This window comes from Drosophila pseudoobscura, chromosome X (assembly GCF_009870125.1).
Source record: "Drosophila pseudoobscura strain MV-25-SWS-2005 chromosome X, UCI_Dpse_MV25, whole genome shotgun sequence".
In the NCBI taxonomy this organism is placed as follows: Eukaryota; Metazoa; Arthropoda; class Insecta; order Diptera; family Drosophilidae; genus Drosophila; species Drosophila pseudoobscura.
In genome coordinates this window covers 35,684,656-35,756,744 of record NC_046683.1, presented here as the reverse complement: position 1 = coordinate 35,756,744, position 72,089 = coordinate 35,684,656, and the positions used below count along the sequence as shown (strand labels likewise).

The 72,089-nt window shown below is 42.4% G+C and overlaps 1 protein-coding gene and 6 long non-coding RNA genes across 7 annotated transcripts; all 7 read right to left on the bottom strand.

Moving 5' to 3' along the window:
• Positions 1 to 11,557: 11,557 nt before the first annotated feature.
• Positions 11,558 to 11,996, bottom strand: LOC26533423 (uncharacterized). The gene is made up of 2 exons (XR_004470442.1): positions 11,868 to 11,996; positions 11,558 to 11,805 (listed from the first exon to the last, which is right to left on the bottom strand). It is a non-coding gene; the product is annotated as an uncharacterized lncRNA (long non-coding RNA).
• Positions 11,997 to 23,749: 11,753 nt separating this feature from the next.
• Positions 23,750 to 24,392, bottom strand: Rrp47 (Ribosomal RNA processing 47). The gene is made up of 2 exons (XM_002136555.2): positions 24,069 to 24,392; positions 23,750 to 24,006 (listed from the first exon to the last, which is right to left on the bottom strand). Exons 1-2 carry the CDS (start codon positions 24,339 to 24,341, stop codon positions 23,785 to 23,787), a joined length of 495 nt encoding a protein of 164 aa, XP_002136591.1. The 5' UTR covers positions 24,342 to 24,392; the 3' UTR covers positions 23,750 to 23,784.
• Positions 24,393 to 26,968: 2,576 nt separating this feature from the next.
• On the bottom strand, positions 26,969 to 27,998 carry LOC117184659 (uncharacterized). The gene is made up of 2 exons (XR_004470075.1): positions 27,188 to 27,998; positions 26,969 to 27,122 (listed from the first exon to the last, which is right to left on the bottom strand). It is a non-coding gene; the product is annotated as an uncharacterized lncRNA (long non-coding RNA).
• Positions 27,999 to 36,354: 8,356 nt separating this feature from the next.
• LOC26533991 (uncharacterized) lies at positions 36,355 to 36,702 on the bottom strand. Its single transcript, XR_001450777.2, has 2 exons — positions 36,574 to 36,702; positions 36,355 to 36,511 (listed from the first exon to the last, which is right to left on the bottom strand). It is a non-coding gene; the product is annotated as an uncharacterized lncRNA (long non-coding RNA).
• A 652-nt stretch (positions 36,703 to 37,354) lies between these two features.
• On the bottom strand, positions 37,355 to 55,490 carry LOC117184507 (uncharacterized). Its single transcript, XR_004469907.1, has 2 exons — positions 55,316 to 55,490; positions 37,355 to 37,605 (listed from the first exon to the last, which is right to left on the bottom strand). It is a non-coding gene; the product is annotated as an uncharacterized lncRNA (long non-coding RNA).
• On the bottom strand, positions 40,106 to 40,761 carry LOC117184508 (uncharacterized). Its single transcript, XR_004469908.1, has 2 exons — positions 40,325 to 40,761; positions 40,106 to 40,259 (listed from the first exon to the last, which is right to left on the bottom strand). It is a non-coding gene; the product is annotated as an uncharacterized lncRNA (long non-coding RNA).
• Positions 43,073 to 51,217, bottom strand: LOC26534366 (uncharacterized). Its single transcript, XR_004469906.1, has 3 exons — positions 50,835 to 51,217; positions 43,383 to 43,681; positions 43,073 to 43,320 (listed from the first exon to the last, which is right to left on the bottom strand). It is a non-coding gene; the product is annotated as an uncharacterized lncRNA (long non-coding RNA).
• Positions 55,491 to 72,089: the final 16,599 nt, after the last annotated feature.

The window sequence follows — 72,089 nt, the reverse complement described above, 5'->3', positions numbered from 1 at the left end:
CGCACCGTACGATACCCACTCCGCAGTCCAACTGGTTCAAGTTCTAGTTGCGACGACCAAACTGTAGACGGTTTATGTACCGTATGCAACCCAGCTTCCTACACACACACATACACACATTAACATTTGGTGACCCCCGACCGTGGTCATCCTTTCAACCTGTCAGACAAGCTACAGTGAAAGGATTCGATCTGGACATCAGATTGAAGCAGTCAACAAGATATCTTCAATAAAAATTTGGCATCCGGCCATACACTTACGGTAGCATCTCCTACCAATAAGTATCACTTTGGAAAATCTGACATATTCAGGTTATCAGCCAACAGAAAAACAGCTATAGAATTCGATTACCACCAAGGTAATCAATTTTTGTTGTTCCGTGCGTTCCATAAATTGGAAACAGCACAAATCCCTCCATCCAACACATCACCTGTACTATTACCTTTCTGACCAACAACGATTGCTATTCGGAGCGTATCCAGCTGCAAAGCAAATAAAACACTCCCAACGGGTCAAAAAGTAATAAATACAAACAGATAGAATGGATGCACATATGGAGGCAGAAGCTGCCGCTACAATGGCAATGGATGTGCAGCAAGAGATTGGTGAGGAAATATCGAGGTGCATTCGGAACTTTAAAAAAGATTCCCAAGAACGAAAGCAAACGGCCTCTTATTTTCAAGCCAAAATATCAGCACTGAAAATGCGTGGAATCGCTTCAACAAAAACGACTCCAAACTTCGCGATACAGACAAAACGGATGAATACGTAAAATTCCGTGAAGACTTACGTACAACATGTAAGCAACACATTACGTTCTTTACCGATTGCATGGATAAGCTATCACAGACGTCTGGTGCTCGTGGGGACCGTCAGATCGTCTTTAAAGAAAAGCATTAGAATCCTCTAGTAGATGCCAAAGAAAGCGGTCTGATCCAGCAGTCCTCGAAGGATTACAGCAAACTGCTTTCACTATGTCGCCGACAAAAGGCCATAGTAGAGTCCATAAAATCACTATGGACTCAAGCGCAGGAAGTCCACTTCACAATTCATGAGGGATACGAGGACCCAGTGGAAGGAGGATATGATATGGAATCCTACCCAACACTGGAAAGTACGGTCCAAAGAGCATTGGCAAAATCAGCCACACCAAACACGTGCAGCTTCCACGCATCAGCATCCCAAAGTTTGGGGTGGATCTATTAAAATGGACCCAGTTCTTCGATATGTTCTCATGCATGGTGCATGAAACCAACATGCCTACGGTGAAAAAGATGTGGTATCTTAAAACCACCGTTACCGGCGGGGCAGAAAGATTGATTCGACATATCGATCTAAAGGAAGAAAATGATGAAGCCGCTTGGGAAATTCTAGTTGACGCATACAACAATCCCAGAGAGCTTTCAAACACGGTACTGAACCGCTTCCTCAATCACCAAACAATTAATGACGATCCCAAGTCATTAAAAGAGTTGTATATAACAACCATAGAATCCCTTGCATCACTAAAGGGATTGGGCATCAATATATCTACATGGGATCCGATATTGATTGCCATTATCAGAAACAAACTGGATGTAACAAATAAGGCGTTGTATGAGCAATCATTGGGAAGCTCAAAGGACATTCAGGCGCTGGATACGATGCTTCAGTTCTGGGAGCAAAGAATTCGAGTTCTAGGAACTAGTAAGAAGCCACCAGCATCAAGGAGAGAGCCAAAAGGCACGACATGTCCATCAGCAAACACAGGGAGAGCGCGAGCACCCTTATGCACATTCTGCAAGAAAGCAAGCCATTGGCTCTACGGATGCGAAGAATTTCGGTCCAAATCTCCATCAGAACGACTAAATTGTGTACAAAAACAAAAAATGTGAGTTAATTGCTTTAGAAGTGTGACAAGAAGCACAACACGATGCTATATTTGGAAACAGCATCGGGCGCAGCTACAGAATCAAGAGGCCCGACGGTTGGTGCAGCAAGTAACAATAGTTACAATCTTCTGGCTACAGCAAAGGTGGCAGTAGAAGCCAACAACGGGCAGGTTGCTAATTTCAGAGCACTGCTAGATTCAGGATCACACATAAACTTGATCTCTGAACGAATAGCATCAATGTTGTCACTCAAACTAAAACACACGACATTACGGATCGAAGAAATTGGAGGTCAATCAAAGACCAACAGAGCACGAGCAAATGTGCTCCTGAAATCCCTTCACAATGGGTTTACGCAAAGAATGTAAGCTTTCGTATTATCACAGATAATAGCTGATCAACTAGCTCAGGCACTCGATACAGAGAGCTTAATTGTACCAAGCAAGATCTCACTGGCAGATCCAAACTTCCATAAGCCAGGCAAAATCGACATGCTAATCGGATCCGAGCATTACTACTCGCTGCTGCTACCAGATCAACAGCAGCTAAGGACAGGAGGCCCGTTGCTACAAAACACGAAACTGGGATGGATTATGGCAGGAAAAGTCAAATCTGCTCACAATTCCTCACCCATTTGTGCAACGAGAGTAAACGAGTTCATGGAAAGATTCTGGACTCTGGACAATCTAGAGACGGAAGACAAACCACGCACTCCAGTGGAAGCACGGTGCGAAGCTCATTTTATAGAAAATCTTCAGACAGCTTCAGACGGCCGTTTTATTGTAAAGCTCCCATTTTCCGAACACCCTTCAGCCCTGGGGGAGTCGTTGGAAACCGCAACAAAAAGATTCCTAGCGTTGGAGCGGCGAAGCTCAACAGAAACTTGGAAGAGTTATGTGGACTTCATGGAAAAGTATGAAGGACTAGGACATATGAAGACTGTGCCAGCATCAAAAGTTCCCAAAAGGCACTACTTCATTCCACATCATTGTGTACTCAAACCTGAGAGCAGCACCACAAAGCTTCGGGTAGTATTCGATGCCTCATGCAAATCAACAAGCGGGAAATCTTTGAACGACATTTTGCAGGCTGGACCCACCGTTCAGAGTGAACTTATGTCCATTTTGCTACGATTTCGAATTCATAAGTACGTATTCAAAGCGGAGATAGAAAAGATGTACCGGCAAGTGTGGATGAATCCGGAGGATCAATTCCATCAGATGATAGTCTGGAAAAACAATCCATCCGAAGAGATCAGGTACTATCGCCTGAAAACAGTAACATATGGGACAACAGCTGCTCCGTTCCTCGCAACGAAATGTCTGGATCATTTGGCATTACAATACAAAGACAGACTACCAGTAGGATCAACAACATTAAAAACCGATTTCTATGTTGACGACTGTCTAACTGGAGCAAACACGATTCCAGAGGCAATTCATGTTCGACAAGAACTAAATAAGATATTGCTACCGTCCGGATTCAAATTGCGCAAGTGGTGCTCCAAGGAATCCCCAAAGAGGATATTGTAACCGATGTAAAATTAGGAGAGACACTAGAGCACTACAGCGTGAAAACTCTGGGTCTCATCTGGATGCCGAAGAAGGATACATTGTGTGGACGAACACAGAAAAGCCAGGCTACACGCATCACCAAACGGGTGGTATGTTCCGAACTGGCCCAAATCTTTGACCCACTAGGACTCTTTGCACCGGTGGTAGTAAAGGCAAAAATCTTCATGCAACAACTTTGGGAGCTCAAACATTACAACACCAAATCGAATGGAAAGAATACCGGGACGACTTACAAACATTAAACAAAATGCAAATTCCCCGGCATATCTACGATGCTAAATTTCCAGTTACCCAAGAACTCCATACGTTTGTAGATGCATCAGAACGAGCATTTGGCGCAGCTGTATATGTACGCGCTACATACAAAAACAACCAAGTGTCAGTAAGACTGCTCTGTTCGAAATCACGTGTGGCGCCGACAGCCAAACAATCGCTACCACGGTTAGAACTTTGTGCTGCAGTCCTCGGTGCCGAGCTCACAAACCGAGTCCGACAGGATCTGCATATGGACATTAATACGGTTAAGGATGGTTTTGGAGTGATTCCACCGTTGTGTTATCCTGGATAAACGCATCGTCATCAACATACCATACCTTTGTGGCAAATCGAATAGCCAAAATCCAGGCATTAATAAACCAGTCACAATGCCGTCACGTGTCATCGGCCAACAACGCAGCCGATGTCGAGAGGAATTGCAGCAAGCAGACTGGCAGATCACAATCTGTGGTTATATGGACCATTATTCCTGCACGGATCTCGAGACAACTGGACGAAGGCACCCAACATACAACCCAGCAATCTTGAGAGAAAAGCTAAACATGTAAGCTTGCCAATCACATCCAGCGCACTTGGGGATGAATTATATACTTGCAGACATAGCAACTCGTTTCACAAACTGCAACGCATTGTGGCATATATGTTACGCTTCTGCTACAAAACCAACATAGCGACGACACCACGACGCTCTGCGCAGAAGAACTGACTCACGCCAGCACTATAATCCTGCGAACCATACAACAAGTCGAGTTTACAGCAGAGTTAAAACAGTTCCAACGCTATAAGACTGTGGATAGAAAGAGCTCGATCATATCGTTATCTCCCTTCCTAGGAGACGATGAGCTCATCCGAGTTGGTGGTAGACTTGAAGAAGCTCTACTTCCATACAACGCAAAACACCCAGTTTTGCTGCCTTACAATGACCCAATCGTCAAAATGATTTTGCGGGAGCTACATGAGGAGAACATGCATTGTGGTGCTCAAGCATTAAGGGCAATCGCAAGACAACAATATTGGATTATCAATGACAAGACAATGGCTAGAAGCATCATCCACAGCTGTGTTAGATGCACCAAGGCTAGGCCAAAGCTGATGCACCAGATCATGGGCAATCTCCCAGCACAACGAGTCACACAAGCACGCCCGTTTCTTAATGTAGGCGTCGACTACTGTGGACCAATCTCGATCCACCATAAGATCCGAGGCAAAAGACCAGATAAGGCGTACATCGCCGTGTTCTGCTGCTTTTCCACAAAGGCAGTACACCTGGAGCTGGTAAGCGACCTGACCACAGATGCATTCTTGGCCGCCCTGCGTCGATTCTTAAACACACGTGGGAAGTGCCAAACTATTCATTGCGACAACGCAACGAACTTTGTGGGTGCAAACAATCAGCTTAAAGAAAGAGAAGAATCCATTTTCAGCTCAAAGGCAAGTGCTCTGATGATGAATCATTGCAACAAAAAACAAGTGGAACTTAAATTCATCCTCCCAGGGCTCCATCATTTGGCGGTTGATAACAACCACCAACACAGCCTCATTGACATTTGAAGAACTAAACACAGTGATAATCGAAATTGAAGCAATTCTCAATTCTCGACCAATCACTCCAATGTCAAATGATCCCACTGATACAACAGCGCTCACCCCAGGACACTTCTTGATTGGTGAACCATTAACAACGCCTCCTGACGTCAATACTGATCATCAAGGAAGAACATTGGTCAAGCGCTGGGAATTTGTATCGCGCCTAAAGCATTCATTCTGGAAACAATGGTCTACAGAATACCTCCAAGAATTGCAAGCTCGGCATAAATGGAAGACCGCTTCACCAAACGTACCTGAAGGATTATTAGTTTTGGTTAAGGAAAACAACCTTCTTGTAATGAAGTGGCCAATGGGTCGCATCATTAATACATATCCAGACATTAAGACAGGACAACCACGTACGAGTGGTTGACGTTAAGACAGCATCTGGACAGCATACAAGCGCCCGATCACTCGTCTAGCGCCGCTCTTTCCAGAAGATGTGGCAGTCGAACGTTCCCACAAGGTGATCAGTGACACCACGGAGATTGATGAGCCACCCACACAGCGAACAACAAAATTGTCACCTACATTAACATCAACATTAATGGTGCTGTTGCTCAAGCTTCCATTAGCATTGTCACAGTCAATAAATGTGACACAATTCGCAAACAAGCCTGGAATATTCTATGAGAAACTTGGAACATTAAGAATAGCAACGTCTGAGTGGACCATGATCGTATACTATGACTTGGTCCCATATTGGAAGGATATACAACTAATGTCTGCTGGAATTTAAGAGTTACGATACATGTGCCCTGAATTAAAAAATTTTCCGGCATGTAACTCCATAGTTCAACACTTTCAAAATGTGCATAACGAGCTACAAGCAGGAAGCGTTTTAATGAAAACCTCTCGAAAACGCAGATCGCCGCTGGACATCATAGGAAATATAGCAAACAGTCTTTTTGGTGTTCTCGACGCAAAATACGCAGAAGAGATGATTCAAGTAATTGAGAAAGTGAAAACCAATGAAGACTTTCTACTACATCTGCTCCAAAACCAAACATCAATTGTCGACGCGACAATAAACGTAGTCAGGAAAGACAAAGTAACAACTGATAATCGCCTAAAAATTTTGGAACAGCATATGGCGACTATCAACCGAGAAGACTCATGCGTACTTAGGACTAATAGCACAATTAACCCTGCTCACAACAACTCTCCAACGAATGCAGTCCGACATATCTGATGTCCTAATCGGTATTCATCATCGGAGAATAAGCTCCACACTGGTGTCTCCCGAGCAACTAGTAACTAGACCAGATACGGGATCATTTGCCACAAGATCAAATGCTGCCGGTTACAACGAATGAGGTGATTCAACTATACAGAAACATGCGAGCCGAAGGAACCCCGACTGCAAAACACGTCATCTTCAAGTTGACGCTACCGCTGGTTTCAACAGCTCAGCTCGAAGTTTTCAGCATCATCCCAATTCCGTTTTGGGATTCAACAAGTTGGAGTCTATTTGACACACACACACAAAGGCTGACACGGTTTGGCTAAAAACTCAGCATACAAATAAATGGATCTTCGCAACGCATTCTACAACTAAACTTCAAGCAGTATGCAACGGAGTTCCGTCAACCATAAAACAGGAAGGAACTGGTCTACTCTCCATGTCCCCTGGTTGCACTGCTCGCAATACTGAAGTAAGCATCAGCACCTACAGAACCAGAATCAGCGAAGTAAAATCGACTTACACTCGGTTTGGTGACGTGAGCCCACCGGAGACATCACCCTCGCCACCAATGTGGCAACTGAAGAACCAGACATCAGACTTTCTTCAAGAAATTGATGATCTACGCCAGCAACTATCAACCATCAATCATCACGAGCTGCCACACCATCTCACCACCGTGCAGCACCATAAACTCGCTGCTTACACAACCCTAGCAATATTAATTCTATTGATCATTGCCTTCATTTTCCGGGAGAAATATCAACTATGGAAACCAAGGCCATCAAATCCCGATCCAGCCATGTCATCACCCCCTATACCCCTTGCACGCCGGTTTGCCGTCGACTTGAGCGATGGTTGAACACCAGTTCAACGACCGGGAGAATGTTCAGCCACAGACATGTATTTAATGAATATTAGGAATATACAGTTCAATCTCATACACAAATACACATAAATAAAATTGTCCATGTCACTTCATGTGAATGAATATGACGACACGAAAAATACATTAGCAACTAAAAATAGACAATAGCACTTGTAAACCCGAACCCACCAAAAGGGATCAAGCAATAAACAATCTACTTTATTGCTGCCAAGTACCTAAGTAAATGCACTGAAATGTAACCCCCGCACAGAGCAAGTGTACCCAATCTAAAAATACACTCACAAGGAGCCTGTGCGTTCCTTCCCATAGAATAAGAATACCACTGCTAGCTATATAAGGAGATGCATTTGTTCACTAAAATCAGTATCAGAAATAGTACCATAGCTGCCTGTCACTCATCTTCCATCGCAATCAACAGAGGCTGTCGCTGTGTCTTCAGATCCTCACTTGCGCACCGTACGATACCCACTCCGCAGTCCAACTGGTTCAAGTTCTAGTTGCGACGACCAAACTGTAGACGGTTTATGTACCGTATGCAACCCAGCTTCCTACACACACACATATACACATTAACAGAGTTATCCAGTCTAAAAAACTTAAAATCAAGACTTTATAAAAAATTTCAAGAATTGGGCTCTCCTACTTCTCACTCTCGTTATGTAATAGCTCGGTCAAACTTTTCAGTTCTTAATGCTCAATGCTATAAGAACTACCTATCTCGTTGCAGGATACGTTTTTCTCAGGACCCTAAACAGTTTTACTGCTTCGTAAACAGTAAGCGTAGAACGTCCGCACACCTATCCTCGCTATCATTTTGTAATACGTCGGCAAATAATGATCAGGCAATTGCCGATCTTTTTGCCCAGTTTTTCCAAACCACCTATTCTGAGGAAAGCTACTCTGGTCAACCGTACCCATACGGTTTACCGAGGTCGAACGGCATTTTCAGTCCCTTGTTAAATGAATGTTCCTTACTTCATGATCTTCGACTAGTTAAGCCAGTGTTTTCACCGGGTCCAGACGGGGTTCCAGGTTGTGTACTCAGGTACTGCGCCGAGGCTCTGTGTGGACCTTTGCTTAAACTATTCAACCTGTCCATTGATTCCTCTTGCTTTCCCCCAATCTGGAAGGAATCGTTTATAAATTCTCTCCATAAAAAAGGTAGCAAGTCTGACGCAAAAAATTATAGAGGTATAGCAAAGTTATCCGCTATTCCCAAAATGTTTGAGATGGTTTTAACTCCGCACTTGCAACATCTCTGCAAGTCACTTATATCTCCAACTCAGCATGGATTTCTAACGCGGCGATCAACCACCACGAACTTGTTAGAGTTTACCTCTTTCATTATTAAAGGCTTTCAAGGTAAATTACAGACGGCTGTAATTTACACCGACTTCAGTAAAGCATTCGACTCTGTAAACCATTCCCTTCTAGCACATAAACTTGACCTTTTAGGGTTTCCGCCCAACCTCCTGGGATGGATTTCTAGCTATCTTTGTTCCAGGTCTCAAAGAGTCCTCTTCAAAAACTCCCTCTCTTCACCAGTAAAGGTTTCTTCGGGAGTAGCACAGGGCAGCCATCTAGGCCCCTTACTCTTCACACTCTTTATTAATTCGAACACATTTCTACCATGGTAAATAAGGCCATGGGCGTGCTTGGGCTTATAAAGAGGTGGTCAAAGGAATTTGACGACCCCTATATAACAAAGACTATCTATACCTCGCTTGTTCGTCCGATCTTAGAATACGACTCCTGTGTATGGTGCCCTCAATATAGAGAACACCAGGACCGTATAGAATCAGTACAGAAAAACTTTTTACTCTTTGCTCTGCGGGGCCTTAACTGCGATGAAGGTCCCATCTTACTCTAGGAGACTGCTATTAGTAAACCTCCCATCCTTAGTTAACCGTAGAAAAATGCTTGGTGTGATTTTTATGCACAACTTGATCACGGGTGACATAGACAGCCCTGATCTGTTGAGCCGCATAAACTTCACGATTCCTATTAGACTGACTAGAAATTTTATACCGTTGTTCCTTCACTTTGTAGATCGAATTATTCCTTGCATGAACCGTTTAGGGTCTTATGCTCGGATTATAATTCCCTCTACCATATTATTTCCACCACTAATTCTCTTCCTCTTATTAAATTACTAATCCTTACACACCTTTCTAGTAATTAGTAATTGTAGTGGTATTTTTATTTTGATTGCATGCTTAAATTCTTAGTAAGTTTAGTGCTAATTTTCCTCGAATGTTAATCTAATAATAGCTATCTTTCTTGCATGTTCGCGTTCGGTTCGGCTACGCACCGTGCGTCATGCGGCAGCGCCCCTTGGTCGGTTCGGCGGGAGGAGGGCTGCGTTTTGCCGGGATCCGCGCGTAACAGCCTTCTGCTAGTTTCACACGGGCCACTTGACGGTGCAGTAATTGCATCGCCTCTTGAAAGATGCAGTCATTGCATGTCAACGTCCATATATAAAAAAAAAGAGCTTTCTTTCACGTCCTATAAAACTTTTCTAATAAACATAATTAAAAAATCAAATTTAATTTTAGTTTTCTAATCTACAATAGACTATAAAACTATTTATCATAATCATTTTTAATTTCAAATATATATTTTATGATCGATTAAACCTTAAAATCATAAATAAGGGCTGGCCAAAATAATAAGTACAGCAATGCTCCACAGCGAAGAACTAAAAGCGTATCAAAATTTGTCCACTTTTTTCTTATAATTATGCTTATATCCTATATAGCCACACTTATTTTGGATGATTTCGGCCATTCTTCTTGGCATACTAGGAATAAGTTTGCGGCAAGTCTCCACTGGAATCTCATACCTCGTTTATTGCACAAATTCTCAAAAATTATTTTTCTTTTCGAAAAGCATTTTTACCAATTCGACGTTTCAGGTCAGCCCAAAGGTTTTCAAATGGGTTTAAGTCAGGAGACTGAATTAGCCAAGCCATAACGTTTAAATTTTGTTCCATAAACCAAGCCTTTACCACCTTTCAGGTGTGCTTTGGGTCATTTTCCGGGCATGTTTTCCTAAGCATAAGGTTGTATAATGTCTGTCAATATGTTTTATACCCGAATTGGATCACATGATCAGTTATGCGATGTATCGGCTCAGCGCCATGACAAGAAAAATAGGCTCAGATACCTATACATCGGCCTCCGTACTTAACCATTTTCTTTGTGTACCGAAAGTCGAATTCTTTACCTTTGGATCGTTGTATACATCTTCTGGAGTCATTATCAAAAAGATCTTTTTTTGTTTCGTCTCTCAATAATATATTATTCCACTTTTAAGACCCAGCGTCCTAGCGTCCAAGACTTTTCCCAATTTCCCGGAGAATTTTCCTTTCTTTTTGAAGATTTATGGAAAACTTATTTTCTTCAGCATTAGATAGATTCTTTAGATAGGCCTAAAGAATTTTTTTAACTCTCTTGTACTTAAATATGAAAGAACTCAATAAAAACCAACAAGCCTTTGACAAAATTCTTATCAAGTCCTTTAAAATTTATAAATAACACCAGTGTACTTATTATTTTGCCGAGACCAAAAATGTAAGCATAGATTTTTATAAAAATGGTTCGCCACTTAAATTTTTGATTTAAATATTTGACAAGACTGTAACCTTTCCAAATATAAACAATTGGCATCCATGCTTTTAGAAAAATTCGAGCTATTCCATAACAAACTAGCACGACATCGATGTATTTATTTTTTGGGCCAGTAGTGTATATACCATATATATTTACATTTAAAAATTTTAATTCTATTTCGCTAGACTGGCTATTTTGCCTATTGTGACTATTAGCAAGCTATATGATTTACTGTCGTGTCGGTTTGCTTAATGTCTACATTCAGAAAAATAATGACTCTAGATGGGACTGAGCAGAGTCACGGTCATGATCGTATTTGCCTCGCTTACAGACACAAGTGTCAGAAAGAACGACACAGTAATATTCAGAGAAAAATTTTAATTTGTCTGTATTCAATATCGCTTTCAATATCCTTATAACAAATCAACACGAAAATAATATCATCTTTTTCGTCACGAATAACGTATAATAAAATAACTTTTAATTTATGTAAATTTTGGCCAATGTAAGAGTAAAAAAAAAACCAGAACATATGTTCACACATGTTTGTATATAAACCCAAAATGTTCCATTTGTGCAGCCATTTATTTTGTATAAACAATTATTTGTCTATTTTACTATTCCTAACGTCCAAAAGACGTTGTTCTTCAGTGACCATAACGCCCCCCATGTCCACAAAACGTGTATGCATTCCAGCAGCAATAAATCGCTTGGTAGCTGGCATATCTAAGCGAGGAGCTTCGAGTGAGGTATTTAATTCCTTGCTTCTAGACAGGATTTCCTTTGCGCGACCCAAATCATGTATTATACCATGCTGAAACCATAAATTCAATATCTTAAGTTATTAAATATACGTACTAAATATTATAACTTTACCTTAGACACATCTGAGCCCTGTAACTTTAAATACATCCAATCAAAGACTATACAATACCAAGATGTTGCATGAGCGACCAAAAAGCTGTTCTATGGCGGGTCCTAACATTAGAACCCAAAAGGCACGAGGGAGCGCGCGGGGTTTCAATTCCCTTTTCGCCTGTACTTCGTCTCTACCGCGACCCCGCTGCCCATCGGTTTCGTCTGTTCGGCAATTCTGGACTCTCGAGCCTCAGCACCGTCGAAGCGGTGGTCGCGGATCGCCGATGTCTTTGGAGCGGCACAGTGGGACCTTTGGCCGTCTCAGCTTGCTAAATTAGTTAGTGAATATGAGTTCAATAAATATTTTCACACTGAAAAAATGTTAAACTTGGAGTGCTTATATCTCCTAAACTAAAACTATCTTGAAAATTCGATTGAAAAATTCTCTATTAGATGCGTACATTAAATTTATCTAAAGCACTCATACAATTTTTTTTACTATTTCGGCTGAGTCCCCACTGTGCCGCGCCAAAGACATCAGCGACCACGCTGCCCTACGGTTTCGGCACGCAGACGATTCATATTTTGTTTTTGTATTCTTTCTCTCGAGACACACCGACTCGACGCTGACCAAGGCATTGACGAAGCCGAGTAGCATTTCGGAGGCGAAGGTAGCGTAAAAAGAATTGAAGTAATAGCCCCGGGCGCCCGTACCATGAAGCGTCAAACGAAAAATGACAAAGAATTTGTTCCTCATGCAACATCTTGGTATTGTATAGTCTTTGATCCAATATAATGTGGTGGTTAAGTATACCAAATAACTGTCCAATTAGATTTGTTCGTCTAAGTTCATATGTGGCGATCTGTGCGCTGAGAGAGCTATTTTCAGGTCAGTCTCTAAAGCATCCAGGCTTAAATCAAAGCTTTCAACAGCTCCTTGAATTTTATTGTCTTTTTGTAGTTTTTCCTCCAGATGAAAGCCACGTCCCGCTTTTTTTATATTGTAATCTTTTGTTTTCGACATTTAAATCCTATGTAGTAAACTTCTATCTACAATATTAAAAGTAAACATTTTATAATTAGGCTATGACTAAAGTAGTTTTCAAAAATGCAATTTGTAAGCAATACAGTATGAATTTGATTCCCGCACAATGGTCCACCGAGAAAAAACAGTGGAGCGCAGTATATTTTTAAGCACATCAGATCCGTTTTCCTGTGATGACACAACACTGATTTTTTATACCAGATACTTTAAGAGTATATGGATATATAAGATTAGTGGTGGATGCGTGTAACACCAAAAACGAAGCGTTTCCGGCCTCATAAAGAATAAATATTTTTGATCATCATCAATAGCCAGAAAAAGAATCCAAAAACGAAGATTTGAACATTATATTTGAACGATGATATGCACTGACTGCATCTTTGAAGTGGCTATGCAGTTACTGCACCATTAAGTGGCCCGTGTGACACCAGTAGAAGGCTGTTACGCGCGGATCCCAGGCAAAGTGCAGTTCTCCTCTCCTCCCGCCCAAACGACCGAGGGGCGCTGCCCCTGTTAGACTAATATGAGAGTAAAATTAGTACTTAACTTACTAAGAGAACTACTCAGCAAACAAACAGACGTGCCTTTTGCGAGAGTCCCGCAAAATGCTCGCAAACTAGCTTGTGTACGAGCGTATGGCTATGCGTCGCAAAACTCTCGCAAACGAGCTCGCAAGCGAGTCAAAAAAAAAGCAGCAAGCCTTCATGTGCCTTCAGTCCGGCAATGCTCCTTCGGCTCTTTGTTCACGTCTCGACAGATTAGTGGTCGAGAAGTCATTCGTGTTTTTATACCCGATACTCAAAATGAGTATTGGGGTATATTAGATTTGTGGTAAAAGTGGATGTGTGTAAAGTCCAGAAGAATCCGTTTCCGACCCCATAAAGTATATATATTCTTGATCAGCATCAATAGCCGAGTCGATTGAGCCATGTCTGTCTGTCCGCTTGTCCGTCCGTCCGTCCGTCTGTCCGTCCCCTTCAGCGCCTAATGCTCAAAGACTATAAGAGCTAGAGCAACGATGTTTTGGATCCAGACTTCTGTGATATGTCACTGCTACAAAAATATTTCAAAACTTTGCCCCGCCCACTTCCGCCCCCACAAAGGTCGAAAATCTGTGGCATCCACAATCTCGACGATACGAGAAAACTAAGAGCGCAGAATCGTAGAAGATGACTATATCTTCTAGAGTGTGAAATCTGAACCAGATCGTATAATTATTACAGCCAGAATCACGAAAACAATTTCACTCTTTCTCGCTCTGTCTCACTCTAACACACAGGTTTCATGGTCGGTTTTGCCAATTGCAAAATATGAGTTCAAGGATCTCAGAACCTATAAGAGCCAGAGCAACCAATTTGGTATCCACACTCCTGTGATATCGGACCTTGACCATTTTGTGTCCAAATTTCGCCACACCCCCTTCCGCCCCCGCAAAGGACGAAAATCTGAGGCAACCACAAATCTCAGAGACTAAATTTGGTACACACACTAATTTAAGATGTCACTATAAAACGTATATCTCAAATATTCGCCCCACCCCTTTCCGCCTACACAAAGAACGAAAATCTGTTGCATCCACAATATTGCACATTCGAGAAAACTGAAAACGCAGAATCATAGATAATGACCATATCTATCAGATTGCTGAATCTGGATCAGATCAGATCATTTTTATAGCCAAAAGGAACAAATCAATTTGCAGTGGATACGCAGCGCCCGACGTCACGGTCAGACTGATTTTCTGTCTCTCTCGCACGCACTCTTTGTCGTGTCGTTTAATATTAGCGGCGTCTGCCGGAGGAGAGCCATACTGACTTAGTATCGGGTATAACTGTAGAGTTGCGGTGTCCGCAGCAACTCAAAACGTTCCCCCTCGTTCTTTTTCTACATGTGTCCAGCATTAGAAACAAGTTTAAATAAAGCCTGCGTTCCTTGCGCTGGCATTTCAATTATTTTCGTCGAATTGTGCAGTACAAAGTTAAAAATCTCTACAATCTCTTACGAATTTAATAGAAACTTCTACCAATAGGTAAGTACGTTATTAATAAAAGAAATAAAATGTCTTACAAAAGAAATATATATCGGAGAGGCTCGACATGTGCAAAGAGCTACTGGAGATTTTGAGGTTAAATTGAATATTTCGGAGCCCGAACTCCAACAAAATGCATTACTTTGCGATAGTATTAAATTTCCATTTACTGAACATTCCAGTTCAACTGACTTAATCGGTTAACTAGGTGGCTGTCTGGAAATAATGTCAGCACTATGGCAGGCAATGCCTTGGTTAATATTTAAAAACTCTTTAACAGATCTCTAGATAATCTCGACCGATTTAAAGCCACTTTTTATTATATACTGGACCAATAGCATTGAAAGGCATTTTAGATACCGGCTTGTATAATCATTTTTTACTGCTAAGCTTAGCGATAAGACTTCTTCTACGCAAAAAATATTGTGTCACGCAAAATTCTCCTGCATCCAGCTTGCTGGATAATTTTGTAAGTCAAGTTCTGTCTTTCTATATGAACGCAATGCTCACTTTTAATTTTGATTGCTTAACACATTTAAGCAAACAAACCATTCAATATGGTTCTCTACAGACCATAAGCTCATTTACGTTCGAAAACTTTCTGGGCCATCTTGAAAAAATGTTGATAAATTCGAACTACTCATTGGAGAAATTTAACTGTACATTAAACATGAAATAGAAAATAAAATTTGTCATAGCCAACTAGTAGTTGGTCTAGAAGCATACTTTACTTCTCCCATAAACTCTACCTATGTGGGCATTTTCTATTCAAAAGTACTATATTTCGACTCGACCACATCGCAACATGATATAGAAAAATATCAGAAAAAACATTTCATTTTGAAGATTGTGGAAATCACATTTACTTTCCTTTAATTGAATTATTTTAGATTTTTAAAAGTGGCTTACCAATACGATTTTAATTTTGAGGAAATGGTAGCGGAAAATACTCAAATAACAGGTAACATTTTGAGTGATTGTTCGGTCAAACTCCTTTAAGGAACAAGTATTCAAATGACCCTCGTAAAATAGAGAGCCTACGCTCACTTTTTGTATTTACTCTCATCATAATTGTACTAAATTCACCACTGTATTCTCTCTCTTATGCCCAGTACTCAAGCACTAAGATTTGTAATAAATAGTTATTTCCTAATACTCAATTGGATCGATCGACTTTTCTCTTTCTTGTATAGACTTTGATTCGTTTGCAGAAAAAACTAACACACCCCATCCGTGAATTAACATTAATGCGGAAAACGCTCCGTGTACAAACATTTTGGTGCCCAACGTGGGGCATGTGTGTTATGTTAATTCTTCTGTGAACAATTAAACTAATCGCAATCTACAAAGGCAACAATTACAACATTCGCTCGTCTCGCAGCTGCAATCGAAAGTTCCGAAAACCGTATCAGAATTGTTCGTCCAGATCGCGGGATCGTTGTCCTCGCCTTGCTCTCGCCGTTCTCGCTTAATTTTATCATTCGCTTGTCACCCACAACGCATTCAACGGCGCTTGCATTGTCGGTTCGTTCGCTTTGCAGCTACCTGCTTTGGTCCATCGATCAACGCATTCTTTCTATTGGAATTCCACCGCTTCACTTTCCTTTTGCTTTCGTTGCCGCTGCTGGAACTTTTGCTTTCACCGTTGGATTTGTGCTCTAGCTGCTGCTGCTTGCTGCGTTTTTTGTTGTTGTTATTTTTGGAAGCTCTAGTTCTGTGTCAGCGTAATTACACTACACAACAAAATGACGACGCTCGAAGACTTAAAACGCCAACAGAGCAATATAAAACGAAATATAACTCGGATCAAATCTGTGGTAGATGCTAAATCGGAAACCCCGATATGCAATGATGAGCTTCGCTATCGGTTGAACATCTTAGAAACGTATTTCAAGAATGTTTTAAATGTCCAAGCTAATATTGAAGATCTTAGTCCGAATGATGAAGGACGGGCAGATTTGGAGGATACATACATAGCAATCAAGCTAGCCATAAAGGAAAAAATGGGAGGAGATCTGAACGCCAGCATTGTTGCGCCGGACTACCACCCACCGCCAGTGAAGTCATCGTTACCAAGGTTGTCGCTACCCACTTTCGACGGAACATATGCAAACTATAAGAATTTCATTCACTCGTTCGAGCAAATTGTTGTGCGTGAGTCTGGATTGTCTAATATAGAAAAGTTTAATTATTTGCTGAGCTGCCTCACGGGGGGGGGGGGGGGGGGGGCCGGCATTAGATACAATTCAGGCATTCCAGGTTACAAGCGAAAACTATCCGAAGGCCCTAGCAAAACTCAAAAGCCGTTTTGATAATCCTACTCTTATATTTTTAGAAGGTATTGAGGCATTGTTTGCACTACAACCTGTGGAAAGGTCAAACAGTCAGCAGCTTCACAGCCGAGTGGATAAGGCATCCGCTATATTAAGCTCGCTGGAGTCCATCGGCAAACCTGAGAACATTGTTCACGCTATGGTTATATATATTATAATGGAAAAGTGTGATCAGCAAACTCGGAACAAGTGGAAGGCTAGCTAACCTGGCTAGCATGCACACAGCTTTTGGAACGCCACTGTCAGTTTCTCCATTCGTCAGGAAACTCGGCTGCTACTTCGTCACAACGAAAGGCTGAATCCAATAAGTCAAATCGTCATTCTAATCACCAAATAAACTCGTCGTTTGCTATCACTAATCCGTCTTGTACACTTTGTTCTAGTTCTGGCCATAAGATCTCTAATTGCGCTCAGTTCAAGGCTATGAACAGCAACCAACGGTACGACAATGCAAAACGCCTCGGTCTCTGCATCAATTGTCTTGGAAATGGTCATAGAGTGGCGCAATGTTCATCGACTCATCGTTGCCGATCCTGTAATCGGAATCATCATTCATCTTTGCATCACTCTCAGCCGCAACAGCCACCCCAATCATCAGCAGGACAATCTTCAACTACTGAACCGGTACTCCAACCAGCGGAACCCTCCTGGCAAACGGCTCATCAAGCTGCTTCACACTCTCATATGGAGATCGCAGCAGATGATCAAATTTTGTTGGCAACAGCTATGGTTTTGGTAAAGGATGCCACAGGTGAATACAAACTCGGTAGAGCGTTGCTTGATTCATGTTCTCAGGTTAATTTTGTAACCGAAACCTTTGCACAAAAGCTTCGCCTTCGTCGTGAAAAACACCACATTGGAATTCACAGTATAGGAGACTGCCTTACTAGTTTGAACTACTACCTCTATTAAGTCACGTACTTCCGGCTATCAGCTCACTCTCAAGTTTGGAATCACATCCCATATTGCCTACCAGCCAGATAGTGAGATCGACATATCGAATTGGAACCTACCAGCTAACACTCCATTGGCTGACGAATCGTTCTATAGGACTAAGCGTATTGATTTGTTACTGGGGACCGAAGCCTTCTATGGAGCTCTAGCTGTTGGCCAGATTCGCATTGGTCCAAATCTTCCCACTTTGCAGAAGACTCTTTTTGGTTGGGTTGTTGCTGGGAGGTACCAGCGGCAATATAACAGACAGCCACCATTGTGCTTGGCGACTGTAGAAGAGTCGATCGACAAGAATTTGCAGCAATTATGGAAAGTGGACTCATTTGTCGATCCAAGCGCTAGAATGCTCCCAAATCATCGTCGCTGTGAGGACTATTTCAGGGACACAACACATCAGGATGCCAGTGGGCGGATTGTCGTTCGCTTGCCATTTCAAGAAGATCCAAGTTGTCTTGGAAGTTCCTTCGATACAGCTCGAACTCGATTTTTTGCCATTGAGAGACGTCTCGCTCGTCTACCGGAAATTCGCTAGCAGTATATCTCGTTCATGCAGGAATATGAAAGTTTCGGCCATATGTCCCTCGTACTGAATCCTAACTTGGAAGAACCGCATTATTATATACCCCACCATTTCGTTCTGAAACCAAGCAGTACCTCGACGAAGCTCAGAGTTGTCTTTGACGCCTCTTGCCGTACAACATCTCAAAGGTCACTTAACGATCTACTTTTAGTCGGCCCTACCATTCAGGATGAGTTGTACTTGCAATTGCTGCGGTTCCGCATGCATAGGTTCGGCATCACATCCGACGTCACAAAAATGTACAGGCAGGTACTTGTGAGTGAGAAGGATAGAAAATTCCAGTACATCTTGTGGCGAGCATCTCCAATTACGGATCTTCAAACCTACCAACTCAATACAGTGACATATGGGACTGGGTCTGCCCCATTTCTCCCAACTCGTAGTTTGCATTACTTGGCTGAGGATTGAAAGGATGCATGGCCATTAGGGGCTGCTGCTGTTAAAACTGCATTTTATGTTGATGACCTTTTATGTGGGGCTGATGATATAGATACACTCTTCAAACTAAAAACTGAAATCACATCAACTCTCGCTCGTGGTCAGTTTCCATTATGCAAGTGGCATTCAAATCATCCAGGCGTGATGGAAGACGAATCTACCAAGGAATTAAACATTTCAGAAAATTCAGTCAGCAGCACACTCGGCGTAACTTGGCATCAACGAAGTGATGCATTTAGTTTCACATTTAATCCAAAGGAAGTCTATCCCACTACCACAAAACGAACAATTTTGTCTACTGCGTCGTCGCTATTCGATCCAATCGGTCTGCTATCACCGTTAGTCATTGTCTCTAAGATCATTCTTCAGGAGTTGTGGCTTTTGAAACTCGACTGGGACGAGTCTGTCCCCCAGAATTTAAGCCACGCATGGAGCAAGTGTTTGGAATCGCTGAATTCACTGTCGTCACTAGCGGTACCTCGTTTTTGTTTGCAGCCTGATACTAGGAGCATTCAAATACATGGATTTTGCGACGCATCGATTCGGGCATACGGCTGCTGTGTTTATGTGCGCACGGAGAATTCGCTTGGACAGGTCACAGTGAAATTGTTCACTTCTAAGTCTAGAGTAGCACCAGTGAAGAAACAGTCTCTTCCGAAGCTTGAACTATGCGGCGCACATCTACTTTCTCAGTTGTATAACAAAGTCAAGGCCATATTCAGTAAACACACTATCACATCTTATTTTTGGAGCGACTCACAGCTCGTATTGCATTGGCTGCAACAACACTCAGTCACCTTATCGACCTTTGTTGGAAATCGAGTGTCCGATATTCAGGATTTAACGTCTGATGGAAAATGGCGCTATGTGCCAACACATCAAAACCCTGCGGATATTCTGTCGCGAGGCTGTAACGGGAGCGAGTTGATTAAGTCTCCATGGTTTTCGGGTCCTACGTTTCTAGTCGAAGATTCACTAAACTGGCCCGCCACTGGTGGAAAACTTGATATTGACATGGACGTGGTTAACTCGGAGAATCGGAAAAGTTTGTTTGCTGCCGTACACGAGACAAATAATATCCTCAACATCGTCGATAATATCAGCTCGTACACTCACAGTCTGCGTCTCATTACTTGGATGATCAGGTTCATAAGGAGATGTCGGAAGCAATCGACGTTTACCACAACCTCACCGAAGCCAGATGAACTTCGTTTTGCTTCACATTGCCTTATTTGGAACATTCAACAAACTCATTTTGTAGAGGACATCCGTTTACTTCAGAAGCAAAAACCATTAAAAAGCAGCTTAAAGTTTCTTACTCCCTTTTTAGAAGTCGTGAACGTATTCGAACTTATCAAGGTTGGTGGACGTTTGGAATACTCAGACCTACAAGACGGTCAAAAACATCCGTTGCTGCTGCCTAGTCAGTCCAAATTTGTATGGAACTATATTCGCCATTTGCATCTTCGGAACTATCACGCTGGACCTAAAGCCCTAGTCGCTCTCATTCGTTTGGAGTATTGGATCGTTAACGCCAGAGACCTGGCACCTAGAATTGTTCGCTCCTGTGTACACTGCGTTCGCTACAGACCGAAGCTGCTACAACAACTCATGGGCTCATTACCGCCTACGCGACTCGCTCCGGCTCGACCCTTTGAACTGTGGAGTTGACTTTTGTGGACCCTTCAACACATATCTACGCATTCGAGGAAAGGGACCTACAAAAGCATACATAGCCGTGTTCGTTTGCCTTCTCAAGAAGGCCGTTCACATCGAAGTAGTCTCTGATTTGTCAACAAAGGCGTTCTTAAACGCATTGAAACGGATGGGAGGTCGTCGCAAGCTGCCGACAGACATCTTCTGCGATAATGCCACTAACTTTGTAGGGGCATCGAATCAAATGCAGGAACTAAAAAAGTTTATGTTTTTAAAGCAGACCCAAGATGAAATCTATAAATTTTGCGCATCTGACTTTATTAATTTCCATTTTATTCCCCCCAGGGCACCTCATTTCGGAGGCCTTTGGGAAGCAGCAGTCAAGAGTGCAAATCGTACGCTGGCCAACACCAGGTTCACCTTCGAAGAGTTGAGCACTGTCGTCGTCGAGATAGAACCGATCCTCAACTCGCGCCCGCTATCGCCGCTTTCGTCAGACCCAAATGACTATAGCACTCTCACGGCTGGTCATCTCTTGGTTGGCGAATCATTGCGATCACTACCTGAAAGATCCCTCGAGAATATCAAGCTGTCAAGTATGGACCGCTACGATGCGATTACGGCCGTCAAGCAACGGTTTTGGAAGCAATGGTCTGCTGACTATGTCAACGAATTGCGATCGCGCACGAAGTGGACAGCACCCCCAACGAACCTCACCGAGGGCACGTTGGTCATCATCCATGAGGACAACCTGCCACCGCTACGGTGGAAACTAGGCCGAGTGCAGTCTACTGTGCTTGGGAAGGATGGACTTGTACGGGTGGTGCACCTCCGCACTGCAAATGGAACATGTTGCAGGCCAATACATACGTTGGCAATTCTTCCGGTGGGTTGAAAGCAGTCCTTTCAACGGGGCCGGGATGTTCGGTCAAACTCCTTTAAGGAACAAGTATTCAAATGACCCTCGTAAAATAGAGAGCCTACGCTCACTTTTTGTATTTACTCTCACCATAATTGTACTAAGTTCACCACTGTATTCTCTCTCTTAGCCCAGTACTCAAGCACTAAGATTTGTAATAAATAGTTATTCCCTAATACTCAACTGGATCAATCGACTTTTCTCTTTCTTGTATAGACTTTGATTCGTTTGCAGAAAAAACTAACACACCCCCATCCGTGAATTAACATTAATGCGGAAAACGCTCCGTGTACAAACAGTGACTTTCCTTCGGCTTTACCTTGCGCTTTCGTTTTAATATATTTTCAGACATATCTAATACGGCTCCAAATAATCGGTCCAATAATTATGGTAATGCATTGAAACATTTTCATGCTCAATAGACTTATTTGAAATAAGGGGGCGGAACTTATTTCGTTGCGTAGTGAAGTCGCATCAATAAAAGCTCGAGAGTGCGGAGAGCCTAACATGGTAAAATTGACAGTGCCACGTTCACCACTGGCCAGTCTAGAGGGCTTTTAAGAATTTGAAGATTATCTTAAAGAACAGCACGCTTTCAAGAACTTGGTAAGGAATTGTTTACATTTTTTGAGTAAATATAAGCGATGATGTGGCGAAGTTTTTCTCCTGGCGTGGGACAGACTCCAAAAAGCATTTAATATATCTTACATATATCTTCAATATTCAATATTAATATATTAAATTCATGTCATATTAAAAATTAAAAATATTTTTTATTACGGAACAAAATAGGAACGGGCCTTTTACGATATCATTTATGAGCCTTTTGCGATATCGTTTGCGAGCCTTTTGCGAGTCGTTTTTGATATAAAATAATATCAAAACGAGGGGGAACGTTGTGAGTTGCTGCGACACGACAAAGAGTGCGTGCGAGAGAGACAGAAAATCAGTCTGACCGTGACGTCGGGCGCTGCGTATCCACTGCAAATTGATTTGTTCCTTTTGGCTATAAAAATGAACTGATCTGATCCAGATTCAGCAATCTGATAGATATGGTCATTATCTATGAATCTGCGTTTTTAGTTTTCTCGTATCCTCAATATTGTGGATACAATCGATTTTCGTCCTCTGTGGGGGCGGAAGGGGGTGGGGCGAAATTTTGAGATTTATTTTTATAGTGAGGTCTAACAGAAGTGCGGATACCAAATTTTGTTACTCTTGCTTTAATAGTCTCTGAGATTTGTGGATGACCAAGATTTTCGTTGGCTAAACCGACCATGAAACCTGTGTGTTAGAGAGAGACAGAGCGAGAAAGAATGAAATTGTTTTCTTGATTCTGGCTATAAAAAAATTTTTATAAAAATGGTTCCTCACTTTAATTTTTGATTTAAATATTTGGAAAGACTGAAACCTTTCCAAATATAAACAATTGGCATTCATACTTTTAGAAAAATTCGAGCTATTCCATAACAAACTAGCACGACACCGATGTACTTATTTTTTGGGCCAGTAGTGTATATACCATATATATTTACATTTTAAAATTTTAATTTTATTTCGCTAGACTGGCTATTTTGCCTATTGTGACTATTAGCAAGCTATATGATTTACTGTCGTGTCGGTTTGCTTAATGTCTACATTCAGAAAAATAATGACTCTAGATGGGACTGAGCAGAGTCACGGTCATGATCGTATTTGCCTCGCTTACAGACACAAGTGTCAGAAAGAACGACACAGTAATATTCAGAGAAAAATTTTAATTTGTCTGTATTCAATATCGCTTTCAATATCCTTATAACAAATCGACACGAAAATAATATCATCTTTTTCGTCACGAATAACGTATAATAAAATAACTTTTAATTTATGTAAATATTTGGCCAATTTAAGAGTAAAAAAAAAACCAGAACATATGTTCACACATGTTTGTATATAAACCCAAAATGTTCCATGTGTGCAGCCATTTATTTTGTATAAACAATTATTTGTCTATTTTACTATTCCCAACGTCCAAAAGACTCCTTTTGTATTGTTCTTCAGTGACCATAACGCCCCCCATGTCCACAAAACGTGTATGCATTCCAGCAGCAATAAATCGCTTGGTAGCTGGCATATCTAAGCGAGGAGCTTCGAGTGAGGTATTTAATTCCTTGCTTCTAGCCAGGATTTCCTTTGCGCGACCCAAATCATGTATTATACCATGCTGAAACCATAAATTCAATATCTTAAGTTATTAAATATACGTACTAAATATTATAACTTTACCTTAGACACATCTGAGCCCTGTAACTTTAAATACATCCAATATAATGTGGTGGTTAAGTATACCAAATAACTGTCCAATTCGATTTGTTCGTCTAAGGTCATATGTGGCGATCTGTGCGCTGAGAGAGCTATTTTCAGGTCAGTCTCTAAAGCATCCAGGCTTAAATCAAAGCTTTCAACAGCTCCTTGAATTTTATTGTCTTTTTGTAGTTTTTCCTCCAGATGAAAGCCACGTCCCGCTTTTTTTATATTGTAATCTTTTGTTTTCGACATTTAAATCCTATGTAGTAAACTTCTTTCTACAATATTAAAAGTAAACATTTTATAATTAGTCTATGACTAAAGTAGTTTTCAGTAGTTTTATTCTTAGTTATTTCATTGTTTCTCATTTGGGATCTGAGAAAGATAGCTTTATATATGGTTACACAAAAAACTATTGCATTTTGGCACTCTCCGCTTCCAATTTGTAAGCAATACATTATGAATTTGATTCCCGCACAATGGTCCGCCGAGAAAAAACAGTGGAGCGCAGTATATTTTTAAGCACATCAGATCCGTTATCCTGTGATGACACAACATTGATTTTTTATACCAGATACTTTAAGAGTATATGGATATATAAGATTAGTGGTGGATGCGTGTAACACCAAAAACGAAGCGTTTCCGGCCTCATAAAGAATAAATATTTTTGATCATCATCAATAGCCAGGAAAAGAATCCAAAAACGAAGATTTGAACATTATATTTGAACGATGATATGCACTGACTGCATCTTTGAAGTGGCTATGCAGTTACTGCACCATTAAGTGGCCCGTGTGACACCAGTAGAAGGCTGTTACGCGCGGATCCCAGGCAAAGTGCAGTTCTCCTCTCCTCCCGCCCAAACAACCGAGGGGCGCTGCCCCTGTTAGACTAATATGAGAGCAAAATTAGTACTTAACTTACTAAGAGAACTACTCAGCAAACAAACAAACGTGCCTTTTGCGAGAGTCCCGCAAAATGCTCGCAAACTAGCTTGTGTACGAGCGTATGGCTATGCGTCGCAAAACTCTCGCAAACGAGCTCGCAAGCGAGTCAAAAAAAAAGCAGCAAGCCTTCATGTGCCTTCAGTCCGGCAATGCTCCTTCGGCTCTTTGTTCACGTCTCGACAGATTAGTGGTCGAGAAGTCATTCGTGTTTTTATACCCGATACTCAAAATGAGTATTGGGGTATATTAGATTTGTGGTAAAAGTGGATGTGTGTAACGTCCAGAAGGAATCGTTTCCGACCCCATAAAGTATATATATTCTCGATCAGCATCAGTAGCCGAGTCGATTGAGCCATGTCTGTCTGTCCGTCTGTCCGTCCGTCCGTCTGTCCGTCTGTCCGTCCCCTTCAGCGCCTAGTGCTCAAAGACTATAAGAGTTAGATCAACGATGTGTTGGATCCAGCCTTCTGTGATATGTCACTGCTACAAAAATATTTCAAAACTTTGCCCCGCCCACTTCCGCCCCCACAAAGGGCGAAAATCTGTGGCATCCACAATCTCGACGATACGAGAAAACTAAGAGCGCAGAATCGTAGAAGATGACTATATCTTCTAGAGTGTGAAATCTGAACCAGATCGTATAATTAATTTAGCAAGAATCAAGAAAACAATTTCATTCTTTCTCGCTCTGTCTCTCTCTAACACACAAGTTTCATGGTCGGTTTTGCCAATTGCAAAATATGAGTTCAAGGATCTCAGAACCTATAAGAGCCAGAGCAACCAATTTGGTATCCACACTCCTGTGATATCGGACCTTGACCATTTTGTGTCCAAATTTCGCCACACCCCCTTCCGCCCCCGCAAAGGACGAAAATCTGAGGCAACCACAAATCTCAGAGACTAAATTTGGTACACACACTAATTTAAGATGTCACTATAAAACGTATATCTCAAAATTTCGCCCCACCCCTTTCCGCCCACACAAAGAACGAAAATCTGTTGCATCCACAATATTGCACATTCGAGAAAACTGAAAGCGCAGAATCATAGATAATGACCATATCTATCAGATTGCTGAATCTGGATCAGATCAGATCATTTTTATAGCCAAAAGGAACAAATCAATTTGCAGTGGATACGCAGCGCCCGACGTCACGGTCAGACTGATTTTCTGTCTCTCTCGCACGCACTCTTTGTCGTGTCGTTTAATATTAGCGGCGTCTGCCGGAGGAGAGCCATACTGACTTAGTATCGGGTATAACTGTAGAGTTGCGGTGTCCGCAGCAACTCAAAACGTTCCCCCTCGTTCTTTTTCTACATGTGTCCAGCATTAGAAACAAGTTTAAATAAAGCCTGCGTTCCTTGCGCTGGCATTTCAATTATTTTCGTCGAATTGTGCAGTACAAAGTTAAAAATCTCTACAATCTCTTACGAATTTAATAGAAACTTCTACCAATAGGTAAGTACGTTATTAATAAAAGAAATAAAATGTCTTACAAAAGAAAAAGCCTAACATATATCGGAGAGGCTCGACATGTGCAAAGAGCTACTGGAGATTTTGAGGTTAAATTGAATATTTCGGAACCCGAACTCCAACAAAATGCATTACTTTGCGATAGTAATAAATTTCCATTTACTGAACATTCCAGTTCAACTAACTTAATCGGTTAACTAGGTGGCTGTCTGGAAATAATGTCAGCACTATGGCAGGCAATGCCTTGGTTAATATTTAAAAACTCTTTAACAGATTACCTTACGAAATTTAATTATTTATCTTCGAATATAAGTTTAAATATTAATGCAGACGGTCTTCCGCTATGTAAAAGTTCTAGAATGCAAGCATGTCTCATTTTGATTAACGTCAATGGCACAAAGCCAGTTTTGGTAGCTGGAATATTTGCAGGTAATTCGAAGCCAGGATTCTTTATTTGCAAGAATGTGTCTACGAGTAAGGAGAATTGATAAAGGAAGGGATGATGTTTCAAAATATGTGTTTCCGAATATCTATGAGAGCAATCATATGCGATGCGCCAGCCCGCGCTTTTATATTGGCTGTGAAATATCGTTCGGGTTTTTATTCCTGCAACTATTGCATTCAAAAAGGGGAAACTTTCTGTAACCGTCAAATTTTCAAGAAATCAATTAACCTACCACGAACCAATGATAGCTTCCGAAATCGTATTCAACCTGAAAACCACAACATCCAAGGCAAACATGTTCTTGATAACATGCCAATGAATATGGTAAATCAGTTTCCCTTAGACTACATGCACGTAGTTTGTCTTTACGTCATAAAAACGGTCCTAGGGACTTTAGTAAGAGAAAAAGGTCATCAATTTGAAACGGGACTCCATAGCTTCCCTTAATAATAAACTTGTCTCTTAAAAAGTTTTTATCTAGGGAATATCTCAATAGAGAAGTTAGATCTCTAGATAATCTCGACCGATTTAAAGCCACTTTTTATTATATACTGGACCAATAGCATTGAAAGGCATTTTAGATACCGGCTTGTATAATCATTTTTTACTGCTAAGCTTAGCGATAAGACTTCTTCTACGCAAAAAATATTGTGTCACGCAAAATTCTCCTGCATCCAGCTTGCTGGATAATTTTGTAAGTCAAGTTCTGTCTTTCTATATGAACGCAATGCTCACTTTTAATTTTGATTGCTTAACACATTTAAGCAAACAAACCATTCAATATGGTTCTCTACAGACTCTACAGATAAGCTCATTTACGTTCGAAAACTTTCTGGGCCATCTTAAAAATATGGTGATAAATTCGAACTACTCATTGGAGAAATTTAACTGTACATTGTTGAACTCTAAACATTAAACATGAAATAGAAAATAAAATTTGTCATAGCCAACTAGTAGTTGGTCTAGAAGCATACTTTACTTCTCCCATAAACTCTACCTATGTGGGCATTTTCTATTCAAAAGTACTATATTTCGTCTCGACCACATCGCAACATGATATAGAAAAATATCAGAAAAAACATTTCATTTTGAAGATTGTGGAAATCACATTTACTTTCCTTTAATTGAATAATTTTAGATTTTTAAAAGTGGCTAACCAATACGATTTTAATTTTGAGGAAATGGTAGCGGAAAATACTCAAATAACAGGTAACATTTTGAGTGACTTTCCTTCGGCTTTACCTTGCGATGTCGTTTTAATATATTTTCAGACATATCTAATACGGCTCCAAATAATCGGTCCAATAATTATGGTTGTTCGGGCCAGCCGCTGAGGAATAACCGTAACTTTAGCATTATTATTGTATGAGCATAGAGAGCCGCCTACATATGTTGTAAAACGTTGACTTTCTGCAGAGCTGCTGCGCTCTCTCGCTAAAGGGGCTCTCTGCCGCCGCCACTTCGGCAACTACTTTGATCTGCTGCCGCCACTTCGGCAGTCACTTTGATCTAACGCCGTCGTCTATAGTTTAGTTCTATGCTAACCCCTCTGCGCATTGTTTGCATATCGATCTCGCATAAAGTTCATCTGGCAATAGCAAGCAATCGGCTTCCGCTAAGCCACCAAGATTAAATAAGAATTATAAAGTTTAAACCAAAATCTCTTTTTATTTTGAAATACATAGGTGCCAAAAAAGCTTGGCATCTCAAACATTGGTGACCCCCCGACGTGATATAAAACCATTTCTTAATCGCTTTCCGTTAAAACACTTATTAATTATACAATATTGTGTTGTTGGGTAGTTTAACTACCAACAAATACATTTGAGTGCACATTGAAAAACAGTTTAAAGTGCAAATTCAGTGAGAGTGCGGCTGGAATATTTATAGACAAATTCCGGTACTTTAAGCGTCGAATCTCTCATTCTCTGCGCAGCTGCAGCCGCGGTTCTTGACTTTTCGTGTCTCGCATTCTCGCTCTCGCGTCTATACATCGTCGCTTAAGCGGTATTTCATTTTCCGTTGTTGTGTCGATTGCACAACGGTTAACATGGACAACGATCCAAATACAGGCGCGGGCGGAAATATTGTGGTGGCTGATTCCAGACTGAGTCTGTATAAACGTAAAAGTCAGTCATTATATGATCGATTGCACAGGCTTGGCGAATCCTTCGCGGGGAATAAAATCGACAAGCTGACCGCCGCGGAAGTCGAGGTGCGCCTTGATATGTTGGCAGAAATTCGAGCGGAATTTAATAAGGCCCATAATGAGTTGGAGGCTCTCGATCAAAACGAGATTGGGAGTGAGCTGCGCGAAATCTTCGATACTCTTTTCATATCGTTGAAAGCTGAGTTGCTGGCTGCTGTTGAAGTAAGCCAGTCACACGCCGCTGCCAATTCTACGACTCTGCCAAGCCATTCCGGACAAAGTACCATCATCATGGCTCACAAGCAGCGACTTCCTGAGCTGAAGGTGCCGAAGTTTTCTGGTGGATACGTCGAGTTCTCGGATTTTATGGCAATGTTCAAATCTGTGATTGAAGCGGATGCGGATCTCAGTGACATCGAGAAATTCCAGCACCTTCGCTCTTGCCTCGCTGATGCGGCTTTGGATTCGGTTCGATCGTTGGAGCTCTCCAGTGCCAATTATCGTGCGGCTCTGGATATACTTAATAAACGCTTTAATAATAAAAGACTTGTTTTCCAGGCACACATCAAGAAGATTCTTGGGCTAAAGAGGGTAGACTCGCCTTCTGCTAAAAGGCTTCGGGAGTTTTCGGATGCAGTCAATTTACACATGCGAGCGTTGCAGACATTGGGAACTGCTGAGGAGATTTCGGGGTTCATGGTTATCAACATGCTGCTGCAGAAGTTGGATTCGAAGACGCAAACCAAATGGGAGGAGCACACATCGTCGGATGCTATACCTTCCGCAGAGGAATTCTTCGAATTCTTGCAGCAACGCTGCCAGAAAATGGAGCGATTGGAATATGCTACAGCGACACACGCTAGTAGCGATCAGGTGGGAAAAAACCATTCCTATACGCATGTTAAGAAAGCGTTTGTAGCTTCCAACTCTTCCGACCCGTCTGTATGCGTTTTTTGCCACTCAGCGGGCCATGGAATATACTCGTGCAAGATATTCGAAAATCTCTCACCGTTGCTGCGCCACAAAGAAGTGAAGAAGCTTTCCCTATGCTTCAATTGCCTAAAACCGGGGCACCGGACCCGCGCATGCAATAGTGGAAAATGTCGAGTATGCGGCGGTAGGCATCATAGTTTGTTGCACTTCGTTAGTATGCAGCCCACAACACAAGGCTGCCCAGGTATTACTCCACCCGATCTGGCCGATCAACCGGACACTCTTTCCGTTGCTCAAAATTCTGCTAGCAGCTCGTCTCTACCTTCGTCTACCTCTCTTGCTGCCCAAGGTCTTCACTCAGATGTCGTGCTTCTGGCTACAGCCGTGGTTCTCGTGAAGAATCGGTCTGGCGTTTTAGTTCCTTGTCGTGCCATCTTAGATTCAGGATCGCAGCTGCATCTCGTCACATCCAGGTTCGCCCAGCAGCTTCAGCTTAGGAGAACTCAATCGTCTGCACTTGTGTCTGGGCTGGGCGATACCAGCGTTTCTACTGAGGGATCCACCATAAGCATTTGTATGCATTCTCGCACCTCTGCTTACACAACTACACTTACTGCTCTCATCGCCCCCACGATTACCGATTCTCAACCAAGTATGGCAGTAAATGTATCCGATTGGCGTATTCCATCTAACATTCAGCTCGCTGATCCTGCATTTTTCAATCCTCAACGGGTTGATCTTCTCATTGGTGCGAGCGTTTTTTATGATCTCCTCTGCGTAGGGCAAATCAAACTCACCGATGGACTGCCTCTTCTGCAGAAGACCCGGCTTGGGTGGTTCGTATCTGGTGGTGGACAGAAGGTATCAAGCTCGGCGCTTTTGGCCACGCACAATTGTCCAGATTCGATAGCTGAGATGGAAGCAAGGTTGGATAAAACTCTTCGTATGTTTTGGGAAGTCGAGAATTGTGTGGAGGTTGGGTTGAATACCAAAGAAGAAGACGATTGTGAAGCACATTTCGTAAGCCACCTTTCACGGTTGCCATCCGGGGAGTATGCAGTTCGTCTCCCGCTAAACAACAATATTGATCGTTTAGGAGAATCTTATGCTCAGGCTTATCGACGGTTCATCAGTCTGGAGCGAAAACTGGAGCGTAATCCTACACTAAAGGAGCGGTATTCCGCCTTTATGAGGGAGTACATTGATTTGCATCATATGCACCAAGTCAACCCTGATTCCCGTAGCCTCTGCAAATATTTCTTGCCTCATCACTGTGTCCTAAAGGAGGACAGTACGACGACAAAACTCCGTGTCGTTTTCGATGGATCCGCAGCTACATCAACTGGATATTCTCTAAATGATGTGATGATGACAGGCCCTGTTATTCAGCCTGCATTGTTCAACATATTGATTCGCTTTCGAACATATCCAGTCGCTCTCACTGGGGACATTTGTAAAATGTACCGCTGCGTACGAGTGTCTCCCCCCGACAATTTGTATCAATGCATCCTATGGCGAGATTCCATCGAGTCCGAGGTTCAAGTCTACACATTAGACACCGTCACATACGGGACGAGGGCTGCATCATTTTTAGCGGTCCGCGCAATGCACCAGCTGGCCATCGACGAGGGTGAATCCTACCCTCTTGGCTCAGCTGCTCTGCGGCAGGAGTTTTACGTGGATGACCTTATTTCGGGCGGTAATTCGGTCGCACAGGTCATGGAAAAGATGCACCAAACATAAGCTTTACTGTCCCGTGGTAACTTTAGACTTAGGAAATGGTGCTCCAGTCACCAGGAAGTACTTGAGGGAACCCCTGAAGATGACATAGAGAAGTTCCTAAAGTTTAATGATGGAAGCGACATAGCCAAAACTCTCGGCTTAGCGTGGGACCCTGCTTCGGATCAGCTGCTTTTTGCCTTGTCCGCACTGGACACAACCTCAAAGCCATCAAAGCGGTCGGTTTTATCTACGATTGCGCGGTTCTACGACCCTCTTGGATTGATAAATCCAGTCATTGTCAGGTGCAAAATCTTCCTTCAGCAGCTTTGGAGAGAAAATTTGGATTGGGATGAAAGCCTACCCTCAGCGTTGCATTCAACTTGGATGGACTTGAGAAATAGTTTGGCAAGCATTTCTCGGATCTCATTTCCTCGCTTGGTTCTTCGTTCTAGTGTGGCTACAGAAGTTCACGGATTCTGTGATGCCAGCTTAGAAGCATATGGCGCTTGCGTGTATATCGTGTCCAGGGAAGCCCAGTCTTCGAGCCACGTTTTGTGCTCAAAGTCGCGAGTGGCGCCGCTAAAGACTATATCGATTCCTAAGCTGGAATTAAGTGGAGCCCATTTGCTTGCGAAAATCATGCAGAATGTAAAGGACATGGGAATCTTTACAGGTCGGTTCTATTGCTGGTCGGATTCGTCAACAGCATTATCTTGGATTAGGGACGAGCCAGCTAAATTTCAAGTTTTCGTGGCAAATCGAGTGGCATCAATTCAGTAGTTGACGGCAGACATGGAATGGCGCTATGTTCCCACATCTTTAAATCCTGCTGATATTCTCTCGAGAGGCTCGCTTCCCAACCATCTTATCCAGTCAGAGCTATGGTTTCACGGCCCATCCTTTTTGCTATGCTCCAAGGATAAGTGGCCTGTATCTCCTACTAACAACATAGCAACTTTGGAGCTTCGCAAGAGAGGATTGCTAATCACGTCTCCACATGCCGATCTCACGTCCGGATGCAAATTTGCGAATTCATTCTTTCGCATGCAGCGCACATTCGCCTACATGCATAAATTTATACATCGTCTTAGGCATCCAGGACTCACCGTTTCTGATATTCGGCAAGGAACGCATCTTCTAATTCGACACATTCAGCTGACAAGTTTGTGGATGGACATAAAGGAGATTCGGCGCAATGGTCAAGTCATGAAATCCAGTTCTATTAGCTCGCTCAACCCGTTCATCGATCATTCTGGACTACTTAGAGTTGGAGGTCGTCTTGGAAACTCATCGCTAGGATTTGACGCTCAGCACCCGCTCATTTTGCCAAAGGGACATTCCATTACCTTTGCGCTGATAAGATATTATCATGAAAGAAACCTCCATGCCGGACCTCGCGCCTTGCTATCCAAAATTCGGCTGGAATATTGGCCCATTGGAGGTGTTAAGGCAGTGTCAAGGGTCGTCAGCAGATGTGTGAGATGCTTCAGGACTAGGCCGCGTATGGTCGAACACATCATGGGAGACCTACCTAAGGAACGTTTGGAAGGATCTCGAGCTTTTGAAGTCACTGGAGTAGATTACTGTGGACCTTTTTTCTACCGATCAGAAATCCGCACAAGGCCTCCGATCAAGTGCTACATTAGCGTATTCATCTGCTTCACTTCCAAGGCTATACACATGGAGCTCGTAAAGGATTTGACCACTGCATCGTTTCTAGGCGCACTAAAGCGTTTTACTTCCACTCGAGGAAGGCCAAGTCAAATTTGGTCGGACAATGCGACAAACTTCGTTGGCGCCAAGAACGAGCTTCTGGAGCTAAAGAAGCTCTGTCTGAGCGAACCGCATATGAAGGAGGTCCACGAATCCTGCTTGGCTGACTCGATCGACTGGCGTTTCATTCCACCTCGCTCTCCGCATTTTGGCGGGTTGTGGGAAGCGGCCGTGAAGACCGCAAAATATCACCTGTACCGCTCAGTTGGACCATCTGTGCTTAGCTTTGACGAGCTGCGCACTCTGATCTGTCAGATCACTGCAATTGTTAACTCTCGCCCTTTGCTCTCGCTTTCAGAAAATCCTGATGATTTAGACGTTTTGACTCCTGCTCATCTGCTGTTAGGCGGCCCCCATGAGCAAATCCTCGAGCCTGACCTAACGAAGCTGAACTACAATCGTCTGGATGGCTGGCAGCGGGTCACCCAACTACAACAAATATTTTGGAGCCGTTGGCGCGAAGAGTATCTCACTCTTTTGCAAGAGCGCGCGAAGTGGCGTACCCCCGCGCAAAACATCTGCAAGAACGACCTCGTTCTGGTGAAGGACGAAAATCTTCCTCCAATGCGTTGGCCACTGGCTAGAGTGGTCGATGTCGTTTTGGGCAAGGACGGAGTGTGTCGCGTCGCTGACCTGAAGACATCCTCAGGAAACATCAGGAGGGCCGTCACTCGGCTATGTTTGCTGCCCCTTAAGGAATCTGTTGAGAGACTAGCTCCCAACGGGGGGAGTATGTTCGGGCCAGCCGCTGAGGAATAACCGTAACTTTAGCATTATTATTGTATGAGCATAGAGAGCCGCCTACATATGTTGTAAAACGTTGACTTTCTGCAGAGCTGCTGCGCTCTCTCGGTAAAGGGGCTCTCTGCCGCCGCCACTTCGGCAACTACTTTGATCTGCTGCCGCCACTTCGGCAGTCACTTTGATCTAACGCCGTCGTCTATAGTTTAGTTCTATGCTAACCCCTCTGCGCATTGGTTGCATATCGATCTCGCATAAAGTTCATCTGGCAATAGCAAGCAATCGGCTTCCGCTAAGCCACCAAGATTAAATAAGAATTATAAAGTTTAACCCAAAATCTCTTTTTATTTTGAAATACATAGGTGCCAAAAAAGCTTGGCATCTCAAACAATGGTAATGCATTGAAACATTTTCATGCTCAATAGACTTATTTGAAATAAGGGGGCGGAACTTATTTCGTTGCGTAGTGAAGTCGCATCAATAAAAGCTCGAGAGTGCGGAGAGCCTAACATGGTAAAATTGACAGTGCCACGTTCACTACTGGCCAGTCTAGAGGGCTTTTAAGAATTTGAAGATTATCTTAAAGAAGAGCACGCTTTCAAGAACTTGGTAAGGAATTGTTTACATTTTTTGAGTAAATATAAGCGATGATGTGGCGAAGTTTTTCTCCTGGCGTGGTACAGACTCCAAAAAGCATTTAAACAGAAGTTTGCGCTCGACGATCACGATTTTGACCACACAACACAAAAATATTTTCAGTATGCTCAAGAGCGGAAGGCCAGATTAAATAAAACATACATATATCTTCAATATTCAATATTAATATATTAAATTCATGTCATATTAAAAATTAAAAATATTTTTTATTACGGAACAAAATAGGAACGGGCCTTTTACGATATCATTTATGAGACTTTTGCGATATCGTTTGCGAGCCTTTTGCGAGTCGTTTTTGATATAAAATAATATCAAAACGAGGGGGAACGTTGTGAGTTGCTGCGACACGACAAAGAGTGCGTGCGAGAGAGACAGAAAATCAGTCTGACCGTGACGTCGGGCGCTGCGTATCCACTGCAAATTGATTTGTTCCTTTTGGCTATAAAAATGATCTGATCTGATCCAGATTCAGCAATCTGATAGATATGGTCATTATCTATGAATCTGCGTTTTTAGTTTTCTCGTATCCTCAATATTGTGGATACAATCGATTTTCGTCCTCTGTGGGGGCGGAAGGGGGTGGGGCGAAATTTTGAGATTTATTTTTATAGTGAGATCTAACAGAAGTGCGGATACCAAATTTTGTTACTCTTGCTTTAATAGTCTCTGAGATTTGTGGATGACCAAGATTTTCGTTGGCTAAACCGACCATGAAACCTGTGTGTTAGAGAGAGACAGAGCGAGAAAGAATGAAATTGTTTTCTTGATTCTGGCTATAAAAAAATGTTTATAAAAATGGTTCCTCACTTTAATTTTTGATTTAAATATTTGGCAAGACTGAAACCTTTCCAAATATAAACAATTGGCATTCATACTTTTAGAAAAATTCGAGCTATTCCATAACAAACTAGCACGACACCGATGTACTTATTTTTTGGGCCAGTAGTGTATATACCATATATATTTACATTTTAAAATTTTAATTTTATTTCGCTAGACTGGCTATTTTGCCTATTGTGACTATTAGCAAGCTATATGATTTACTGTCGTGTCGGTTTGCTTAATGTCTACATTCAGAAAAATAATGACTCTAGATGGGACTGAGCAGAGTCACGGTCATGATCGTATTTGCCTCGCTTACAGACACAAGTGTCTGTATTCAATATCGCTTTCAATATCCTTATAACAAATCAACACGAAAATAATATCATCTTTTTCGTCACGAATAACGTATAATAAAATAACTTTTAATTTATGTAAAGTTTGACCAATGTAAGAGTAAAAAAAAAACCAGAACATATGTTCACACATGTTTGTATATAAACCCAAAATGTTCCATTTGTGCAGCCATTTATTTTGTATAAACAATTATTTGTCTATTTTACTATTCCTAACGTCCAAAAGACGTTGTTCTTCAGTGACCATAACGCCCCCCATGTCCACAAAACGTGTATGCATTCCAGCAGCAATAAATCGCTTGGTAGCTGGCATATCTAAGCGAGGAGCTTCGAGTGAGGTATTTAATTCCTTGCTTCTAGACAGGATTTCCTTTGCGCGACCCAAATCATGTATTATACCATGCTGAAACCATAAATTCAATATCTTAAGTTATTAAATATACGTACTAAATATTATAACTTTACCTTAGACACATCTGAGCCCTGTAACTTTAAATACATCCAATCAAAGACTATACAATACCAAGATGTTGCATGAGCGACCAAAAAGCTGTTCTATGGCGGGTCCTAACATTAGAACCCAAAAGGCACGAGGGAGCGCGCGGGGTTTCAATTCCCTTTTCGCCTGTACTTCGTCTCTACCGCGACCCCGCTGCCCATCGGTTTCGTCTGTTCGGCAATTCTGGACTCTCGAGCCTCAGCACCGTCGAAGCGGTGGTCGCGGATCGCCGATGTCTTTGGAGCGGCACAGTGGGACCTTTGGCCGTCTCAGCTTGCTAAATTAGTTAGTGAATATGAGTTCAATAAATATTTTCACACTGAAAAAATGTTAAACTTGGAGTGCTTATATCTCCTAAACTAAAACTATCTTGAAAATTCGATTGAAAAATTCTCTATTAGATGCGTACATTAAATTTATCTAAAGCACTCATACAATTTTTTTTACTATTTCGGCTGAGTCCCCACTGTGCCGCGCCAAAGACATCAGCGACCACGCTGCCCTACGGTTTCGGCACGCAGACGATTCATATTTTGTTTTTGTATTCTTTCTCTCGAGACACACCGACTCGACGCTGACCAAGGCATTGACGAAGCCGAGTAGCATTTCGGAGGCGAAGGTAGCGTAAAAAGAATTGAAGTAATAGCCCCGGGCGCCCGTACCATGAAGCGTCAAACGAAAAATGACAAAGAATTTGTTCCTCATGCAACATCTTGGTATTGTATAGTCTTTGATCCAATATAATGTGGTGGTTAAGTATACCAAATAACTGTCCAATTAGATTTGTTCGTCTAAGTTCATATGTGGCGATCTGTGCGCTGAGAGAGCTATTTTCAGGTCAGTCTCTAAAGCATCCAGGCTTAAATCAAAGCTTTCAACAGCTCCTTGAATTTTATTGTCTTTTTGTAGTTTTTCCTCCAGATGAAAGCCACGTCCCGCTTTTTTTATATTGTAATCTTTTGTTTTCGACATTTAAATCCTATGTAGTAAACTTCTATCTACAATATTAAAAGTAAACATTTTATAATTAGGCTATGACTAAAGTAGTTTTCAAAAATGCAATTTGTAAGCAATACAGTATGAATTTGATTCCCGCACAATGGTCCACCGAGAAAAAACAGTGGAGCGCAGTATATTTTTAAGCACATCAGATCCGTTTTCCTGTGATGACACAACACTGATTTTTTATACCAGATACTTTAAGAGTATATGGATATATAAGATTAGTGGTGGATGCGTGTAACACCAAAAACGAAGCGTTTCCGGCCTCATAAAGAATAAATATTTTTGATCATCATCAATAGCCAGAAAAAGAATCCAAAAACGAAGATTTGAACATTATATTTGAACGATGATATGCACTGACTGCATCTTTGAAGTGGCTATGCAGTTACTGCACCATTAAGTGGCCCGTGTGACACCAGTAGAAGGCTGTTACGCGCGGATCCCAGGCAAAGTGCAGTTCTCCTCTCCTCCCGCCCAAACGACCGAGGGGCGCTGCCCCTGTTAGACTAATATGAGAGTAAAATTAGTACTTAACTTACTAAGAGAACTACTCAGCAAACAAACAGACGTGCCTTTTGCGAGAGTCCCGCAAAATGCTCGCAAACTAGCTTGTGTACGAGCGTATGGCTATGCGTCGCAAAACTCTCGCAAACGAGCTCGCAAGCGAGTCAAAAAAAAAGCAGCAAGCCTTCATGTGCCTTCAGTCCGGCAATGCTCCTTCGGCTCTCTGTTCACGTCTCGACAGATTAGTGGTCGAGAAGTCATTCGTGTTTTTATACCCGATACTCAAAATGAGTATTGGGGTATATTAGATTTGTGGTAAAAGTGGATGTGTGTAACGTCCAGAAGGAATCGTTTCCGACCCCATAAAGTATATATATTCTGGATCAGCATCAGTAGCCGAGTCGATTGAGCCATGTCTGTCTGTCCGTCTGTCCGTCCGTCCGTCTGTCCGTCTGTCCGTCCCCTTCAGCGCCTAGTGCTCAAAGACTATAAGAGCTAGATCAACGATGTTTTGGATCCAGACTTCTGTGATATGTCACTGCTACAAAAATATTTCAAAACTTTGCCCCGCCCACTTCCGCCCCCACAAAGGGCGAAAATCTGTGGCATCCACAATCTCGACGATACGAGAAAACTAAGAGCGCAGAATCGTAGAAGATGACTATATCTTCTAGAGTGTGAAATCTGAACCAGATCGTATAATTAAGTTAGCAAGAATCAAGAAAACAATTTCATTCTTTCTCGCTCTGTCTCTCTCTAACACACAAGTTTCATGGTCGGTTTTGCCAATTGAAAAATATGAGTTCAAGGATCTCAGAACCTATAAGAGCCAGAGCAACCAATTTGGTATCCACACTCCTGTGATATCGGACCTTGACCATTTTGTGTCCAAATTTCGCCACACCCCCTTCCGCCCCCGCAAAGGACGAAAATCTGAGGCAACCACAAATCTCAGAGACTAAATTTGGTACACACACTAATTTAAGATGTCACTATAAAACGTATATCTCAAAATTTCGCCCCACCCCTTTCCGCCCACACAAAGAACGAAAATCTGTTGCATCCACAATATTGCACATTCGAGAAAACTGAAAACGCAGAATCATAGATAATGACCATATCTATCAGATTGCTGAATCTGGATCAGATCAGATCATTTTTATAGCCAAAAGGAACAAATCAATTTGCAGTGGATACGCAGCGCCCGACGTCACGGTCAGACTGATTTTCTGTCTCTCTCGCACGCACTCTTTGTCGTGTCGTTTAATATTAGCGGCGTCTGCCGGAGGAGAGCCATACTGACTTAGTATCGGGTATAACTGTAGAGTTGCGGTGTCCGCAGCAACTCAAAACGTTCCCCCTCGTTCTTTTTCTACATGTGTCCAGCATTAGAAACAAGTTCAAATAAAGCCTGCGTTCCTTGCGCTGGCATTTCAATTATTTTCGTCGAATTGTGCAGTACAAAGTTAAAAATCTCTACAATCTCTTACGAATTTAATAGAAACTTCTACCAATAGGTAAGTACGTTATTAATAAAAGAAATAAAATGTCTTACAAAAGAAAAAGCCTAACATATATCGGAGAGGCTCGACATGTGCAAAGAGCTACTGGAGATTTTGAGGTTAAATTGAATATTCCGAACCCGAACTCCAACAAAATGCATTACTTTGCGATAGTAATAAATTTCCATTTACTGAACATTCCAGTTCAACTGACTTAATCGGTTAACTAGGTGGCTGTCTGCAAATAATGTCAGCACTATGGCAGGCAATGCCTTGGTTTATATTTAAAAACTCTTTAACAGATTACCTTACGAAATTTAATTATTTATCTTCGAATATAAGTTTAAATATTAATGTAGACGGTCTTCCGCTATGTAAAAGTTCTAGAATGCAAGCATGTCTCATTTTGATTAACGTCAATGGCACAAAGCCAGTTTTGGTAGCTGGAATATTTGCAGGTAATTCGAAGCCAGGATTCTTTATTTGCAAGAATGTGTCTACGAGTAAGGAGAATTGATAAAGGAAGGGATGATGTTTCAAAATATGTGTTTCCGAATATCTATGAGAGCAATCATATGCGATGCGCCAGCCCGCGCTTTTATATTGGCTGTGAAATATCGTTCGGGTTTTTATTCCTGCAACTATTGCATTCAAAAAGGGGAAACTTTCTGTAACCGTCAAATTTTCAAGAAATCAATTAACCTACCACGAACCAATGATAGCTTCCGAAATCGTATTCAACCTGAAAACCACAACATCCAAGGCTAACATGTTCTTGATAATATGCCAATGAATATGGTAAATCAGTTTCCCTTAGACTACATGCACGTAGTTTGTCTTTACGTCATAAAAACGGTCCTAGGGACTTTAGTAAGAGAAAAAGGTCATCAATTTGAAACGGGACTCCATAGCTTCCCTTAATAATAAACTTGTCTCTTAAAAAGTTGTTATCTAGGGAATTCAATAGAGAAGTTAGATCTCTAGATAATCTCGACCGATTTAAAGCCACTTTTTATTATATACTGGACCAATAGCATTGAAAGGCATTTTAGATACCGGCTTGTATAATCATTTTTTACTGCTAAGCTTAGCGATAAGACTTCTTCTACGCAAAAAATATTGTGTCACGCAAAATTCTCCTGCATCCAGCTTGCTGGATAATTTTGTAAGTCAAGTTCTGTCTTTCTATATGAACGCAATGCTCACTTTTAATTTTGATTGCTTAACACATTTAAGCAAACAAACCATTCAATATGGTTCTCTACAGACCATAAGCTCATTTACGTTCGAAAACTTTCTGGGCCATCTTGAAAAAATGTTGATAAATTCGAACTACTCATTGGAGAAATTTAACTGTACATTAAACATGAAATAGAAAATAAAATTTGTCATAGCCAACTAGTAGTTGGTCTAGAAGCATACTTTACTTCTCCCATAAACTCTACCTATGTGGGCATTTTCTATTCAAAAGTACTATATTTCGACTCGACCACATCGCAACATGATATAGAAAAATATCAGAAAAAACATTTCATTTTGAAGATTGTGGAAATCACATTTACTTTCCTTTAATTGAATAATTTTAGATTTTTAAAAGTGGCTAACCAATACGATTTTAATTTTGAGGAAATGGTAGCGGAAAATACTCAAATAACAGGTAACATTTTGAGTGACTTTCCTTCGGCTTTACCTTGCGATGTCGTTTTAATATATTTTCAGACATATCTAATACGGCTCCAAATAATCGGTCCAATAATTATGGTAATGCATTGAAACATTTTCTTGCTCAATAGACTTATTTGAAATAAGGGGGCGGAACTTATTTCGTTGCGTAGTGAAGTCGCATCAATAAAAGCTCGAGAGTGCGGAGAGCCTAACATGTTAAAATTGACAGTGCCACGTTCACCACTGGCCAGTCTAGAGGGCTTTTAAGAATTTGAAGATTATCTTAAAGAAGAGCACGCTTTCAAGAACTTGGTAAGGAATTGTTTACATTTTTTGAGTAAATATAAGCGATGATGTGGCGAAGTTTTTCTCCTGGCGTGGTACAGACTCCAAAAAGCATTTAAACAGAAGTTTGCGCTCGACGATCACGATTTTGACCACACAACACAAAAATATTTTCAGTATGCTCAAGAGCGGAAGGCCAGATTAAATAATACATACATATATCTTCAATATTCAATATTAATATATTAAATTCATGTCATATTAAAAATTAAAAATATTTTTTATTACGGAACAAAATAGGAACGGGCCTTTTACGATATCATTTATGAGCCTTTTGCGATATCGTTTGCGAGCCTTTTGCGAGTCGTTTTTGATATAAAATAATATCAAAACGAGGGGGAACGTTGTGAGTTGCTGCGACACGACAAAGAGTGCGTGCGAGAGAGACAGAAAATCAGTCTGACCGTGACGTCGGGCGCTGCGTATCCACTGCAAATTGATTTGTTCCTTTTGGCTATAAAAATGATCTGATCTGATCCAGATTCAGCAATTTGATAGATATGGTCATTATCTATGAATCTGCGTTTTTAGTTTTCTCGTATCCTCAATATTGTGGATACAATCGATTTTCGTCCTCTGTGGGGGCGGAAGGGGGTGGGGCGAAATTCTGAGATATACGTTTTATAGTGACATCTTAAAGGAGTGTGTGTACCAAATTTGGTTACTCTAGCCTTAAAAGTCTCTGAGATTTGTGGTTGCCTCAGATTTTCGTCCTTTGCGGGGGCGGAAGGGGGTGTGGCGAAATTTGGACAGGAAACGGTCAAGGTCCGATATCACAGGAGTGTGGATACCAAATTTGGTTGCTCTAGCTCTTATGGGTTCTCAGATCCTTGAACTCATATTTTGCAATTGGCAAAACCGACCATGAAACCTGTGTGTTAGAGTGAGACAGAGCGAGAAAGAGTGAAATTGTTTTCGTGATTCTGGCTATAATAATTATACGATCTGGTTCAGATTTTGCACTCTGTAAGATATAGTCATCTTCTACGATTCTGCGTTTTTAGTTTTCTCGTATCTTTAAAATTGTGGATGCCACAGATTTTCGCCCTTTGTGGGGGCGGAAGTGGGCGGGGCAAAGTTTTTAAATATTTTTGTAGCAGTGACATATCACAGAAGTCTGGATCCAAAACATCGTTGCTCTAGCTCTTATAGTCTTTGAGCATTAGGCGCTGAAGGGGACGGACAGACGGACAGACGGACGGACGGACAGACGGACAGACGGACGGACGGACAGACAGACAGGGCTCAATCGACTCGGCTATTGATGCTGATCAAGAATATATATACTTTATAGGGTCGGAAACGATTCCTTCTGGACGTTACACACATCCACTTTCACCACAAATCTAATATACCCCAATACTCATTTTGAGTATCGGGTATAAAAAAAAACCAGAACATATGTTCACACATGTTTGTATATAAACCCAAAATGTTCCATTTGTGCAGCCATTTATTTTGTATAAACAATTATTTGTCTATTTTACTATTCCCAACGTCCAAAAGACTCCTTTTGTATTGTTCTTCAGTGACCATAACGCCCCCCATGTCCACAAAACGTGTATGCATTCCAGCAGCAATAAATCGCTTGGTAGCTGGCATATCTAAGCGAGGAGCTTCGAGTGAGGTATTTAATTCCTTGCTTCTAGCCAGGATTTCCTTTGCGCGACCCAAATCATGTATTATACCATGCTGAAACCATAAATTCAATATCTTAAGTTATTAAATATACGTACTAAATATTATAACTTTACCTTAGACACATCTGAGCCCTGTAACTTTAAATACATCCAATATAATGTGGTGGTTAAGTATACCAAATAACTGTCCAATTCGATTTGTTCGTCTAAGGTCATATGTGGCGATCTGTGCGCTGAGAGAGCTATTTTCAGGTCAGTCTCTAAAGCATCCAGGCTTAAATCAAAGCTTTCAACAGCTCCTTGAATTTTATTGTCTTTTTGTAGTTTTTCCTCCAGATGAAAGCCACGTCCCGCTTTTTTTATATTGTAATCTTTTGTTTTCGACATTTAAATCCTATGTAGTAAACTTCTTTCTACAATATTAAAAGTAAACATTTTATAATTAGTCTATGACTAAAGTAGTTTTCAGTAGTTTTATTCTTAGTTATTTCATTGTTTCTCATTTGAGATCTGAGAAAGATAGCTTTATATATGGTTACACAAAAAACTATTGCATTTTGGCACTCTCCGCTTCCAATTTGTAAGCAATACAGTATGAATTTGGTTCCCGCACAATGGTCCGCCGAGAAAAAACAGTGGAGCGCAGTATATTTTTAAGCACATCAGATCCGTTATCCTGTGATGACACAACATTGATTTTTTATACCAGATACTTTAAGAGTATATGGATATATAAGATTAATGGTGGATGCGTGTAACACCAAAAACGAAGCGTTTCCGGCCTCATAAAGAATAAATATTTTTGATCATCATCAATAGCCAGGAAAAGAATCCAAAAACGAAGATTTGAACATTATATTTGAACGATGATATGCACTGACTGCATCTTTGAAGTGGCTATGCAGTTACTGCACCATTAAGTGGCCCGTGTGACACCAGTAGAAGGCTGTTACGCGCGGATCCCAGGCAAAGTGCAGTTCTCCTCTCCTCCCGCCCAAACGACCGAGGGGCGCTGCCCCTGTTAGACTAATATGAGAGCAAAATTAGTACTTAACTTACTAAGAGAACTACTCAGCAAACAAACAAACGTGCCTTTTGCGAGAGTCCCGCAAAATGCTCGCAAACTAGCTTGTGTACGAGCGTATGGCTATGCGTCGCAAAACTCTCGCAAACGAGCTCGCAAGCGAGTCAAAAAAAAAGCAGCAAGCCTTCATGTGCCTTCAGTCCGGCAATGCTCCTTCGGCTCTTTGTTCACGTCTCGACAGATTAGTGGTCGAGAAGTCATTCGTGTTTTTCTTTTTCTACATGTGTCCAGCATTAGAAACAAGTTCAAATAAAGCCGGCGTTCCTTGCGCTGGCATTTCAATTATTTTCGTCGAATTGTGCAGTACTAAGTTAAAAATCTCTACAATCTCTTACGAATTTAATAGAAACTTCTACGAATAGGTAAGTACGTTATTAATAAAAGAAATAAAATGTCTTACAAAAGAAAAAGCCTAACATATATCGGAGAGGCTCGACATGTGCAAAGAGCTACTGGAGATTTTGAGGTTAAATTGAATATTCCGAACCCGAACTCCAACAAAATGCATTACTTTGCGATAGTAATAAATTTCCATTTACTGAACATTCCAGTTCAACTGACTTAATCGGTTAACTAGGTGGCTGTCTGCAAATAATGTCAGCACTATGGCAGGCAATGCCTTGGTTTATATTTAAAAACTCTTTAACAGATTACCTTACGAAATTTAATTATTTATCTTCGAATATAAGTTTAAATATTAATGTAGACGGTCTTCCGCTATGTAAAAGTTCTAGAATGCAAGCATGTCTCATTTTGATTAACGTCAATGGCACAAAGCCAGTTTTGGTAGCTGGAATATTTGCAGGTAATTCGAAGCCAGGATTCTTTATTTGCAAGAATGTGTCTACGAGTAAGGAGAATTGATAAAGGAAGGGATGATGTTTCAAAATATGTGTTTCCGAATATCTATGAGAGCAATCATATGCGATGCGCCAGCCCGCGCTTTTATATTGTCTGTGAAATATCGTTCGGGTTTTTATTCCTGCAACTATTGCATTCAGAAAGGGGAAACTTTCTGTAACCGTCAAATTTTCAAGAAATCAATTAACCTACCACGAACCAATGATAGCTTCCGAAATCGTATTCAACCTGAAAACCACAACATCCAAGGCTAACATGTTCTTGATAATATGCCAATGAATATGGTAAATCAGTTTCCCTTAGACTACATGCACGTAGTTTGTCTTTACGTCATAAAAACGGTCCTAGGGACTTTAGTAAGAGCAAAAGGTCATCAATTTTCTTTGAAACGGGACTCCATAGCTTCCCTTAATAATAAACTTATGTCTCTTAAAAAGTTTTTATCTAGGGAATTCAATAGAGAAGTTAGATCTCTAGATAATCTCGACCGATTTAAAGCCACTTTTTATTATATACTGGACCAATAGCATTGAAAGGCATTTTAGATACCGGCTTGTATAGTCATTTTTTACTGCTAAGCTTAGCGATAAGACTTCCTCTACGCAAAGAATATAGCCTGGATATAAAAATGATCTGATCTGATCCAGATTCAGCAATCTGATAGATATGGTCATTATCTATGAATCTGCGTTTTTAGTTTTCTCGTATCCTCAATATTGTGGATACAACAGATTTTCGTCCTCTGTGGTGGCGGAAGGGGGTGGGGCGATGTTTTGAGATATACATTTTATAGTGAGATCTAACAGAAGTGCGGATACCAAATTTGGTTACTCTAGCTTTAATAGTCTCTGAGATTTGTGGATGCCCAAGATTTTCGTCCTTTGCGGGGGCGGAAGGGGATGTGGCGAAATTTTGACACAAAACGCTCTAGCTCTTATAGATTCTGAGTTCGTTGAACTAATATTTTGCAATTGGCTAAACCGACCATGAAACCTGTGTGTTAGAGAGAGACAGAGCGAGAAAGAATGAAATTGTTTTCTTGATTCTGGCTATAATAATTATACGATCTGGTTCAGATTTTGCACTCTAGAAGATATAGCCATCCTCTACGATTCTGCGTTTTTAGTTTTCTCGTATCTTTGAATTTGTGGATGCCACAGATTTTCGCCCTTTGTCGGGGCGGGGCAAAGTTTTGAAATATAGCAGTGACATATCACAGAACTCCGGATATAAAACGTCGTTGCCCTAGCTTTTATAGTCTTTGAGCACTAGGCGCTGATAGGGACGGACAGACGGGCGGACGGACAGACAGACAGGGCTCAATCGACGATTCCTTCTGGACGTTACACACATCTATTTTTACCACGAATTTAATATACCCCAATACTCATTATGAGTATCGGGTATAAAAAGGGTCCAAGGGATCAAAATATTGATGAAAAAGTATTAGCCTTAATCCACAAACATAACACGATGTCCGTTCGAGAATTGGCAAAAAAAACGCGAGCAAGTATGAGTATGGTTCAAAGAATAAAGCAACACCATAATTTAAAGACATACAAAAAACAAAAAGTTCCGAAAAAAAGTAAATTTGGGGAGAAAGTGCTAATATTGCAGGCCATTTGCACCTGTGGCCTAAGAACCAGTGTTTTTTTCACAAAAGGGAAAATCAACGCCGATTTGTACATGAAGGAGTGTTTGACAAAGCATCTTATACCTTTTTATGAAAAACACGATGGGTCCAGAATATTTTGGCCAGATCTAGCGTCCGCGCACTATGCCCGCTCAACTTTAGCGCTACTTGATTCAAAACGCATAAATTTTGTGTCAACAGAGGAGAACCCACCAAATTACCCAGAGCTCCGGCCAATAGAGCGATTTTGGGCCTTAGTTAGAAGAAATTTAAAGAAGGATGGTAGTCTCTCCGAAAACATGCAAGGCATGAAAAAAAAACTGGATGCGTGCAACCCGTAGGATTACCAAAGAGTGTGTGCAGAACTTAATGAGCGGTTTTAAGCAAAAGATTCGATTTAAAATAAGAGGCTAGACATTTTTTAAATTTATGAACAAAATTTAAAGTTAATGTTTTTCTCTAAGATTAAAAAAAATACAAATTGAAATCGGAACAAAAGCATCGAAGTTATAAAAAAACAAAGTGTGCAGTTTCTTTTTGGCACATTTCTTATATTATTGAGAGACGAAATAAAAACATATTGACAGACATTATGCAACCTTATGCTGAGGAAAACCTGCCCTTGAGATGGATCTTTCTACAGAAAAATGACCCAAAGCACACCTCAAAGCTGGTCAAGGCTTGTTTTACGGAAAAAGATTTAAACGTCATGGCTTGGCTAAGTCAGTCTCCTGACTTATACCCATTTGAAAACTTTTGGAGTGACTTGAAACGTCGAATTGGTAAAAATAGTTTTCGAAAAGAAAAATAATTTTTGAGAATTTGTGCAATAAACGTGGTATGAGATTCCAGTGGAGACTTGCCGCAAACTTATTGCTAGTATGCCAAGAAGAATGGCCGAAGTCATCCAAAATAAGTGTGGTTATATAGGATTCTAGCAAAGACTATACAATACAACATGTTGCATGAGGAACAAATTTTTTTTTCAATTTTCGTTTGACGCTTCATGGTACGGGCGCGGGGGCTATTACTTCAATTCTCTTTTACGCTACCATCGCCTCCGAAATGCTACTCGGCTTCGTCAATGCCTCGGTCAGCGTCGAGTCGGTGTGTCTCGAGAGAAAGAATACAAAAACAAAATATGAATCGTCTGCGTGCCGAAACCGTAGGGCAGCGTGGTCGCTGATGTCTTTGGCGCGGCACAGTAGGTACTCAGCCGAAATAGTAAAAAAATTTTATGAGTGCTTTAGATAAATTTAATGTACGCATCTAATAGAGAATTTTTCAATCGAATTTTCAAGATAGTTTTAGTTTAGAAGATATAAACACTCAAAGTTTAACATTTTTTCAGTGTGCAAATATTTATTGAACTCAGTTTCACTAACTAATTTAGCAAGCTGAGACGGCCAATGGTCCCACTGTGCCGCTCCAAAGACATCGGCGATCCGCGACCACCGCTTCGACGGTGCTGAGGCTCGAGAGTCCAGAATTGCCGAACAGACGAAACCGATGGGCAGCGGGGTCGTGGTAGAGACGAAGTACAGGCGAAAAGGGAATTGAAACCCCGCGCGCTCCCTCGTGCCTTTTGGGTTCTAATGTTAGGACCCGCCATAGAACAGCTTTTTGGTCGCTCATGTAACATCTTGGTATTTTATAGTCTTTGATACTAGTAAATGATTATAAATTATAAGAAAAAAGCGGACAAATTTTGATACGCTTTTAGTTTTTCGCTGTGGAGAATTGCTGTACTTATTATTTTGGCCAGCCCTTGTTTATGTTTTTAAGCTTTAATCGGTCATAAAATATATATTTGAAATGAACAATGCTTATAATAAACATTTTTATAGTCTATTGTAGGTTATAAAACTAAAAGTAAATTTGATTTTTTAATTATGTTTATTAGAAAAGTTTTATAGGACGTGAACGAAAGCTCATAAGCGTGTACTTATAATTTTGTCCAGTAGTTTATATGAGCTAGAGCAACCAAATTTGGTATCCACACTCCTGTGATATCGGACCTTGACCGTTTTGTGTCAAAATTTCGCCCCACCCCCCTCCGCCCCCTCAAAGGACGAAAATCTGGGGCATCCACATATCTCAGACTATTAACGCTAGAGTAACCAAATTTGGTATCCGCACTCCTGTTAGATCTCACTATAAAACATATATCTTAAAATTTCGCCACAGCCCCTTCCGCCCCCACAAAGCACGAAAATTTGTTGCATCCACAATATTGCAGATTCGAGAAAACGCACAATCATAGAGAATGACCATATCTATCAGATTGCTGAATCTGGATCAGATCGGATTATTTTTATAGCCAAAAGGAACAAATCAATTTGATGTGGCTCCGCAGCGCCCGACGTCACGCTGAGACTGATTTTCTGTATCTCTCGCACGCACGTCGTGTCGTTCAATATTAGTGGCGTCTGCCGGAGGAAAGCCATACTGGCTAAGTATCGGGTATAAATGTAGAGTTTCGGTCTCCGCAGCAACTAACAACGTTCTCCCTCGTTTTTTTTATAGATTCTTTATATCAGTGAGAATGAAAAAGACATGCTATTTTTTTGAACAAATTAAAATCTCTTAAGGAAAAGGATTTTTTTGAATTGAAATTATTGCCTTTTTTCATTCTCACAAAATTAAACAATCTATGAAAAAAAAATCACAAGGATTGATTCATTTCAGGCGTTTAAAGTGAAAAGTGATAAACATGAATCCACATGTGCTCGCCACTGTAGGTCTTATAGTCTCTGGCGCCAAGCAGGATGGACAGACTGGCATGGCTAAAATGACTTTTGATATACAGTGGCGAGCACGTGTGGATACATGTTCATCACTTTTCACTTTAAGCGCCTGTAAAATCTTTAAAAATCAATCAATCCTTGTGATTTTTTTTAAAGATTCATTAAGTTATTGAGAATGAAAAAAGAAAACAATTTCAATTTAAAGAGATCCTTTTCCTTAAGAGATTTTAATTTGTTCAAAAAATGAGCATGTATCCACTTTTGCACGTTTCAAATTTTTGTACTTTAATAATTTTTAAAAAATATTTTTTCCAAAGGTCCTTAGTTTTTATCATATTCCGAATAAGTATTGGCATACTCTCGACTAAATTTAGTAGGTGCTGGAAAGGTATCATGCGCCATTCCGACCTTACGCGCTCTCAAAGACTCGCCCAATCCCTTTGGTGCACACTCGTACTTTTTAATGTTTTTTAAACAGAGGAACCCATTTTGTCAAATTTTATAGAGAAATGTGACTTCCCCATATCCGAGATCACTTTCCAGCCATACGGTAGCCCGACGCACACGGCTAAACTCGTGAAAAATCGTCCCAATAATTCGAGTTTTCACTTAATCCAGTGGCCTGATGAATAGTCCAAATCTAAATCCCATTGAAAATCAATGGGCTCTGTTTAAAAAACATTGGAAAAGTACGAGTCTGCACCAAAGGGATTGGGCGAGTCTTTGAGAGCGCGTGAGGTCGGAGTGGCGCATGATACCTTTCCAGCACCTACTAAATTTAGTCGAGAGTATGCCAATACTTATTCGGAATATGATAAAAACTAAGGACCTTTGGAAAAAATATTTTTAAAAAATTATTAAAGTAAAAAATTTGAAACGTGCAAAAGTGGATACATGCTCATTTTTTGAACAAATTAAAATCTCTTAAGGAAAAGGATCTCTTTGAATTGAAATTCTTGTCTTTTTTCATTCTCAATAACTTAATGAATCTTTAAAAAAAAAAATCACAAGGATTGATTGATTTTTAAAGATTTTACAGGCGCTTAAAGTGAAAAGTGATGAACATGTATCCACACGTGCTCGCCACTGTAGAATATGTATGATACCTGGTTCATGAATACATATACATTCATATATATACATATACATTCATATATATATATATACATTCATATATATACATATGGTACGCAATGAATTAGGGGTTATTGAAATTCGGGTATGCATACATACATACATACATATGAATGTGACAGCCATAAGGCATCCGACCGCAAAATGTACTATCTATATAGTATATATTTTGCTGATAATCGCCTAGATATCTGATGTTGATTTGAAATGTATGTAAACATGCAGATTGTACATTAATGTTCGAAAAATTTTTTGCGTTACAAACAAACCACAAAATTAAATCACGTATTTTAAGTTTGGAGATTTCACTATTTTGTCATTAACAGTCTTAAATGTTGTTCTCTTGGGTATCTAGATATTTTTCAACAATCCAGTACAAAACTATTGTAGCACTGGTTCAGGTGGATTTTATCATTGTCTATTTTTTAAATTCCTAACTTTTCAAGAATCGAACACCAGAACATCCTCCGATAATACTATTCAATTACAAGAAATAATTACTGCATAGAACTATCGATAAGGTATACCGATTGACTTATTTTCGTTATTGAACCTATCTGTTATATGCTCTGCACACTGAGCACATCCCGAGGGAACATTGGGATTTTTTCTGTGATGTGAAACCCAGTTTCACAATAGCACCATCCACCATCTACTATACGTCAAAGAGCAGCTGATGAGCATAAAAAATAAACAAAGTTTTGGTCAGAATAGTGATATATTAAAAATTTTTAATTAGTAGATTTTGTTTTTATTATCTACTTTATTGGCTATAATTAGCTATGTATGCACACTAAACCTTACTCTTTGGACTCCCTTTATAATTGCAGCGGCTTTGTTTGGCAATTAGTTTGGCTTTAGCTGCACCTCCAAGCATTTTTCGAATGAGCTGAGTGCGGCGCCTTGGTTGCAGAAAAATTACTAGAGCTGCAGTTGTATCTGTTCTGGTCGACATTTTACGGAACTATTTTGGGACCCCCGCAAATATGTAGTACTATCATGAGTGAAAAGCGTGTATTGCGTGTTTATGTAATGGCTGCAAAATACTATACAAAAAAAAAAACATACATACGTACGTGTAGTTATTACCACCAATTGTTGGTTTCTCATTTTTGTATTGTGTCTGTTGTATTTTTTTTTTTAGTTTTCAACGATTTTAAATTCGAATTAAGATTTGAATAATGTCTACGCGAGAACTAATTTTTATTGTCCATCATTGTTTGAGAACCATCGGTTAACTATCACATAGAAAAGTGCGGCTAAGGATCATCCCGGCGGTTGGTGGAATAACTGTCAAGTTTTCGGAACAGCAAAACTTTACGGACCAACCTCGATATGGACGGTCGTCAGTGTGAAAAGCCTATAATGGTAGTTTTGAATAATATTACCTCAGACGATATTCGTTCACACGATGCATTGGAAATTGGCTACGAGCCTAGCTTATAGCTTGTTCCCACACAGCTTGACAGAAGTGAAACCTGGATTCCCACTAGAACCATTTAAAGCTTTGGATTTTTTGAAGAACTTCCGCGATGCTTTACGGAGTTCCCCTAGTGTAAGAGTATACCATTCAGGTTTTTCGGCCTTTGAACTCGACGGTCGTGGCCTCCCGTGAAATCTTCTCCTCAGGAGGCTCAGGGACTCATGGAGAATGCGGCTCAGGTATTCTTAAAATCCAGTTTGTCCGCCTAAAGTGCCAGAATTGAACTAGACTCGGTAGAGAGCAAGTTTTCAAGTACCTGAGTTCCGAGAAATGTTCTTCCAGGACCCTCCAGTATACTATGTATCTCTGAATCTTGTGAGTGGAAAGTGCGAGGTCCAGGACCTCTTTACGATTTTTATACCAGATATTCAACAAGAATATAGAGATATATTATAATTTTGGGGAAAATGGATATGTGTATTCTTGATCATCATCAATAGCCGAGTCGATAGAGCCATGTCTGTCTGTCCATCCCCGTCCTTCTTTTTTGACGGCTAGTTCTCAGAGACTATAAAAGTTAGAGCAACAAATTTTTTTATCCACACTCCCGTGATATTACACATCATCAAGTTTGTTTCAAAATTTGTACATGCCTCTTTTCGTCCCCACAAATGACGAAAATCTGTCGCATCTACAATTTGGAAGATACGAGAAAACAAAATTAGAATGTCCACATCTTCCAGACTGCAGAATATAAATCAGATCGGATTATTATTATAGCCAGGCGAATAAAATGAAATTTCGAAATTTTTGATGTTTATAGCTGACGGAATAATAATAATAATAAGAAGGACGGAAAAATGTCATAACGTTTATTAAAATCTATGGATAAACGGTTAATGTGCCGTCGTGTGTCCAAACTTTGAAATGCCGCATTTTTCCGTTAAATTGCGTTACTCGAAATACAACTGGTTGGGAATCATGGGAATCGTAATAGTTTTACCAACAAAACCTTAAATGACGCCCAATTAATGAACTTGATCCAATACAAACCCCCAAGAAATACATTTATTTAAACTTTTCCCGAGTTTTCAAAGTGAAAAGTAGTCGGCTAAAGGTTTTTTATACTGTTTTTGGCTGAGCTTATCAAAAATTTTCATTACATTTGATAATATGGGAATACCATTTGTGGTTATTTCGTAGCTTAGCAAAGCTATTCGGGCAGAAATTTAGTGGGCCTAGGACGAAAAATTATTTTATTTTCTTCCACGTATATATTTTGTAAATTGTTTAATCCAAAAGAACTAATTGACGTGTTGAATTGTCGCGAATTGATCAATTGCTCCGAATACGTTTAATTTGGGTATGTGGTTTATAAGTGGAAGGTCACCTTTCCAGTTTAACACATACTATACGGCTTCCAAAACAAGCTGTATACTGTGTCTCCTTACCTGGATATTTCGCAGGCTATTGACCGGGTGTGGCACGAGGGACTCCTTGTCAAGATCAAAGTGATGAACAACTTGTATAAAACTATCAAAAGTTTTCTGATGGAGAGGACAGGATGGTGCAGCTTCTTTGACCAAGACTATCAAGGCAGGAGTACCGCAAGGCAGCGGGCTTGGGCCGACATTGTACTGCTTATTCACTTACGACATGCCAAATTCCACTACGTTCTGAAGGCAACAAGGGCAGATCCTCAAGGTGGCAACATTTGCTGACGAAACAGCAGTACTTTCGAGGGCTAGCTGTGTCTATGATGCCACAGACAATCTAGAGCAATACCTCAATCTGTTTGAAAGCTGGGCCAGCTGATGGAACATCTCCAGAATCCCTGATAAATGTGCAGTGGTGATGTACACTTTAAGAATGGGCTCTGGCCCATTTGGCTTCCTGCTTGGGAATCTCGTGGAGCAGCGTAGGAATCCCACATACCGCGGAGTTACACTGGATGCACGTTTAACTTTTGCAAGTTGGTAGGTAAAGCCCAGAAAATGTTCTGGCTACTTAAAAAAAGCAACAAGCTCAGTTTAAAAACCAATGTCATGATCTGCAAAGCCATTCTAGCCCCTGCCTGGAAGACTGGCCGCGTAGACTGACCAAGTTGCTCTAATAGTAACAGCAAAAAACATAATTACATCTATTATAATATTTTAAAATCAAGAAAAAATTACATAAATAAAAGAGTCGAGAATCAGTCGATTGGAGATCGATGATGGACCAATACTACCCATCCCTACATAAAGTTTTATAACGACTAGAGCAATTATTAAAGGGCTTGTGTTTGTGAAAAGATGTGGAACTGAAAGACAAGCAGCACGCGCTAATGCAAAAATTGCTTCTGCGCTTAGAAATCACGAGGTTTCTTTCATGGGAAAACATAAAGGCGTTTTCAAACAACTTTGCTTGGTTCGAATGGCACCGAATTTTAAGACCACAATGGATCCTATCAAAATGATCTATTTTGACAATATGGTTGAAAAAATTCAATTTTTCCGAATAATTGGTTAGTTAAGGCGAGAGCATCAGCAGAAATTAATTTTGCAATAGCTGGGATTTGACTCTGCTGGGTTACGCAGCATGATAGCAATTAATCCATAAATTATAGCCAGTGGTGCAGCAGCAAAGTAAACCTATTATTCTTTTGAATATGCACTGCTCACTGTACCATATTGTCATCGATCTGTATACATATATATAAATACATCTATACATACATATATTAACCTCACGCACGGCGTCAGCCTATGGAGCCGATCGTTCTCGTCTTTATCTTGCACCTTTTTTTTGCTTTCGATCTCTCCATGTGTCTTTGGGCAAGCTTCGCTTGCATTAGAGCATGGGAAATTCAACCCGCCTGCCCTTTGCTATTTCTTCTCCGATGTATCGCATAATATACCATCACCCACTTTTTAATATATAAATCGCAAACGACGCTGCTAAAAACCCCTCAGTAGCTCAACAATATTTATATACATCCCAGATGTGTCGTCTTTTTTGGTTCGCTTTGGCGGGGACCCCTTTTCTGTTGCCAGAAAAGGTGCTGGAGCTACATGACCCGTCCAGATCCAACTTGATAATGTCCGAAAAAAACTCATTACTGAAGAATAAATTATGCATATTTGTTCTATGTTGGCAGTCGTCTGCCATTTATTCGCCACACACTTGCAACTGCAGCCTGGCAGACTCGGCCATGCCGCATTCAATTTCATCGCCAGCCTTGAATGCATCCGAGCCATTGGGCATGATTTTTGTTGTTTTTTGTTTATATTGTCACAATCATGTTTACGTTTTCGCAGTGATATCATTTTTTAGATGTGAGTGACAATTATTCAGAGTTGTATTTGAAAACCATCGACTAACTATCGCAAAGAAACGTGCGGTTTAGGAACATCCAAAATGGATGGTGGACTAACTGGTAAATTTTCGGAACGGCAAAACCTTACTGACCATCCCCGAAATGGATGGTGGATGGTCGTCAGTGTGAATACCCTATACGTGTGCAGAGCCTATTATTATATGACGCACAAATTTGAGCAAATTGGAAGAAACGTCACTGACAATCCATTTCCTACATTCCCACTTTGACTTTTTTCCACCAAACCTACCTGACGTTACTAGACCTCAGAATTTGCATATTTTTAAAGGATTAAGATAGAAAAATTCTGATGACAGAAGTTCGTTTCATGAAAAGTAGATTTGAAAACGATCTGCATTATTTCATAAAATTTATATGCATAATATATGCCAACATATGCAAAAAATTAAGAAAAAGCGAAGTATATGCAAATTATGCAAAAAATATGCAACAAAATAATCAAATCAAAAAAAATTTAAAAGCGATTTGGATTTTGTATAGGTATTTAAATTGCAGTAAACAAATACAATTTTTTCTAAATTATTTATTAAGACGCTCTGACGTTTCTCTCCAAAAATCATTTAGTAAGCGGAAAAGCTTCTTTCAACGTCACAGGAAGTAATTGGAGCAAATTTATATTTTACTATATTTTCATTTGTGACTGGTTCGATTCCGGACTATTTATTTTTGAAATGATTTTAAAATCAGGATTTCTTTTCAAAATTGCTTCAAATTTCTTTTTTAAATCCATTCCAAAATCCCCAGTTATGTTATAGACTATTGTCTATTTTCAGCTTCCTTGAATAAGTCCATTGACTTTGCTAATGTTATTAGCTTCTCTTTGTCCTTCTCTTTGTAGTGACCAGACGTGTTTTTGTTTTGCGCTCCGCTTCCTTTCCTTTTATTTTGCAAATACAGCCGGTGTTTTTTCAAAATAAACCTCGATTAAAATCCTCATTTAACCTACAGTAGAAAATTTGTCCTATAACGCGATCTATATAGTATATATAGTATCTGTATATATAGTATCTGTCCTATATAGTTAAAAATTTGATTTTGAAATTAATTCTGTGCGTTGGTTAATCGTGTGTTTGTGTGTTGCTTTCTGTAAGTACGCTCACGATGAGTTTAGCCCGCTCTTTATCTCGTAGCCTTTGCTTTAGCTATTACTCTCTCATATCATAGTTGATATTTGTTTTTTATAATTTATTCGCTGTGGTCTGCGCCAAAAAATCATGTAATAAGCAGATCACCGACGATCAGCCGATTATCCCCTGATGGCTCTGCGTCAACGTAGTGCACGCAAAATGCGCCGGATTTTTTGGCCTTGTGGGTGATGCCATTTCAAAGCATAATGGTTTGCACTACAGTTGCGAGGCATGCCGTGCGGTGGAGAAAGAAATGGTAGCTTTTATGAGGCAAACGCGGAGTGGCTTTAAGGAGCTGACCGTTGGTTTTTTTTTTTAAACTAATACGATCGGCTCCTAGTCATGGAGGCTCAGCTTAGCGGTTTAAAACTGCTGAATGAGTCTCCGAGGCGCAAAAGGGTCACACTGCGGGATCTGCAAGTGCCAATAGTTGCTCAGCCGCTCGTTGCCGAAAATCGGACTCCGACCACTCAAAGTGTGCAGCATCTGATTTCGTTTGCCACCCCAAGGGCAACGACAGGTGCTGGCGATGCAGATTCGGTTGCCAAATTCATCGCTTCGGAGAATGTGCAGCCAAGTACGTCTGCAGCGTCCGTGTCCGTAGTGTCCGCAAGCTCACAAGTTGTCCCGTCCATCCCGATCCCACCAGTAAATAGACGTTTCGGACCTCCGGATATTGCCACCACAGGTACTAGGCCTGTGGTGCCCAAACCACTGGTGGGAATCCCACCAAAACGACAAGTTTTTGTCTCACGGCTGGCCTCTGATCTCACATCTAATGATGTAATTACTTTTATTCAAAGCAGAATAAAAAGCCGTGGGCTTAAAGGTGGAGAAGTTCAACTTTTCTTATGCCAGGGAGATAGCCACTTTTAATATGAGCGTCTCCCGAACTCAGTTTGACACCATTTGCTTTGCCAAATTTTGGTGGTGAGCCGGAGCCGGTGGTGCCGGAGCATTTGGTGGTGAAGGAGATTAAGGCAAAGAAGAAGAATAGGCCCCCAATAACTCTCACTAATCATCCCCCCCATCCTCATCCTCAACGTCAACCTCAACTTCCTCAACCCTTCTAAAAAACTAACTTCTCTCTTAGTAACTTATCAGCATGTTAGAGGCTTGCGTGGTAAACTCAGCATTCTTTTCCTGGATAGTGTTGCATTTGCTTTCCACGTTATTGTGTTTACCGAAAGCCGGATATTCTTAGTTCCGAGGTTTTAACAGTGTTGCATGCGAAGAAATCGATAGGTGATATCCCATAGAAGCGGTGAGAAGGAAAGAAGTTCGAACATAGTGGCAAGGCCAAAATTTAAGGGGAAGAGGTTAGCAAGAGTGGCGCCACCTGGTCCTGGAGAGTGAGAGTTCCGCGCGCTCTCCGGAGCCGTTATGAGAGAAGATTTCCGATCTCATCCCATAACGGAGTCCCGAAGCCAACTCACACATACCCCAAAGAAAAGAGAGCCGCCAGCAGCCCGAATTAGGCCATGCCCTTGAACCTAGTTCAAGGGCGATAGAAGAGAGAGCGATGGGGATCAGCGGCCCGGGAGCATTAAACAGAGCAGCTAAGCCAAGAGGGGGTTCAGAGAAAGAAATTCCCGCAACGGAGGAGCATGCGCGCCGGACATAGTGACCTAGTGATTTTTTTTAGGTTTCAAAGAAAAAGTGAGTGGGATGAGGATAGAGTAGTGGCCATCACCCGATAAAAGATAAATAAATCTGTGATTCCAGGGGATCAAGATCAGTGAAATACCAGGAACTTTAGAGATGACCAGCGGGACGGAAAGTAGACCCAAAAAGCACAAGAGTGAGTCCGCTCCAAAGGGGGAGTAAAGAAACCCCAAATTTATTCTTTTTGTTGGCAAATCCATAGGGAATAGGCCACAGCTCCGCCATCCTGGCTTGGTTTTGCTGGTCTCGAAGGAACTCTTCTGGCCACGTAGTGCAGGTCCCTCGTTCATTTAGGGAGAGGAAAAAAAGCACCAATTAACTTCTTTACTCCCACTATTTATTCTTGTTAGACGTCTCCAGTTATATGTATATGTTAATCCCCTAATTTAAGTCCGCCCACATTATATCTACATGTAACTTATTTATATTTATTATATTAATTATTTCTATTTATCTATTTATTTATTAACCGCCCGTAATGATAAGATGAGGGGGGTATGAATAGGCAGGCTTAGTGTAGCGATGATAACGTGTAAAAGCAGGCAATTGAAGTGAAAATTATAACGAAGGAAATGAATTGCTAACGGCTTTCATATGGGGGGAAGAGGAGCCACAGCAACGAGAGGGTAAGGCTGCTGCACATTGCAGGGAGATACAGAACGTCGTGATTCGGATCTCAGGTAGGGTGGGTACGTCAGAGGTAAAAACATCGACACCTCGACTTGGTCCACGTCTGTGTTGAAAGAAGTTACTGTAATGTTGTTTGTCGAGTAGAGTCCGTTTGCAGTTTTTTTTTGTCGGTTACTTTTGTTGTTTGAATTTGTTCGAGATGTCCAATTAGTTGGTATATTGTGCAACCTGAGGGCTTGGGAAGTACCCAGCCCTGGGATGACTGGCTAGCCGGCCTTGCCCCGAAGAAAACAAAGGTTCGTAACAATTATGGCACCCAATCTGAGACAGGGAAGTGGACTCGCAGTCCTGGCTCTACCATCAAAGAGGGAGAGTACGGATGCGAATCACACAGACGTCGAAGAAATTATAAATATCCAGCAGAGAAGATAGATCTCGAGTGGTATTTTGCAATCTGGGGTCCATCGGTGTTCCGGTGGCCTGTGAGGGACTCGACGAGTTGGCTCACAGAAGCACGGCGCGGAGGGATCTGAGGATGCAAAGAAAATCTACAAAGTAAAAAGTTTTTTTTTGGTGTTTGATGATTCGGCACTTATCTGACAACGGGAAGCAGGAAATCTCAAGAGGGGATTTGGTTTGGCACTGGCAGAGGAGAATCCACAAGCCAGTTAGCAACCGGCCCGGTGTGCAAAATGAGAACCTGAAGAAGAAAAAAGAAATACCCGAAGTTAAGATATGGTCAGAAAGATTTCTGTTTTTCGCTTCCCCTGCTTACCGCTGCATGGAGTCGGGAGGGTAGATTCTCAATGAGATTTTTATTCTGAGTGGCCCGTGGGGACAGAAGTCGGCCACGCGTTGCACTCGGAGCAGCTACAACATCCCGCAACGAACATTCAGTAGGGAAGTAGGCGGGAACAGCGACTGTAGGAAGTGAGCGCCCTTGACTCTTAATCTTCCAAGGAAGATAAGATTAGTCAACAGCGCTCGCAAAGTTCTAGACGTTGGACAGGAAAAGACGTAGAACACTATGTGCGGAGTTGGCCCTAGTAGTAGTTGTGGTTCCTTTCCCCCTTATTATTGTTTTGCCGTATTAAGTGTTTTTGTGCTGAAGATCAGTGAGTTAGCGTTATAGGTAGTGTTTATGCGATTGTTCTGAAAAAAGAATAGATAATTGTAGTGAATAAAAAGATAAATAGGATAGTTCGAGGTAGGGAAATATAGGGCCAAGTTGATGAGCGCGTACAACTTGCGGTCTAAGCAGAAAATGACCCGCAAGACTCCTCCACCAGGTAACCTCCAAGGACAGATGCAAGGCGGTGACACACAGGGCGCTGAGGGGCGTGGAGACGACAGCTGGAATTCGCCAGGCCAATCGAACGCACTGCCCTCCGAGATTCTCTCAGGAGTAAATAGGCGATGCGGACCTGGATCCAGGTGCTGGAAGGCAGAGACGGGAGACATCAGGAGACGGCGGAGGTCCAACAGATCTGCCACCATTTGAAAGGAGAGATTATTGGAGAGGAGCGAGATGGGGACGCGTCGACAAATGGGAAATCCACTTCGACGGAGATGGAGACCCAAATAAGATGACGGTGCAGGACTTCGTGTTCAGGGTCGATTTCCTCCGTAGGCAGAACCGACGGTCGTGGGACGAGGTCCTTGACAACTTTTACCATCTCGTCAAAGGACAAGCGGCGGAGTGGTATTGGCAATTTGTCCGTGAACGGCCTCCGGAAGTATGGGAGGATTTGAAGGACGAGTTGGTGTCCCGGTTCCGAGCAGTGGGTGGCGAGTTCGAAGGGCTACGCACCTTGCATGAGCGACGACAACGATCTAGCGAGTCTGTGGAAGAGTACTTTAGAGCGATGCGCAGGCTGGCAGCTAGACTCACCACACCTTTGGTTGAGTCCGAAATGGTGCGAGTCTTGAAGAAGGGACTCGATGACGAGATCGCCCGCTACGTTTACGCGATCCGAGTCCGAAACGTGGAGCAGCTGAGGGAAGAGTGCCTGGAAGTGGAGTACCACTTTCACGGACGCGAGCAGAAGTCGACGTTCCGTCCTGCGCCGAAATTGCAATCAGCCGGGAAGCGAGTGGAGGAGCTAGAGCCGGAAACGGAGTTTCTGGATAAAGACGAAGCAAGGATAGTAGAAGAAACTCACCTGGCGAACAAACCCAGGCTGTGTTGCTGGAATTGCGGCCAGTTCGACCACGGGTTCCGAGACTGCGTGGCGAAGGAACGCAAAATATTCTGTTACCGCTGCGGAAAGCCAGAAATGTTTACTCCAACGTGTCCTCGGGAAACGCACGAGCGGGCGTAATGAAAGCGGGAGATCAGCGCTCGGGACAGAAGCCCGCGAAGAAATGAACGATGGTCCTATAATCAATATAGAAAGTAAGAATAATAGCCCAAATAAATTTAATAAAAATAGTTTGAAGTTCATACCAGCCGAAGAGAGGATGAGGAGATACATACAAATTCGAACCCAGATCTTCGATGACAGGCAGCTGGAGGGAATGCGCGGTGTCAGTCGTAGACTCCAAAAGGCCCGTTCCAGATTTAAGGAAAGGCGACAGACTCGCAAAGAGGTGGCCGAGGCAGTCAGACGAGGAGCAGGACGCGATCCCAGAGTGTTTGCCGAAGTGCAGATAAGAGGACATCGGATTGCTGGACTCCTAGATACTGGGGCATCCGTTAGTGTCTTAGGAAAGGGCAGCCGTGAACTCCTTGCCGACCTGTGGAAATGGACAATTATGTCTCGATCATCAAGACAGCCTCTGGAGAAGACAGGTCCATAATCGGCAAAACCAAACTCTGCGTAGGATATAACGGAATGAATAAAGAGATCTTGTTTTACGTATGCCCGTACCTAGAGCAAGCCATGTACTTGGGTATTGATTTCTGGAGATCCTTCGCGCTGGCTCCCACAGTCCTCGGAGAAGAGCCCAGTAGATCCAGCGAGGCCCAAGTAGGCGAGATCCAAATGTCACAAATCAGCCAGTACGCCGAACACCGCCAGGAGGACGTGGATGTGGAAGCTTGGACTCTGGAAGACACGGAAACCGAAGAGCTGGAGAAGGTAAAGAAGGAGTTTCTGACCTATGAGGATGTCGGATTAGGAACAACGACGGTAGAGCAGCATCGGATCCAGTTGATCGAGGGCGCAGAACCATTCAAAGATCGGCATTACCCTCAATCCCCAGCGATGCAGGAGGTGATCTGGACCGAGGTGGATAAAATGCTGGAGCTAGGAGTGATCGAGGTCAGCGATAGTCCATGGAGCAATCGGACGACGGTGGTGCGAAAGCCAAACAAAAATAGATTCTGTTTGGACGCGCGGAAATTGAATCAGCTCACCGTAAAAGATGCTTACCCTCTTCCAAGCATCGAGGGTATACTGTCCTGGATTGACCAGACATATTACATTTCCAGCGTCGACCTCAAATTCGCATTCTGGCAAATTAAATTGGACCCAGAAAGCCGGAAGTGCATTGCATTTACCGTGGCAGGCCGTCCGCTGATGATGCCCTTCGGTGTGTGTAACGCTGCCCAGAGATTATGCAGAGTGATGGATAAGGCAATCCCGACGCAGCTCAGATCAAACGTTTTCGTTTATTTGGACGATCTTTTGGTAATAGCCCCGGATTTCCAGACGCATCTGCGATAGTTGGCCCAGTGCCTGAAAAGAGCGAATTTGACGATAGGTCTAAAGAAATCCAAATTCTGCTTTAAGTCGCTGAAATACCTGGGGTTTATCATCGGAGGCGGCACGCTGCAAATGGATCCCGATAGGGTTGTGGCTATACAAAAGATCCCGATCCCGAGTTCAGTGAAGGAGCTAGGGAGCTTTATAGGAACCGCAGGGTGGTATAGGCGCTTCATCAAGGACTTCGCCACCATCGCGGTACCGTTAACAGATGCTCTGAAGAAGCATCCGCGCGGGAAGTTTTCCTTTCCAACGGAAGCGAGGGCGGCCATAGAATCCCTGAAGAAGGCACTCACCACGGCTCCTGTATTAGTCCATGCCGACTTTAAACGCCATTTCTACATCCAGTGCGACGCCTCAAATTTTGGAGTGGGAGCACGCCCAGTGGATTTCTTTTCCTCCAAGCTGAACAAACATCAAATAAATTATTCGGTAACGGAGAAAGAATGCTTAGATGCGGTATTGGCGATTGAAAGATTCAGGCCATATGTGGAATTGATGCCGTTCACGGTAATCACCGACCACGCCAGCCTTAAATGGCTAATGTCACTCAAGGACCTGAATGGGCGTCTAGCGAGATGGTCATTGCGGCTGCAGAGGTTCGACTTTGAGATCGAACACCGCAAGGGAGTCGAAAATGTAGTGGCGGATACACTATCGCTCTGCATCGAGGAGGTGGTCCTAGACCCAACGGAAATCCTCGGATTTCAGACGACGGAAATTAAATCAACGGAATACCAGGAGCTGAAAGAAGAAATCTGCAGGAACAAAGAATTATTGCCTGACCTGCGAATAGACGGGGACCTGGTATTCAAGAGAATGGCCTTCGCGCAAATCGACGACCAAGTGGAAGGTTCCATATGGAAATTATGGATTCCCGTGTCACTGACGAAAACCCTCATCGCGAAGGCCCACGAAGACCACACAGCTGGACACGGTGGAATGAAGAAGACATTGCATAGGTTAAAAAGGCACTACTACTGGCCGGCGATGACGGAACAAGTGCGGGGATACGTCCGAAGCTGCACCGAATGCAAGGAATCGAAAGCCCCCAATTACCGTAGCCAAGTCGGGATCGGTCAGGAAGTGGTCACGGAGAGGCCATTCCAAAAGATCTACATAGACTTCCTGGGAAAGTATCCCAGGTCAAAAAGGGGACAGGCCTGGATTTTCGTCGTCGTAGACCACTTTTCAAAATGTACCTTCTTGAAGGCGATGAGAGAGGCGACCGCTGCGAACGTCGTTCAATTCCTGGTGCAAGAGGTTTTCTACAAATTCGGGGTGCCAGAGGTGATCCACTCCGACAACGGAAAGCAGTTCCTGTCGAAGACTTTCATGGACATGGTGAGCCGCTTCGGGATCCTACACATGCGCACAGCAGTCTACTCGCCGCAAAGCAATGCAGCCGAGAGATTAAATCGGACGATACTCGCTGCAATAAGGACGTATTTGGAAAAGGATCACAGAGACTGGGAACCTAGTTCAAGGGCGATAGAAGAGAGAGCGATGGGGATCAGCGGCCCGGGAGCATTAAACAGAGCAGCTAAGCCAAAAGGGGGTTCAGAGAAAGAAATTCCCGCAACGGAGGAGCATGCGCGCCGGACATAGTGACCTAGTGATTTTTTTTAGGTTTCAAAGAAAAAGTGAGTGGGATGAGGATGGAGTAGTGGCCATCACCCGATAAAAGATAAATAAATCTGTGATTCCAGGGGATCAAGATCAGTGAAATACCAGGAACTTTAGAGCTGACCAGCGGGACGGAAAGTAGACCCAAAAAGCACAAGAGTGAGTCCGCTCCGAAGGGGGAGGCAAATCCATAGGGAATAGGCCACAGCTCCGCCATCCTGGCTTGGTTTTGCTGGTCTCGAAGGAACTCTTCTGGCCACGTAGTGCAGGTCCCTCGTTCATTTAGGGAGAGGAAAAAAAGCACCAATTAACTTCTTTACTCCCACTATTTATTCTTGTTAGACGTCTCCAGTTATATGTATATGTTAATCCCCTAATTTAAGTCCGCCCACATTATATCTACATGTAACTTATTTATATTTATTATATTAATTATTTCTATTTATCTATTTATTTATTAACCGCCCGTAATGATAAGATGAGGGGGGTATGAATAGGCAGGCTTAGTGTAGCGATGATAACGTGTAAAAGCAGGAAATTAAAGTGAAAATTATAACGAAGGAAATGAATTGCTAACGGCTTTCATATGGGGGGAAGAGGAGCCACAGCAACGAGAGGGTAAGGCTGCTGCACATTGCAGGGAGATCCAGAACGTCGTGATTCGGATCTCAGGTAGGGTGGGTACGTCAGAGGTAAAAACATCGACACCTCGACTTGGTCCACGTCTGTGTTGAAAGAAGTTACTGTAATGTTGTTTGTCGAGTAGAGTCCGTTTGCAGTTTTTTTTTTGTCGGTTACTTTTGTTGTTTGAATTTGTTCGAGATGTCCAATTAGTTGGTATATTGTGCGACCTGAGGGCTTGGGAAGTACCCAGCCCTGGGACGACTGGCTAGCCGGCCTTGCCCCGAAGAAAACAAAGGTTCGTAACAATTATGGCACCCAATCTGAGACAGGGAAGTGGACTCGCAGTCCTGGCTCTACCATCAAAGAGGGAGAGTACGGATGCGAATCACACAGACGTCGAAGAAATTATAAATATCCAGCAGAGAAGATAGATCTCGAGTGGTATTTTGCAATCTGGGGTCCATCGGTGTTCCGGTGGCCTGTGAGGGACTCGACGAGTTGGCTCACAGAAGCACGGCGCGGAGGGATCTGAGGATGCAAAGAAAATCTACAAAGTAAAAAGTTTTTTTTTGGTGTTTGATGATTCGGCACTTATCTGACAACGGGAAGCAGGAAATCTCAAGAGGGGATTTGGTTTGGCACTGGCAGAGGAGAATCCACAAGCCAGTTAGCAACCGGCCCGGTGTGCAAAATGAGAACCTGAAGAAGAAAAAAGAAATACCCGAAGTTAAGATATGGTCAGAAAGATTTCTGTTTTTCGCTTCCCCTGCTTACCGCTGCATGGAGTCGGGAGGGTAGATTCTCAATGAGATTTTTATTCTGAGTGGCCCGTGGGGACAGAAGTCGGCCACGCGTTGCACTCGGAGCAGCTACAACATCCCGCAACGAACATTCAGTAGGGAAGTAGGCGGGAACAGCGACTGTAGGAAGTGAGCGCCCTTGACTCTTAATCTTCCAAGGAAGATAAGATTAGTCAACAGCGCTCGCAAAGTTCTAGACGTTGGACAGGAAAAGACGTAGAACACTATGTGCGGAGTTGGCCCTAGTAGTAGTTGTGGTTCCTTTCCCCCTTATTATTGTTTTGCCGTATTAAGTGTTTTTGTGCTGAAGATCAGTGAGTTAGCGTTATAGGTAGTGTTTATGCGATTGTTCTGAAAAAAGAATAGATAATTGTAGTGAATAAAAAGATAAATAGGATAGTTCGAGGTAGGGAAATATAGGGCCAAGTTGATGAGCGCGTACAACTTGCGGTCTAAGCAGAAAATGACCCGCAAGACTCCTCCACCAGGTAACCTCCAAGGACAGATGCAAGGCGGTGACACACAGGGCGCTGAGGGGCGTGGAGACGACAGCTGGAATTCGCCAGGCCAATCGAACGCACTGCCCTCCGAGATTCTCTCAGGAGTAAATAGGCGATGCGGACCTGGATCCAGGTGCTGGAAGGCAGAGACGGGAGACATCAGGAGACGGCGGAGGTCCAACAGATCTGCCACCATTTGAAAGGAGAGATTATTGGAGAGGAGCGAGATGGGGACGCGTCGACAAATGGGAAATCCACTTCGACGGAGATGGAGACCCAAATAAGATGACGGTGCAGGACTTCGTGTTCAGGGTCGATTTCCTCCGTAGGCAGAACCGACGGTCGTGGGACGAGGTCCTTGACAACTTTTACCATCTCGTCAAAGGACAAGCGGCGGAGTGGTATTGGCAATTTGTCCGTGAACGGCCTCCGGAAGTATGGGAGGATTTGAAGGACGAGTTGGTGTCCCGGTTCCGAGCAGTGGGTGGCGAGTTCGAAGGGCTACGCACCTTGCATGAGCGACGACAACGATCTAGCGAGTCTGTGGAAGAGTACTTTAGAGCGATGCGCAGGCTGGCAGCTAGACTCACCACACCTTTGGTTGAGTCCGAAATGGTGCGAGTCTTGAAGAAGGGACTCGATGACGAGATCGCCCGCTACGTTTACGCGATCCGAGTCCGAAACGTGGAGCAGCTGAGGGAAGAGTGCCTGGAAGTGGAGTACCACTTTCACGGACGCGAGCAGAAGTCGACGTTCCGTCCTGCGCCGAAATTGCAATCAGCCGGGAAGCGAGTGGAGGAGCTAGAGCCGGAAACGGAGTTTCTGGATAAAGACGAAGCAAGGATAGTAGAAGAAACTCACCTGGCGAACAAACCCAGGCTGTGTTGCTGGAATTGCGGCCAGTTCGACCACGGGTTCCGAGACTGCGTGGCGAAGGAACGCAAAATATTCTGTCACCGCTGCGGAAAGCCAGAAATGTTTACTCCAACGTGTCCTCGGGAAACGCACGAGCGGGCGTAATGAAAGCGGGAGATCAGCGCTCGGGACAGAAGCCCGCGAAGAAATGAACGATGGTCCTATAATCAATATAGAAAGTAAGAATAATAGCCCAAATAAATTTAATAAAAATAGTTTGAAGTTCATACCGGCCGAAGAGAGGATGAGGAGATACATACAAATTCGAACCCAGATCTTCGATGACAGGCAGCTGGAGGGAATGCGCGGTGTCAGTCGTAGACTCCAAAAGGCCCGTTCCAGATTTAAGGAAAGGCGACAGACTCGCAAAGAGGTGGCCGAGGCAGTCAGACGAGGAGCAGGACGCGATCCCAGAGTGTTTGCCGAAGTGCAGATAAGAGGACATCGGATTGCTGGACTCCTAGATACTGGGGCATCCGTTAGTGTCTTAGGAAAGGGCAGCCGTGAACTCCTTGCCGACCTGTGGAAATGGACAATTATGTCTCGATCATCAAGACAGCCTCTGGAGAAGACAGGTCCATAATCGGCAAAACCAAACTCTGCGTAGGATATAACGGAATGAATAAAGAGATCTGACCTATGAGGATGTCGGATTAGGAACAACGACGGTAGAGCAGCATCGGATCCAGTTGATCGAGGGCGCAGAACCATTCAAAGATCGGCATTACCCTCAATCCCCAGCGATGCAGGAGGTGATCTGGACCGAGGTGGATAAAATGCTGGAGCTAGGAGTGATCGAGGTCAGCGATAGTCCATGGAGCAATCGGACGACGGTGGTGCGAAAGCCAAACAAAAATAGATTCTGTTTGGACGCGCGGAAATTGAATCAGCTCACCGTAAAAGATGCTTACCCTCTTCCAAGCATCGAGGGTATACTGTCCAGGATTGACCAGACATATTACATTTCCAGCGTCGACCTCAAGTTCGCATTCTGGCAAATTAAATTGGACCCAGAAAGCCGGAAGTGCACCGCATTTACCGTGGCAGGCCGTCCGCTGTATCAATTCGTGATGATGCCCTTCGGTGTGTGTAACGCTGCCCAGAGATTATGCAGAGTGATGGATAAGGTAATCCCGACGCAGCTCAGATCAAACGTTTTCGTTTATTTGGACGATCTTTTGGTAATAGCCCCGGATTTCCAGACGCATCTGCGATAGTTGGCCCAGTGCCTGAAAAGAGCGAATTTGACGATAGGTCTAAAGAAATCCAAATTCTGCTTTAAGTCGCTGAAATACCTGGGGTTTATCATCGGAGGCGGCACGCTGCAAATGGATCCCGATAGGGTTGTGGCTATACAAAAGATCCCGATCCCGAGTTCAGTGAAGGAGCTAGAGAGCTTTATAGGAACCGCAGGGTGGTATAGGCGCTTCATCGAGGAATTCGCCACCATCGCGGTACCGTTAACAGATGCTCTGAAGAAGCATCCGCGCGGGAAGTTTTCCTTGCCAACGGAAGCGAGGGCGGCCATAGAATCCCTGAAGAAGGCACTCACCACGGCTCCTGTATTAGTCCATGCCGACTTTAAACGCCATTTCTACATCCAGTGCGACGCCTCAAATTTTGGAGTGGGAGCACGCCCAGTGGATTTCTTTTCCTCCAAGCTGAACAAACATCAAATAAATTATTCGGTAACGGAGAAAGAATGCTTAGATGCGGTATTGGCGATTGAAAGATTCAGGCCATATGTGGAATTGATGCCGTTCACGGTAATCACCGACCACGCCAGCCTTAAATGGCTAATGTCACTCAAGGACCTGAATGGGCGTCTAGCGAGATGGTCATTGCGGCTGCAGAGGTTCGACTTTGAGATCGAACACCGCAAGGGAGTCGAAAATGTAGTGGCGGATACACTATCGCGCTGCATCGAGGAGGTGGTCCTAGACCCAACGGAAATCCTCGGATTTCAGACGACGGAAATTAAATCAACGGAATACCAGGAGCTGAAAGAAGAAATCTGCAGGAACAAAGAATTATTGCCTGACCTGCGAATAGACGGGGACCTGGTATTCAAGAGAATGGCCTTCGCGCAAATCGACGACCAAGTGGAAGGTTCCATATGGAAATTATGGATTCCCGTGTCACTGACGAAAACCCTCATCGCGAAGGCCCACGAAGACCACACAGCTGGACACGGTGGAATGAAGAAGACATTGCATAGGTTAAAAAGGCACTACTACTGGCCGGCGATGACGGAACAAGTGCGGGGATACGTCCGAAGCTGCACCGAATGCAAGGAATCGAAAGCCCCCAATTACCGTAGCCAAGTCGGGATCGGTCAGGAAGTGGTCACGGAGAGGCCATTCCAAAAGATCTACATAGACTTCCTGGGAAAGTATCCCAGGTCAAAAAGGGGACAGGCCTGGATTTTCGTCGTCGTAGACCACTTTTCAAAATGTACCTTCTTGAAGGCGATGAGAGACCGCTGCGAACGTCGTTCAATTCCTGGTGCAAGAGGTTTTCTACAAATTCGGGGTGCCAGAGGTGATCCACTCCGACAACGGAAAGCAGTTCCTGTCGAAGACTTTCATGGACATGGTGAGCGGCTTCGGGATCCGACACATGCGCACAGCAGTCTACTCGCCGCAAAGCAATGCAGCCGAGAGATTAAATCGGACGATACTCGCTGCAATAAGGACGTATTTGGAAAAGGATCACAGAGACTGGGACATCTACCTACCGGAGATCGAAGTTTCAATGCGTGACTCGGTGCACGAAGCCACAGGCGTAACGCCGTTTTTCGCTGTATTTGGACAACAGATGTTTCTGAATGGGAACTGCTATAAGCTGGCGAGGAAGCTGCAGTCTTTGACGGAACATGAAGTGCACGCATTAGATCCCGCGGATAAGCGACGCCTCATTCGCGAGCAAATTAAACGCAGCCTACACCAAGCGTATGAGCGGAGCAGCTAGCGGTACAACAAACGGGCCCGAATCTTTTTCGCCAGACCTGGCCAAGAAGTTTACAGGCGCAATTTCACCCTCAGCGACTTTGGAAAAAGCTACAACGCCAAGTTCGCCCGGAAATTCCTAAAATGCAGAGTCGTACGTCCAGTAGGGAATAACGCCTACGAGCTGGAGGATCTGTCGGGGAGGCCGGTGGGGATTTTTCACGCCAAAGACCTAAAATTGTAGTGAAAACTTCAGACTGAGTCAGAAACGAGGGAAACGCACTCACGTAGGGAATATCCGACCAGTGGGTGTAAGCCTACGTTGAGCGCTGCAAGATCCTAGGCACCGTAATGTCCGGGAAGGCCAGCAGTTTTAGGGAAACGTAATTCTTCGATGTTTGCGAATTATTCTCCGCGGCCATGGTCGCTCGAATTTTCGCTAGGTGTTGCATGCGAAGATATCGATAGGTGATTTCCCATAGAAGCGGTGCGGAGGAAAGAAGTTCGAACATAGTGGCAAGGCCAAAATTTAAGGGGAAGAGGTTAGCAAGAGTGGCGCCACCTGGTCCTGGAGAGTGAGAGTTCCGCGCGCTCTCCGGAGCCGTTATGAGAGAAGATTTCCGATCTCATCCCATAACGGAGTCCCGAAGCCAACTCACCCATACCCCAAAGAAAAGAGAGCCGCCAGCAGCCCGAATCAGGCCATGCCCTTGAACCTAGTTCAAGGGCGATAGAAGAGAGAGCGATGGGGATCAGCGGCCCGGGAGCATTAAACAGAGCAGCTAAGCCAAAAGGGGGTTCAGAGAAAGAAATTCCCGCAACGGAGGAGCATGCGCGCCGGACATAGTGACCTAGTGATTTTTTTTAGGTTTCAAAGAAAAAGTGAGTGGGATGAGGATGGAGTAGTGGCCATCACCCGATAAAAGATAAATAAATCTGTGATTCCAGGGGATCAAGATCAGTGAAATACCAGGAACTTTAGAGCTGACCAGCGGGACGGAAAGTAGACCCAAAAAGCACAAGAGTGAGTCCGCTCCAAAGGGGGAGGCAAATCCATAGGGAATAGGCCACAGCTCCGCCATCCTGGCTTGGTTTTGCTGGTCTCGAAGGAACTCTTCTGGCCACGTAGTGCAGGTCCCTCGTTCATTTAGGGAGAGGAAAAAAAGCACCAATTAACTTCTTTACTCCCACTATTTATTCTTGTTAGACGTCTCCAGTTATATGTATATGTTAATCCCCTAATTTAAGTCCGCCCACATTATATCTACATGTAACTTATTTATATTTATTATATTAATTATTTCTATTTATCTATTTATTTATTAACCGCCCGTAATGATAAGATGAGGGGGGCATGAATAGACAGGCTTAGTGTAGCGATGATAACGTGTAAAAGCAGGAAATTGAAGTGAAAATTATAACGAAGGAAATGAATTGCTAACGGCTTTCATATGGGGGAAGAGGAGCCACAGCAACGAGAGGGTAAGGCTGCTGCACATTGCAGGGAGATCCAGAACGTCGTGATTCGGATCTCAGGTAGGGTGGGTACGTCAGAGGTAAAAACATCGACATCTCGACTTGGTCCACGTCTGTGTTGAAAGAAGTTACTGTAATGTTGTTTGTCGAGTAGTTTGCAGTTTTTTTTTGTCGGTTACTTTTGTTGTTTGAATTTGTTCGAGATGTCCAATTAGTTGGTATATTGTGCGACCTGAGGGCTTGGGAAGTACCCAGCCCTGGGATGACTGGCTAGCCGGCCTTGCCCCGAAGAAAACAAAGGTTCGTAATATCAGGCTGGTACACAACTTTTAGGAAAGACCGCTCGTCTCGACGTGCAGGAGGGGTTCTGATTGCAGTGAACTCTAACTTCGCGTTGGAACACTTCACAGTCCAAGTCCAACAGGAACTGGAATTCCTGTGTGTAAAACTAATTCTTCCCGCTTTCGCTATATTCATTACTTGCTCATATATTCCACCTTCTTCGGATATTTCAATTTATGAGCAGCACCTGTCCGCTTTAA

Coding starts and splice junctions, on each gene's coding strand:
- Rrp47 (XM_002136555.2), bottom strand. CDS start 24,341: ATGTCGAAAACAAAAGATTACAATATAAAAAAAGCGGGACGTGGCTTT. Junction 24,007..24,068: donor AGGGCTCAGATGTGTCTAAG/GTAAAGTTATAA, acceptor TTATGGTTTCAG/CATGGTATAATACATGATTT.